Source organism: Leptinotarsa decemlineata, unplaced genomic scaffold (genome assembly GCF_025532065.1).
Source record: "Leptinotarsa decemlineata unplaced genomic scaffold, Ldec_3_MD MMD2_tig00004307_RagTag_RagTag, whole genome shotgun sequence".
In the NCBI taxonomy this organism is placed as follows: Eukaryota; Metazoa; Arthropoda; class Insecta; order Coleoptera; family Chrysomelidae; genus Leptinotarsa; species Leptinotarsa decemlineata.
In genome coordinates, this window is record NW_027412606.1 from 17,245,501 (window position 1) to 17,317,589 (window position 72,089).

The 72,089-nt window shown below is 35.6% G+C and overlaps 1 protein-coding gene across 1 annotated transcript; it reads right to left on the reverse strand.

Moving 5' to 3' along the window:
- Nucleotides 1-6,134: 6,134 nt before the first annotated feature.
- Nucleotides 6,135-39,648, reverse strand: LOC111504471 (chymotrypsinogen A). Its single transcript, XM_023159032.2, has 6 exons — nt 39,555-39,648; nt 37,682-37,779; nt 25,783-26,027; nt 21,057-21,272; nt 8,885-9,092; nt 6,135-6,596 (listed from the first exon to the last, which is right to left on the reverse strand). Exons 1-6 carry the CDS (start codon nt 39,601-39,603, stop codon nt 6,378-6,380), a joined length of 1,035 nt encoding a protein of 344 aa, XP_023014800.2. The 5' UTR covers nt 39,604-39,648; the 3' UTR covers nt 6,135-6,377.
- Between the last annotated feature and the right edge of the window lie 32,441 nt (nt 39,649-72,089).

Below are 72,089 nucleotides of genomic sequence, written 5' to 3' on the forward strand. Positions count from 1 at the left end.
CAATTCCAAATCGTCCTTGTACTAAACGAACAATTTTATCCGAATTAGCTCGCATATATGATCCCCCAGGATTCATTTCTCCAGTTACATTTTTTTGCAAACATCTCATTCAACAGCTATGGTTGTCCGGTATTGGTTGGGATGATATTCCCAATAATGAAATTATTCGTATCTGGAATCAGTATCAAACTAATCTACCCGTTTTATACAGTCTCAAAATTCCGCGTATATTCACAAACTCCCAAGCAATCGCTTATGAAATCCACGGATTTAGCGGTGCATCTGAGAAAGGATATGCTTGTGTTATTTATCTGCGTTCTTTTGATGCCAATGGACTGAATCATGTTAGTCCAAAGTTGCACCAACTAAGAAAATTACTATTCCGCGTTTGGAGTTATGTGCAGCCGTTTTATTAACGAAGCTGATGTCATCAATTATTTATCTTATTACACCCCAATTAAATCTGAAACGTGTTTACTGTTGGTCCGACTCCCAAATAGTGTTATATTGGATTAAGGGTCATCCAGGGTCTTCCGTTGGAAGACATTTGTATCAAATCGTGTGACATTCATCAGGGAGAAAGTCGCTCCTGAACATTGGTATTACGTAGATACCACCAATAATCCGGCGGATGCTGCTTCCAGAGGTTTGTTACCCCGTCAGATGATATCACATTCTATATAATAGAATGTGATATCACATAGAATGTGAGGTCCGCCTTTCCTTAAAAAACAAGATGAATGACCTAATTCGCGTTCTCTGTCCCTTGCACCCCGGGTGGAGGAGGAAAAATCAATTCCAGTATTTTTAACCTCTTGTACTGACTATGTCATTGATATTTCATTAGAAACGCATTCTCGTTTCAGATCGCTACAAAATGTTCTGGTTTACTTGCTACGTTTTATCAACAATTCGAAAAAACCTTCTCAAAAATTCCTAGGCTCAATTTTGCCTTGCGAGCGCCACAACGCTCTTGTTAGACTTGTTCGACATGTCCAAAGTATCCATTTTTCTGTAGAAATCGAAAGTAAACGTTTTTCTAAACCTTTGAGAAAACTTCAAGTTTTTTTGGATTCTGAGGGAATTTTACGTGTTGAAGGTCGTCTGAAACATGCCATCCTCTTCCATTCTGCCAAATATTCTATGTTGCTTCCACGTTCAAGTCTTTTGACTATACTTTTGATCAAATATTTTTATGAGAAGTTTTTTCATGCAGGTTTTCGCACGACTCATTTCCTTCTGTCGCAACAATTTTGGATTTTATCTCCAAAAAGATCTATCAATTCAGTTCTCTCTCAATGTATTCCATGCTGGAAACAAAATCCTTAGACTTTTCAACCCCTCATGGGGAATTTGCCTATTTCTAGAGTTTCTCAATTTAAACCATTTTCTCACTCAGGTGTCGATTATGGGGGACCCTTTTCGATAACTCTCAGTCGCCATCGTGGTGTGAAAACAATAAAAGCATATTTATGCATTTTTGTTTGTTTCGCTACCAAGGCGGTTGGTTCATCTTGAACTTGCCAGCGATCTGTCTACTGACAGTTTTTTAGCAGCTTTGCAAAGGTTTATTGCACGTCGTGGACGTGTATACCATATTTATAGCGACTGTGGCACAAATTTTTTAGGTGCCCAGCGTCAATTACTCCATTTGCTCGAATCTTCAGCGTCTCACGAGAATATTGTTTTTCATCCTACTCCGACAAGTGCACCTCATTTCAATGGGTTATGCGAAGCCGGAGTAAAGAGCGTTAAATCACATTTGGCTCGTGTTATCGGCCAAAAAATCCTCACCTACGAAGAATTTTATACCGTGTTAACATTAATTGAATCAATCTTGAATTCGCGACCCTTAACGCCCATGAGCGCCGATGTTGATGATCTCAACACTCTCACTCCCGGCCATTTTTCAACTATGGAACCTGTCTCCAATCTACCGCTGCCTGATTATTCTGATATACCCCTGAATCGTTTAACGAGGTGGCAACTATTACAATGCCTACATCGGGATTTCTGGCATAGGTGGCATAAAGAATGTTTACACACTTTGCAGCAAAGAGGTAAGTGGTTGGATGACGGTACTTCCCCTCGCATCGGTACTCTTGTACTTATCAAAACTGATAACCTTCCCCCATGCAAGTGGTCGCTCGGTCGTATCTCCAAATTGCATTTTGGTGATGATCAAGTCGCGAGGGTAGCAACAATTAAAACATTGCATGGTACCTTGAAGCGCCCCCTGGTCAAGTTGTGTCCACTTCCACTTGAATAGTACACGACTTCTCAACTTTTCTTTTTAGCATTTTCTGTTTTTATTTGATGTTTTGAATATTTATTATTAATTTTATTCAGTTATATAATAGAAAATGCCTTCTGCATTTTGCGGGCCAGTAAATGTTGCGGAACGGCTAACATACTCATTTTTATTTTCTTAATTTTGCCTCACCCTGTACCCTCAAAACGACTTCAATATGATTGCGCCCTCTGTGGTGTTTTGGAGCGATGAAAAGGGACGAACATTGTTGTTGTTGCATTGTTTTTCTATGTGGTTGATTGTCCGCCATTCTCGACTGCCCAGTTCAACTGTGAATATTCGTTTTTTGCTGATAATATTTATGTTTATCACACCGCATAATATCGTGCTTCTTGATACACGGATTAGCTTCGATTCCAAGAACTGGTACCAATCTCAGGACTCTGATGAGACAGCCGCAATCCACTCAAGGTAAGTCGTCTTTGAGGGATTTACTTTAACATTTTGTTAAGTATCATAACGGTATACAGTCCCTACTGTTCCTATTACCGTTCCGTTACAATTTATGCCAACGGAGATTGGGAAAAAATTGGTTAGTTAACAATTGAATACCTTTTTGAAAAATGGTGATGAAACTTTTTTCTACGGGACTCGATTCATTCAAGTGTAAATAAGATACTATATTTTTTTTCAAATTTTCAAACTGATATTTTATGTTACAAAAAAATTATTCCTTTTGATAAACTCTCTGTAGCGGCAACGCGCGCATGCCGTAACAGCTGTGCGAAATCCTATTTTCAACGTCAAATCAAAATTATAGATAATGGATATAGAGTTTCGAGAGTCGGAACTTTTTATCGAAAATGTCCTCTTCTTCAACGAGTTTTTTCAAAATTGCTCGAATATCAATAGTTTTTGAATTATTAACGAAAAACTAAATACCATTTTTTTATCTTATTTTGTTAATAACAATTGTAATTTTTCACCTGCACCAGAATCCTCCAAAAACATTTTTCTAGAGGTTAATCTGAATCGAATGAGCTATCGCTCATATTTTTAGGACTTCTATCTCTATTTTTCATGTTTTTCAACTTGTTGATTAGACTATCAGTTAATTAACTCAGTCGCACAAATATATAAACATTTAGAAAGAATTTACCATGCCTGTCGAAATTAAATAATCTTGGTATAAGAAGTCTGGCGGCAAGTGATATAATCAGAAACCACTACAGTTAAAGGGTACAAATGGTTGAAATAGACGGTGTACTGAGCGACCCATTAGAAATTGAAATAACAGGGCACTCTTTCAGGGCCAATTCTATTTATATTATATTTGAATGATATGTTATTCATTGATATTTCTGGAAAAGTGGTCGCATATGCTGATGATACAGTACTAATAATTGATTGAACAACCTGGGAAGATGTAATATCTCATACAAGAAACGATATTTGTTTCAAGGTGGTTGACAATGTTCCGTGGTGTATTTCATCAGTTCGAACTTTCATTGTCTAATATAATATAAATAGATTTGAAATCCCTGAAAAAAAATCAAAAAGAATAAACGAAAATAACGAAATTAAACAAAAACTGAAATCACAAATAAATAACATACAAGCAATAACAAAAAAAAAATAATAATAAAAGCTGAAAATTGAAAAATTAAAAAAGTTTCAGTATCCACAATCGTCTTCGGGTGATAACAGTTATCACCCGAAGACAATTGTGGATACCTACAATCGAAACGTCGTGACGCAACTTGGTTTGGAATCTTTCAATTTTTATTTTAAATTTTTTGTTAATATTATTTTTTAATTTTCAGCTTTTATTAATATATCAATTTTTAATTTTTTTGGTTGTTGCTTGTATGTTATTTCTTTGTTATTTCAGATTTTTATTCAAAAAAACTGTTATATTCGGTTAATCTTTTTAATTTTTTTCAGGGATTTCAAATCAATTTATATTATATTAGACAATGGAAGTTCGAACTGATGAAATACAAGAAACAATAGTGATTCTATAGTGTCAGTATTGTTTCTTGATAAATATTGATAAAAACATTTTACATTTCATTTTGTAGTAACAGTGACGGTTTTCTCAATGCACAAATATCAATATTCATTCAACTGGCAGAAATAAGAACATCACTTTGAAAGAATCCAGTTCAGTAATAGGTATATCTTCGAATATACGTGGACCATAATTTATTGGAAAATACATATTGACTATCTTTGTAAAAGACTCAAAGCCCTATTGTATATTTTTCGAGCACTTAAAAATATACTGAGTATCAATGATTTGCGCAGTATATATTTTTCGTTAGTTCAGTCTCTCCTAATGTATGAAAATCTAGGATGGGATGGGGTCTATAGTACAACTGCACAACCGCTTATGGTAGTACAGAAACGATTGCTCAAAAATATTTATAATTTAAATATTCGTTTCTCATCAGCACGAATATTCCAATGTTGTGATCTGATGAGTTTGAGATATATACGTTTATTCCAAACAATAATTATTATTTATATTTCACAACAGAAATACGTCAAAAATCATCAATAAAGATATGAAACCCGACTCAAAACGAGTAACCATATACCGAAAATGAACAAAGCTATTGGACAAAGATCATTTACATATATTGGACCCAAATTATTCGATATTGCTCGAGATCATATGAAACCGGAATATGTGATTAAGTTATTCAAAACTTCAGTGATCAAATGGCTCAAAAATAATGTCTCAATTTTCATATATACTTTTCATCCCACCTAGCATTTTGAATACTTTTAATTCAAGAAGAGTTTGCATTTTATATTATAACATTCATATATTTTACGTTTATACATTTATATTTTTATGTTTTACATTATGTAGACGTTCAAAGATTTTATACTTTCAGATTTTATATTCGATGTGTCTTTTATGTAGTATAATAAGAATAATTTTCACAACTTTTTAGGAAAAAATAATATCGATATTGTAAATACTATTTAGAAATATAAGTACTGAAATATATCGCCCAAGTAACTCAAAATTCTCTTGACCATCTTCAAAGGAAAGAATTCCGATATTGATGTTTCGCAGAAAACTTTTCCAAAAACTTAAGTGAATCATCAATACCTGTTTCCTGTTTTGACAAAGCTCTCCTTAAATCTATATTATTCACCCTTTTTTTCTTGTATGCTTTCATTAGTACATGTAATTTGATGGTTGATAAACTACTACTACTACTACTACTCTAATTTCTCGATCAGAAATTCAGATCCTCAAAAAGATGTCCAAAGAATATCTCAACAATTCCGGATGGTGGTCTGTATATATTCAAAAGGCAAACACTCATTAATTCCAAACAAAAAAAAAAGGTTACATACTTTGCATTCCATTTTAATAAATAAATTATTCAAAAACTACGATGTTCTGTATTGTATTACTGTTTCAGTAAGTACTAGTACACCACCATCATGTATTTTTAACTTCCTATTATAATAGGTAGCTAATTTATAAACATCCCTTACCATAATGACAAATGAGATTTTGTCGAAACGTTGGTGAAATTTGAGATAATATATATATATATATATATATATATATATATATATATATATATATATATATATATATATATATATATATAAAGTTGAGAATCTCAGCGACTGGAGAAATGTACAGCGGGGTCAACGGGGTTTCTCAGTCAAAAAATCAAAAATTCAAACTCTGCTCTACTTTGCCAAGCTTTCGCTTCTATTGGGAAGCTTCTTCAGGGCAGTAAAAATGAGTAAAAAAGAATGAAATGAACATATAAATCGACGAAAGAAAGTAAAACAATATCTAATGGATTTTTTTGGTTTGACAAATGTCATACCTTTACATAAAACGAAGTTGAGAAAATAACATTTTAATTAAACTTATAAAGTACATCAGTTTATCAATTCCAAATTTGATAGATTGATTGAAACATATTTGTATAGATTTTTAACCAACGTCAAAAGTAGAATAGAATACGAAAACATACGATTGGATGTATACATTAATACAATAATGCAATTTTCAATTGATGAAAGGAAAATGGTGAGTTTTTCCTTCTTGTAAATTTTAGTCAACTACAAAAGTCGATCGTTTCGACTACAATAATGTATGTTGACTGGCATCTGGACAATTCACAAAATTCGATGTCAACATACAATTTCGTGTACGTGTTATCCAATCTATGTACGACGACACTCTAACGTACACTCCTGGAACACCAGTAATTCCACATCCCTTTCCCCAATTCACAAGTCCAACAAGGCTAAATGGTGTGGTGGCCGAATCTCTGCAAACCAGGCCCGAACCTCCATCTTGCTACAGAAAATCCAAATTTGTAATAGAGCATCAATGGGCTATCATTGTGAATTTAGATATCATAAGTATTTCAGGTAGTACGATTGATTGATTTCAAGGTTATGGTGACGGCGAAAAGTAATAAAATAAAAGCAATAATTCATTTTATCATTCAATTGTTTTAGTCAAAAAAAGCGTCAGATTCAAACATCCACATAGATATATATTGGTAAAATGACATGAAATTTTTCAAAATTGAAATTTTTCAAAAATAAAAAATTCTCTCATGGAAATATGTGTTTCAGAGCAGAAATGAAAAAAATATATATTTCTTCAATCGAGAAGTGTGTTGAAAAAGTAAACGTATCATTTTGGAAACGTATTTGATATTTTCATGCACACAAGAAATGCAAATTAAAAAAATATTGAATGGAGAACTGCCAATTAGAAAGAAATTCAAGAATGAACTGTTTGCCTCTCCCAATAGGTTTATTAATTCCAGATTCATTAAAACATATTTGTATGGATTAACCAACGTCAAAAAAAATTCATATGCTGGTCAAATTTGTTGTCATGCTCGACTAGCGCGCATCTTTCAGGATGGTGTCTACAATCACTTCCGTGAGAGGTTGAAGTTTTTGACGTTTGACCAACATAGTTTTTGTTGCACGATTGGCATGGAATACTATATAGCACATTCGTTCGAGAAGTGAGGGGGGTTTATCTTTCACTCTGGTGTGTATCGTTCTAATTGTAAGAACTGCTTCTGTGGTTATTTTAATATTCAGTAGTTCGTTGAATATTCAAGAGAATTTGGGAGTGAGCCCTTAAATAAAGGGTAAAGTACTATAGAAAACCTGAGGTGGAGAAATATTATTTTCATTGTTAATAATATTGGGGTTGACAACAACCCCAATTGAACCAATTATGATTGTCAAATTGAGGCATAGATTTTGATTGATTGGCTTAGATAGAGAGAAAAGCACGCTCAACGAAATATAGGGACTTCCGAACTTCAACAATTGATAACGGGCATCTTGTTCATGTTGTTGAAGCTACATCTGTCAAATTAGTTGCCATTTATTCAGTCTGTTTTGCCAATTCATCATGGACATGTATATAGCATTGAAAACGTGCAAATAATAAACTCGTTTTTTCAGAATGGGTGTTCTGCTCGAGCAACGTATCGTGTACTTCGCCCATTTCACGGTCGCCATAATCGTCCGACCGAGACGAGTATCCGCAATGTGGTGGATGGATTTGAGTCCACTGCTTTCGGCATCCGTACAAAATTCAAGTGATCCAGGAGCTGAAGGTGAACGACCATAGATAACGGCGAGTGTTTGCTGAATGGGCAGTGAACAGTTGGCAACTAACCGTGATTTTCATCGAAAAGTCATCTTCAGTGATGAGGCACATTTCTGGATGAATGGGCACGTGAACGAACAGAAATATTTGTTTTAGGGCGATACCAGAAGATCCAAAAGAGTACAATACATTTCGAAAAAGTTGCTGTTTGGTGCGGATTTTGGGCTGGCGGCATCAACAGTCTATATTTATTTGAGAAAGACGTTGGCCTGGCGATCACTGTCAATGGCGAACACTATAGGTTGATGATTACCAACTTCCTTTGGCCTGAATTAGATAATCTAGACATCAATGACATGTGGTTTCAACAGAACGTACCACACAGTTCATACTACATTGGATATTCTGCACGAGCGATTTGAGGGCATGGTTACATCACGTGAAGATGATGTGAACTGGCCAACAAGATCGTGCCATTTGACCCCGTTAGACTTCTTCTTGTGGGGTTCAGGTATATGTTAATGAACCACACCGGTCCTCAATGCCAACAATAACCCATGCCATCGGTCTATTTCAACCTGATTTATACGCCAGAGTCATGTAGAATTGGACATTCCGGTTGCGATTCACCCAAAGAAGCTTTGGCAGACATTTTGATGTTGTTATATTCCATACATAATGGCGTCAATAAGTTTTTCGAACGAATAAAAACTTTTGATGAAATCTGACACACATTTTGTTTTATCTAAATTTAAAAGTATGAAGCGCCTAATGAGCGAAAATTACAATAAATAATTTACGAAACGAAGGCTAACATTGGTTCGAATTCAAAATCAGTATCCGAGTATGCATGAAGTCAAGAGACCTATAAGAGAGAAGAACAATAAAATGTTAAATATATACAACAAATCCAAAATTGAAAATACGAAGTATGCTATTCAGTTCCACATGATTGTCAGATGTTATATTTATGTATTCAGAAATATTTTCATTGAACTTACCGTACAAGAGTCTAAATTTGTCTGCCCACCAGCGCAAATCTCTTTATTGGCGTCTAGATATGTATCAGGTGTAACAAGTGTATTCATAATAGTTCTGCACGTTTCTGTACTGATAACAGGCACGTGGACCTGTTTTAGATAAGGAGTTGGTGCAGCTCCAGAGGTGAACGAAATTTGTCCAAAGCCTGTGACAAGACAATTGTCGGCACTAAAAAATAAAATTACTGTAGGGTTAAATGAATTTATGTTCGCTCTATAAATGATTTTCCTGATCTGTTTTTTTTACATTAAGCATAATAATCACTATTGCTTCTTCTCGTATTCCATCAACTGAGCATTTTTAAGTCTACCGAGATTACCATTCTGTTATCGGTTATTATTAATAAAACTGTTGATAAATATTCTCCACCGGTGAAGAAAGAAAGTTAGATTGACATTTTTTCATTTCACGCAATGTTTCAAAGGATAGGTTTTGTTATGTATGGGCTCTTGCAGCAGTGTTTAATGCTGTTATCGCTAGAACAATCTAGTTTGAAAGTCTGGGGTATGCGAAGATGGATCCGATATTTTACGCTTGAATTAGCATACTGTTGGCCGTTCATCTATGAAATCAATATAGTAGTTCATTAAAATAATTAGGCATAATCGTTTTTTATGGAATAAATAGTACGTATCTCATATGGAATAGTAGTTCACAAAGTTTGAGTCAATAAAATACCAGTTGCTATTAAGATTTTGAAGATGAATGAAGAATATTCATAGTACGAATCTCATAGGCGTTCATAGTTCACAAAGTTTAAGTCAATAAAATACCACTTGCTATTAAGATTTTCAAGATGAATGAAGAATATTCATTTTGAGTGAATTATTGAATGATCGATATGAAGTAATCGGTTGGAAATGTATAATTTTTATTGAAATTCTTTGCTGATGAAATTGAATTACTGAATTTACAATGTCGTGAAAATAACAAATTGAAACAAAATATTGCAATTTTGTGAAGCCATGACTAATCGCATAACCTTTAATCTAGAATGAATGATGATAATAATAATAATACTGATAATAAAAAAATATATAATAATAATGATAAACAGGGATAAGCAGGGATGGCCACTAAAACCCTTGGACTTTGGTGAGTTGCGACACCACTTACCCGAGCAACTTGTGCAAAACCGGACCGGCAGCCCAGGCGCACCCGGGAAAGAGAATTCTATTCTTCCTCCGGTGCCGGCCGTGGGTCCACAGGGCTAACCACACGGTGGACATAACACTTGGTTCCCAATAATCAAGGAAGAGGCCCCCACAATCGACCCGCTCGGAGGGGTCAGAGGCAAGGTGGTGGGGCCCATAACGATGATTTGCCTACCGACGATAACCCTGGCAACAAAAATGGACGCTTTGAGTGGACGCATGAGCTGAGAGATAGCCTTATGCATTGCTACGAGAGTAGTGAGCCCGCGCGAAGAGGATACATGGCGAGATTGCGTGCTCTGTGGTGTGAAACACACCACAGAGCTATATAGCCCTGCCTATCTTGGGCGGCAGGGCTATATAGCTCCTCCCCAGCCTGCTAACGAAATAGTAGAAGTGACAGTTCTACCATCCGTTGGCACGGCTGGAGAGGAGACTCGCATCATGCCACCAATGGAATCAATCAGAACATGCAGGGCGCTCCACAGGATTAGGCTCCTGAAGTCACAAGAACTGGCTTGTTTGGATGCGGAGGTTCATAGTGTTCTAACAGAAGAGGCTGACATCTGGCAAATCAACACCGCCGTGTATAACGTCGTCCAATCGCTTTCCGAATCGAAAGGACGAAATCCCGGCCTTGCGTTTCGGAAGATTGAACGGCGTCCATACAAAATGGAGGCTAAGATCACGTCGGCGAGATAACATGCGTCTCGTATCCAATGTGTGATGGACTACAGGGCGGCCAATAGACCTTTCACGCCCGCAGTGCAGCGAATAGCCGCCAATTTACGACGTATCCATCACACTTCAAGCCAAGATGTGCTGCTGACCACCAAACAGCACTGCCTTGATAGAATACGAATGCTAGTGGCTGCTAAGTAGTCACTAGTGAGGCGAGCAAGAAGTATCGCGGAAAACCTTAGGTTCCGCGAGAAACCTTCCCGCTTATTCTAAGAGCCCCCACGTGTTGTGGATAATCCGCCGACCGCTGATCAGGTGGAATCCTTCTCGAAGGAAATCTATGAACACCCGCAGCAACCCAACTCAGACACTCCCGCCCTAGCGCAGTTCGAAGCTTGCAACTGAGAGCTTCGACACCCTGAGCTCAATGAACTGCGCAACCCGATAACCCCGAATGACGTTCGAAGGGCCCTTGTTGGTTCCAAGAATTTTGCTGCTCCAGGCCCAGATGGGCTGAACACTAATTGGCGAAAAAAACTACCTAGTACCCACCGCCATCTGGCCAGAGTTTTCAACTCATCGCTGGACGGAGAGCAGCCGATTCCTAATTGGTTCGTCAAGGAGCGGACCGTTCTTATCCCCAAAAGTGGAGATTTGTCGATTCCTAAGAATTACAGACCGACAACATGCTTGAATTCGTGTTATAAGTTGTTCATAAGCATCTTTTATACACGAATATTCACCGCAGTTGACCGAGTGTTTGAACGGAGAAGGTCGAAGAGAGGAGTCGCTGGATGTAAAGAGAACCTGCTCATCGATAGATGTGTTACGCTGGACTCTATACAATATAAGCGTAACCTCTCTATGGCCTGGATCGATTACCGTAAGGCATTTGATACAATTTCGCATGAGCTCATCTTGCATTTGCTCAGATGCTTTGTGGTACCCGACAACATAGTGAGATGCATTGAACAACTGATACCACTTTGGCGGACTCGCTTCACTATAACATCTGGTCAAGCAAGAGTCCAATCATGGTGGGTCACTTTCAGAAGGGGTGTATTTCAGGGTGATTCCCTCAGTCCCCTTCTCTTCTGCATCTCACTATTGCCATTATCCGTTGCGCTCAGAAATACTCGAGGGTATAACTGTGACACCCCCGGAAACCGGAGGCACAAGGTCACCTACATGAATTATATGGATGATCTTAAACTTTATGCCTCTGGAGAGAAGGATCTCCATCAGTCCTTGAGGGTGATGGAAAAGTACACGCATGCTATCGGTATGAAATTTGGGATAGACAAATGTGCAATGGTCCATCTCAAAAGAGGACGATGCGGGGACTACGGAGAGGATGTGCAGCTCGTAGATGGAAGCATCCTACACCATCTGGATGCCGGAGAGACGTATACTTACCTCGGGGTGGAACAACGCCACTCACAAGAGGTAACAGCAGTGAAAAACTCTCTCCGCGGCAAGTATCAGCACAAACTTTAATAGATCTGGTCATCGGAACTGTCGTGGAAGAACAAAGTTGCTGCAAGAAATATGCTTACCGTTCTAATCTTACTCTACTCGTTTGGAGTAGTGAAGTGGACTCGACAGGACCTGTATCAACTTGACGTAAAGACCACGGTTGTACTTCCCCCGACAACAGGAAGGCCGTGGACTTTTGAGTTTGGAGTGTCTACATGACAAAATGGTACTGGATACAGCCTGTAAAGTCGTCAGGAATTCGGATCCACTTCTCTGCATGGTCCGTGATGGTGAGAGAGCAGAAATTGGAGCATTTCTCCTTAGGGTAGCTGCTCGAGCAGCTGATGAACTCGGTATAGTTTTCGACTCTGAACGAGGTGACCACAACCCTGTCACCAAGCTGGAACCAGATCAGCAAAGAGCTCAGATATAAGCCGCAGAGATCACCTTACTCCTGCGGAGACACAAGAATAAGCCAATGCATGGGGTCTTCTTCAATAACATTGGAGACCTTGGCTTATCAAAGCGCCTGACGTTCGCTTTTCTCGGCTGAAGTCGGAAACTGAGGGGTTCATCATGGCTTGCCAGGATTGTGTCTTCAACACCTTAGTCTACCGCAGTTGCATGATGGGTGTTCGCGTGTTCCTGACACAAGGTGCAGGGCCTGCCACGAGGCGCCCGAGACCCCAATGCACTTGCTATCAGCATGTCCAGCATATGCGGTCTCGGCCTATATCCATCGACATAACACGGCCCTAAGAGTGCTATATTACCATCTACGGCACTCGGTATTGACGGTATTGACGAGACACCACTGTTGCCCTACGCTCCGGGGAATATTGAATATGTTGTGAGAAACGAGAAGTGCCGAATTTATTGGAACTATTCGTTCCCCACCCTCAGGCTCATACAAACTGATAAGCCTGATGTAGTCCTTCTCAACCACCAGCGCAAAACGATATTTGTCGTAGAGTTTTCAGCTCCTGGCGAGACGAATATCGTTCGAAAAGAGGCGGAAAAACGGATAAAATATCGAGATTTTATCTTCGAACTCCGCAGACTCTTTCCAGACCACTCTGTCAAGATGGTTGTTCTGATTATTGGAGTCTTTAGTGGAATGATGCCCTATCTTCTCACGAATCTCAAAATCATACCGACTTGCTGCACTGAGGCAAAAATCTCAGCCGGACAGATGCAAAAGGCTGCCATTCATGGCTCACTGCGCTTGCTCAGGGCACATGATTCTCGGATCACTTACCCCACGATGTGGGAAGTGTTCTTAGGTTGATAATGCTGTCGCGATCTCCCGAATGTATAACCACCTGAGGCCTTTGGTAAGTTGCGCTACCAAAACTGATGCAAAACCGTATCGACAACCCAGGCATCCGGAAGAAAGAACATTATTCTCCCTCCAATAATTAGGCCGCTGGACCACATGAACTAGCTTGTTTGGATGCACGGGTTCACAGTATTCTTACAGAAGAGGCTGACATCTGGCAAACCAACACCGCCGTGTACCGCGCCGTTCAATTGCTTTCCAAATCGGAAAGACGGAATACTGGCCTTGTAGTACGTTAGATTAAATGGTGGGTATACAAGATGGAGAATAAAGATAACATTGGTGAGACAACACGCGTCTCGTTTTCAATGTGTTATGGATCACAGGATATCGGTATGATACTCAAGATAGACAATTGTACAACGGTTCAACTCAATAGAGAAAAATACGGGGATTACTCTTCTCGTTTGGAGTAGTGAAAGGAACTCGAGAGAAGCTGTATCAACTCTGCGTAATGACTAGCAAAATGATGCACCTCCATAAGTGTTTGCATTCTAAATCGCCTGTTCTACGGTTGTACTTCCATCGACAACAGGGATGCCATAGACTCACGGATTTGAGGTGGTTGGATTTCCTTCTCTGCATTGGTTGATTTCTCTCTGTCACCGAGTTGGAACCCGTTCAGCAACGGGTTCCGCAGAGATCACTTTATTCCTGCAGCAACAGAGGAATAAGACAATACACGGGGTCTTCAACTACATTGAAATCATTGACTCAACAAAGCACCAGACCTTTGCTTTCCTCAGGTCGAGTGGGCTGAAGTCCGAAACTAATGGATAAATCATCTCCTGCCAGGATGTTACTTTCGACACCATTGTCTACCGCTGTCACGTGATGGGTATAGAGGTGTCTGACACAAGGTGCAGGGCCTGCCACGAGGCGTCTGAGACCCTGTGTCACTTACTGTCAGCATGTTGCATTTGCGGTCTCAGCCTATATCCATAAACATAACGCGGTTCTGAACTCTTAGGGTCGCTTCTACGGTTTCCACGAGATACCAGTGTTACCTTACGCTCCAGGGGATATCAAAGCTAATGAGCCTGATTCAGTCATATTTGACCACTAGAGCAAAACGATATTTGTCTTGGAGTTTTCAGCTGCTGGTGAGACAAATATTGTCCGGAAACAGGACGAAAAACGAATAAAATATCGAGGTTTCCTTTTCGAACCCCACAGACTATATTCAGACTACGCTGTCAAGATGGTTGTTCTGATTATTGGAGTTTTCGATGAATTTTATCTGATATATTCTTGAATATAAAAATCATACTGGTAGAAATCTCAGTTAGACAAATAGTGCCTGACCAGCACGAACTCATATAAAATAATATGATGATGAAAATGATGAAGATAATAACTATGATGATAATTGCCAGCCTCCAATTCAGTATGATATGAAAATTCTACGAGAATGAACATGAAAATAATCAGATGATTTATTGATTTCCTAATTTTTCATTATTGTAACTATTTTACGTGGAATGGAAATAAATGATTACGAAACTCACTAAGTTTTTCAACTACTTGATGATCTGGGATTTGGATTTTTACTTTTGTGTATTGAGACAAGCTAATTACCATTTTCGCATGATGATTATAAAGTTGTGAATTTCAAAGAATTTCATAGAATAACTTCCGAACGGGAATAAATAGTGATATTGATGGGCTATGATATTGATCTACAATATAAATTGAAGATAAAAAATACATTTGTAATAAACTCTTCAATGATGTAATTACAATAAACATTTTCATTCATAATGTGAATGTTACAATGAAAAATAGAAAATGAAATTATATGATCTTTCATCATTTTGGAACATACATCAACATATTTCACATTTAGTGATTTAATTTTTCCTGCATCAAAATCCCTGTTTTTCGATTCATAGTGCATTTTCATTCGATCTATATCCACCAACACAGCGCAAAATAAAAAAAATATTTGTGAGTTTGAATATTGGAAACAAATTTGTCGATATTTTTGTGGTTTCTTAGATTTCTTCCAGTAGTACGTGCGCTGGACTCCAAATGTTTCGTTTTGTTTTTAGTGGCGTTCCAATTTGAATGTGTGCAAATAAGAGCTATGCTCCTGATAGGTCTTCATATGTACAGCCTTCCCTATCAACGTATAGCTTCTAACGAAAAGATAGGCTTCATGATCATGATTCAACTTCATACTTCATACTTCATACATGATTCATACTTCAAATAGTCAACTGAAAGTATACATCATATCTTTCCATAAAAAAAAATCTTCTACTATAACTATCTCTATACTTTTGAGTTCATAACATGATTCCAAAAATTATTGTTTTATAGGAAATCCTACGAGTTTGATTAATATTCAGTTTTCTGCCGAACCAAGTAGGTACATGTTATTTATGTCAATTTCTTTTATCTACTTTGAATTCAGAAGTTTGATAATGTATTGAATCAGGTTTCCCTCTTGATATTCTGAATTGAATAAATACTTCTGTTTTTTTTTTCCAGTTCATGCACTTCTTTTCCATAATTTCATATTGTGTCACAATTCTTTTGCACCACGTTTTTCAGTAGTTTAGGTAGAGAATGATTATAAAGTCTTTTTATTTCGTTCCAATATGAAAGTCTTCAGGGTTTCGATCTCCATAGCAGCGTATATTTCAAGATTATTGCTATCTGACTACTCACTTGAATTTTTTCAATTCTAACTCCACTTTCCATATAATATTTTCCCAATTTGGAAGGTATGAAATTTTTGAATTTTTTCCGTTTCAATCTCCACTTTTAACCCATTTACTTGAGCGCTTCTATTGAACATGCAAACATATTACTACGAATAATAACCAAAAACTGCATTTGTTTTAGTGATGGATTATCCCTTTTTTGAAGAACATCAAATGAGCAAAATATACATGATTGCTCTCAAACAAATTTATTGCAATGCGCAGCATACAAAAGGTCCCGCGTCTGGTTGAGCTTTGTTGACGACACCTTCATAGTATGTAACCATGGAAATACAGAAATAAACCATTTTCTAAAGCACATTCACAAAGGGAACACACACTGGTCAAGAGGGAATTCAGAGGAGCTACATATATGTTGTCCATGTCCAACGACACATTCAGCCGAGCCAGCGTAGAGACACGCGACATATGGAAACCTATTTTTTGCTTATTATTATCTATTTTATCATTTTTCAGTTTTCTTATACTCTGTTGTGATCTTCATTTTGCATCTTGATGATTTCAATAGTTTTATTGTATTTTTTGTATTAACGTGTTAGGAATCACATGTTAAAAGGTGAGACCTCGTTGATCCTTAGCTCGCACAAGTTTAGAATTTGAGGGTTGTCGTTCGTAGGGCTGCGACAGCTGGTTAACGGAAAAAACAGATTTTAAAACAGATTTTTTTCTTTTCGCGTTTTATTGTTTAATATAATTGATAATTCAGCTATTCATTTGAATTTCGTTTTTTCACAGATTTCGAATCATACTAGATATATCAGACAACGGAAGTCCGAACTAATAAAATTCAAAAATGATATGAGCTCTCAACGAGGTAGCACAAGGTCAACAACAGGTCAACAATCATACAGGAGGCCACAATTTGAAATATTCGTTCTAGAGACAGATAGGCAAGCAATAAATCAGAGAAAGATATTTTTATTAATTCTTGAATCACAATCTGAAAAGAATGAAAAGAAAAAAATTCTCTATATTAAAAATTCTCTATAGTAAATGTTCAAAAACGTTCCCACTAACTTCCATTCAATGGTACCAACGAGCTTCCATTGCCGGCCTCAGATGGTTGAGAATCTCGGGAGTTATTTTTCTGCAATGCTTCTCTCAAATTGTGTAATGTTGTTGATTCCATCTCATACACTTCAACCTTCAAAAGATCCCATAGAAAGAAATCTACAGGAGTGAGATCCGGAGAACTTAGTGACCATTCTGTAGGACCTCTTCTGTCTCAATCCCGCGACCAGGAAAACGATCATCCAAAAATTTTCGCACTGGAAATGCATAATGAGGATAGGAGCACCATACTGCTGAAAAACCATTTCGTTTTCGAATGAATTTATATCCTCCACAATTGCCCTATTGATGCACGGTATTATTCGATTCTCCAACACATCCAAATATTCATCACTAGTCAAATTATCATCAATAAAAAAAGGTCCTATGATGTGGTCACCTAAAATTCCTGCCCAAACATTTTTGAGGTCGTTGGGTATGAAATTGACGGTATAAATGGGGAGTTGTACCACTCCAATATCGACAATTTTGCCGATTCACTTCTCCATTCAAAATAAACGTTCATTCATCCCAAAAATTAATTTTATACAAGTTGATCTAAGTTGATTCGTTCAGTGAGACTTTCACAATACTCGATACATCTATCGAAATCATCTTCATTCAATTCATGAACTAGAGAAAATGCGAATTTTCCATTAGTCCAACGTGTCCTAAAACTGCAGTATAAATAGCTTCATCGTTGACAACTCCTGAACGGTTATGATTTTTATTGTTGACCAATCCAGTGTCCATAAATTTGTTAGTGGATGAACTATAAGAGAACTGGAACGGAAGTGGCTTATCAGTGTTTGTTCATGTATGTTATATCTCACTTTGGAAATATAACTTTTCAAAAATTATTTATTTTGAAGATGGGGAAACAGTACTGACTTCCCCTGAGTTACAGAATGCACAATAATATAAAGTAACAAACGTGTTCTTGAATACAATTCTAATAACTAACTTATTTCGTCACGCAGGACGGTATTTATAGGAAAATATTGTTAACATTTTCTGAAAATAAAATAAGAAGAAGAAAGAGTCTTTGTGTCGTCTTGAAGAGTTGCGAATATGCAGGTGTTGATTCTGCAGCATTCGCGTTGACGTTGGATCTTGTTTACTTCGAGTCACCTTGGTCATGAATGGAGAAGGTCAATGAACAACATATAACAGGTATAAGACTCAATTAGCGGTGGCGTTATCGCTGTTTGAAAGATAACGATTCGAGTGAGTTGATGAGAACAATAATATTGGGTGTACAGGGTGTCGTTTCAAAACACATCAATCAAATGTTGTACAGGGTGTATGGTTTCAAAGAAAAAACATGGCTGCCTGCGTTGCAGACAAAAACATGGTTGCCATCGCGGTAGATATGTGTGCAGCGATATAGAAAAAACTTGGCTGCCAGCGTTAAAGAAAAAAACATGGCTGACAACTTTGGGGAAGAAAACGGTTGAGCTATGGAGATATACAGGATGTGTTTGCAGCTTTGAAAATAAGTTGCCATGTGGGTGTACAGGGTGTGCCTCATTTTTCCAAAAGTTATTCAGAGTGGCTCGTTTTCATCTCAAATGATTTGTAGCTTCCGAAAGTTAGCTTCAGACCATATGGTTCATACTTCATTGGAATCTGCTTTTCATGGATCATCTGATGATGTGAAACACTAGAGTGATCCTTTTAAAAAAATTGGTGACATGCTCCGGGGGTGCGATAGGGAAAGCAACAGCAAATGTTAATGTGTCAAAATGTTTCCCCCTGTATACCATGGTATACAGGGAGACGGTATACTATGGTATACATACTGATGATAGGCCAAAAGCCCAAAACACGTGTTTTTGGTTTGCCCTTTTTTTGAATGCTATGTCCGATGAATCACGGTGAATATATATATATATATATATATATATATATATATATATATATATATATATATATATGATACAGAAAATGAAAAATTTAGTAATTCGAGTATTATTCAGAATTTTCCCACTTGACATTGTCAGTCAAATTTTGAACAACTGTCATCATTTCATGTTTTTTCTATCTGTTTTTGAACCATTTTATTCTCACGTTAGTAAGTTCTCCATATTTATATATTTTTAACAAGATATATGATCTCATTATTGTAGTTGTCCTGACGAAGGTGTGAAATATACCGAAAGCTTGACATATAACAAAGAGTTTTCTTTGTAACAGTCCAGCTATTGACTGCAACCTCACAAATTGAACCGGCAATATAATTCATTACTGGTCTGTCCCCTCTGGACATTAATCAGTTTATGTTAATGGTCATATTACGATTGCGCACGGCTGATGTAAACCTCAAAGTATGAATGGGTCAATTGAGACTGAGCCTATGGCGAGAAGCACTCACTGCGCAACCTCTGCTGCAGGCAAACAGTGATGTATTGACTACAGGCTTTTGTTTAGTGAACCCTTCAAAATACAAATGAAACAAAACACAAAGTCAGATGCTACAAATGCAATACACATGTATACAGACGGCTCAAAAATCGAAGAAGGCTCAAGATTTGGAGTGTACTCCAGATCACTAAGCCTAAAGATTAAGTGGGGAATGAGAAAAAATGTCAGCGTGTTTCATACAGAACTATGATCTACGCTCAACAGTCGGATTTTTGACTGGTCACTTACGACTAAGGAAACACCTACATAATATGGGGCTAGTGGACACACCTCTAAGAAGGATATTTGAACAGAAAGATGAAACTGTCAGGCATGTCCTATGCGAGTGTTCGGAGTTATCGTCAATAAGAGAGTGTGTGTTCGGCAAATCTTGGCCTACATCTGCCGATATATAAAATTTAATTTTATTTTCGTTTCGCCACACAGTAGCTTCACCAATTACAATTGTAACTGATGAAAAATTTTGACAGAAAAAACCTGTAGAAAAATCATATATATTGAAACTGCAAAAACTTTTTGGAAAATGAATCAAAACGTCAAATGTTTCAGTTCGATCATTTCCTGTTGGCTGCTTAAATTTGGGATCAAATGTTTTCAGGAGAATTATTTCTTTTATTTTCATTGTGTATGTCGAGGTCTCACATCATTTCAAGTGGAACTCATTATGATCATTTTGAATCATCTTTGTGTGAAATTAGTCTTTAATTTTTCAATTTTGGCAAATTTTTTAAGTAATATGGAAGATCACCAACATGGGTCAAAATATTTCATTTTATATATGGGTTCTCGTAGAACTGTGAAGTGGAAATCTCACAACGAAATGTTTTTCTGAATATAATATTATTTCATTTTACAAATACTCCTTTACATCAGTTTTTTTTTCATACTGAAAAAAATACTTCGTTTTAACGAATCATAATTAACATTATTCAGTTACTCAAACATCTCCAGACGGTAAACATATCTATCACAAATAGCTGAAGAAATTATGTACAGCGAACTTTCATTATACTTCAAATGAGTTTATTTGATTTCAATTATTTCAACAGCAATAATACTCATCTATTTGGTTCTTGTTGAACGATTTTATCGATGTATGTACTTAAATATTTTTTTACTGCCGGATGAATGTAACAGTATTTAATTCATTTTCATGAATGTGTAAAATCACGGATCTGCTGAAATCTATTCGAAAGAAAACGAATATATTCAGTATACTATTTTCAATTTTGAATCAATTTGTGAAAAAGAATATTTTCAAGAACATTTACATCCTTACCTTGAACCCTGATAATCACGTCCAGCAGCTGGTAAACACGCAATACTGATAGTATTTCCTAAGTTGACAGGAGTACTGAGAAGCAAGAGCGCAATGTCTTCCTTCAATGTAGCGCTGTTGTAACTAGAATGATAATAGATAGAGGCCACACCTATAGTTTGGGCAGCTTGGATTTCATTGAGATTGTGGAGCCCCAGAATAACATTTACCGCAGTTCTGTAATAGAAATTCATTTTCATGTAAATCAACTCATATGGCCACATTATAACATTCAATCACCAATGGGGTTGATTGAAGCTGAGTTGTATTTGACACAATATGATGTGGAACATATCTACTTGAACAGAATGAGCCAGCTATACTGGCAATTGATATCCGCGGTTAAAAATTTCAAATATCAAGTAGTACCTCAGTCAGCGTATCACAACATTTCTCCTTTTTCAGTTCTGTTGGCATAGAAGGTAGGATGAAAGAGGGAGAATGATAAAATTATTTCTTTGATGAGTGAGAGGGTGTGGGGTGGTGGAGAAAAGTAGGGATATCGTCGGCAGTTTTATGATTTTGAAGGATAAGCGCGTCTATATAAACTCAACGCTGATGTTGTTGGTGCTCTTTTCTCTTATTTTTTGATCCAGCTTTTTTATGTAGCAAAATATCTCATTTCCTACACAAAGAGCGAAAGACAACAACATCATCCCCAGGGGTTTTCTGCTGAAATCACTAGTCCCAGAAGAGAGAGCAAAACGCGTATTGGAACGCGTCAGCCGAGCACTGATAAGGTCTCAAATTAAATACCACCGTTAGAAGAGGTCAACTCTGATGCAGGATTCCTCAGAACAATTTGAAGAAATAACAAGAGAGACCTTGAAAGTGTATCACGGACCAATCTTCATCATGATTGAAAGCAATACCCACAACAATTCACAAATGCAGACCGAAAACAGGACAACTACGAAGTCGCCAACGTCATCAACGTGAGCTTACGCCCGCTCACGGACATAAAGGAAGCCTTGTTGCGAAAATGTTTCCTTATTGATCAGATCGAAGCAGAAAAATTCAGATGGAAAACCTGAGAACAGCTGTATCGTAGATCCTACCTGCAGATGAAAGAAACGCTACATTCGTGATAAGATACCGATCTTTACGAACAGAAGATCAAAGATGTTCTTCAGAAGGGACATACGAAGATTGTATGGGACCCTGCTGCATCAATTGAAATAAAGTTGTACCAGACTTTGAAAAAATACCAAGTCAACTTTTTGGAAAAGAAGAGGTCATCGCTAACACTGCATCGCATCGCTCCGCACCATACAGTTATCCCTCTCACTTGTATGGACTACCAAAAATCCCCAAGAACGGTGTTCCGCTCAGACCGATTATTAGCTCCAGAGATCCAGCTACTCTAAATTGGTTCAGATTTTCACTTCCAATAATATAACCACTGCAAGGACTAACTTCATCTTTCGTGAAGAATTCAAGGCATTTTGTTTAATTACTAGGGTCAATCGAAGTCACAGAACAAGATCAATTGATCAGTTTCGACGTGAAAAGCCTTTATACCAACGTTCCTGTCACAGAAGCACTTCAAATCATGCCGATGAAGCTATCCGAAGACAGGGACCGGGAAGTTAGAACAAACTTACCTATAGAAGCTATTGTGGAATCACTAGAATGCTGTGTACGAAACTGCTATTTTCAGCTGAAGGACGAATCCTTGCCAAAGAGATCGCCACTTTCACCAATTATAGTTAACACATATATAGCCTGATTTGAAACTCTGGCCATCGAAAAAGTCTACAAGAAGCCTGGAGTCTGGTTGAGATCCGTTAATGTCACCTCCATGATATGAAATCATTTGAATGGAGAACTAGACAACTTTTTGAATCACGTCAACAGAGTTAGGCCTTCCATCACCTTTACAACAAATTGTCATTTTTAGACGTTTTGTTGAAGACGTCCGACACTAAGTGTCGGACCTCTTCAGATACTGTCTCACGGGATAGTATTCAAATCACGAATCCAATCACCATCTATCTACCATAATCAGAATAGGTATCATCAAGGCTTCAGTAGATTGCGCTTTCAACTCTGTTTTACAAAGGAAGGTGTTAAGAAGGAACTAGCCATCATCACGAAAAATCTTCAACGAAATAGTTACTCCAAAATGATGATAGAACAGAGTTCAGCTGAAAGACAGCGAGAGCCCTGCAAGGAAGAGAAGCCGTCATAACCACTGCTTGCACTTTCCTACATCAGAGGATTGTCGGAAAATATAAGAAGAATTGGGTCCAACTACATCAGAATCTGCTTCAGATCTGGAAACATCATCCGTTGTACCCTCTCAGAAACCAGGCCACCAAACGCGAACTGTGATTCCAAGAATATTGCATTTACCGCATTCTCTGGGAGTGCGACAAATCCTATACCGGTGAAACTAAGAGACCATTGAAAGGCCGCATTGCCAAGCACAAAAAACACAGAGCGAGGAGAAACCAGCAAATCAGAAATAGCAGAGCATGTTTGGACCCATCAACATAACATAAAATGGTTGCAAGCTGATATCATCCACAGGAGGGAACACTGATTTAGAAGGAAATTCAAAGAAGCTGCATAGATGTTGTCCAACGACGCATTCAGCAAAACTAGCGTAGAGATACCCATAATGAAATGGAAAACGGTCAACTCACGCCGATAGGTCACTTTCCGCTAAACCGGTGAAGCGGAGAGAGGGAAAAGAGGATAGGTGAAAACACTCGAATGACCTATAAATAATCCTCTCGTAGGAAAAGTCAATCGTATCGTCGTAAAGTGACTTGTCTGAAATATTTCAATTTTTGATTCAGATTCAATTTTAATTGTTCATATTTCTGCCTGATTTTTATTTTATTGTGATTTCTTTCCAGGGTTTTTTTACTTAATAAAATTGTTGTTTAGCTTCTGTTTTTTATTTTCATTTTTATTCGTTCTTTCAGAGATTTCAAACCATATTATATCATATTAGACAATGGAAGTCCGAACTAATCGAATTCACCATGAAACATTGTCAACCACCTTCAAACAAACCGAAATTATGTAAAAGACAAGCTGAATGAAATAAAAATTAGTAACTGGAATGTATTAAACTAGCAAGTGTTATCTTTAGAATCATAACAGTTACCTCAATATAAATAACGTAATGAATTCAGTGTAAAATATCAATTCAGATGGTTTGACAAGTAACAAATACTTATGGTAAGTTATATATCAGAAATGTTCGATTGCAGCACATTTCAAGTTTTTTTAGAACATTGATGAAAATGAGGCAAAATGACATGGGAATTGAAATTTACCAACAAACTGGAAATATTTCGGGGATTTGTGTTTCATTAGTAAAATAAGTGAAATGTATAAATATAACAAAGGAGTGAAATTGGTACGACAGGAATAAAAAAATGTGTCGGATGAATTTTTTTTTTTATTATTAATGTGAAAAACTGCGTACTAGTTACTGTAGACCAATCATCACATTTCTTGTTTATGAAAGCTACTTTTTGAAAATTTCAAACCAAATGAATGTAAAATAAGTCCATTTCATGACATAACTTTCATAAAGTTATTGAAATGAATCGACTTTGATTTTGTGGTAGGTCATTCACTTTGAAATCAGTTGATGATCTTCTTGAGTAGATGCGGTAGAACAGGCACAAAATAAGTTCTCATTTTAATCAATGGTCAAGTACTTATACAAGCTTATTGGATCACCAAAATATATCCAACATTTCGTCGATCGCATCAAGGTGTCACAAGCTATCATAGATACATATATTTTCACTTGATGGATGTGAAGGCATGATTGAAGTCATCCGAAATTTCAATCAGAAGGGTATCAAAGTGTTTATTCCGAATGCGACAGATACACCAACAAATCAATCAAGTCTGGTTTGGGACTTAGACATGATTAATATATTGTTACTATTGAACATCAGATAAAAAAATCGGCAAAACGATATCAACGAAAAGATATCACCTTTAGATATATTCTACCAAACAGAGCAGCAAAACCTATGACTTTTGGAGGTTTTGCTGCATTTGAGAAAGTCACTTCATCAGTTTCCGAAAATGATTTGAAAGCATTCGTATTTCAATCACAAAAAAGCTGAAATTCATTTCATTTGTTTGGATCAGATTGCCTTTCAAAGAAGTTGAGGAATAGCTGGTAGTATGCAGGTTGGAGTAATAGAAAGCGCTTTTTCCCCGGATTGTTTTTTTTTGGTGGCGGGTTTAGAGGATTTCTGACATTCTCACAAAATCTGGAAATATTCGAGGGGGAACTTGACGTCTCAACTTCGATTTGTGTACTTGAGATATTCTAAAATGTCGAAATAACAATATCACTTCATGAGGCGTCTCAAATGATGTACCATACTTGCTAGCAGGACTTACTAATCTTTATGATTTGTGATATTTCCATACTTTTTAAGAATATTTAGAAACAAGAAATGCAATCAGTTGCTCGTGATATTTTCTCGATATTTCTAAAACCGCATTTGACAGTTGATATATTTTTCATCAGAACATAGTGCCTTGGACAGGAAACTTTTACTCCATTGACCAGATTTATCATATAGGCGTTTTAGTGACGTAATACAACAAAGTTTAAATATGGGCGTTGAATTTACCTTCTGAAAGTTTTGAAATATAAAAATTGCATCTGTCTCAGAAATGGATACTTATTCAACTCACTTACAAATTTCTGATTTTATGAGCAGCAGTTAATACGAAATTTTGATCGATCAATACTCCACCTCCAGCATATCCGTTATTAACTCCCAAAGCGTTCTTATTTTGAATGAAAGTGTGCCATGGAAAAGCGCCTCTAGTTGCTTCTCCATTTTGTGTTCCTGGAGAAATGCCGACTGCAGATATTCCACATTTCACGTTGTTACAAGAAACGTACCCTGTTGGGCAAGTTGGAGGTGCTGATGTCGATGGCTGCAAGAAACGATTGAAATGTATTTGAAGAAAACAGTTGAAAATTTTGAATCAAAATTCGGAACATTTTCAATAGTTTCTAGAGTAGATTTGTTTAAAAATCTGTTTGAAAAAAATATGTTTTCCCGTTAACCAGCTGTCGCACCCCTACGAAAGACAACCCTAAGGATTCGAAACCTGTGCGAGCTAAGGACTAACGAGACCTTACCTTTTAATGTGTGATTCCTAACACGGGTTGGAGGATAGCAAGTGGAAATCGATTGTTGAGCCTGGGGCTTGAACCAGCGACCAACACAATGGTCGATTTGAGTGTGTGAACAAAGCACCCACGTCGAATCCACCAGCTATGGTCCGACCGGTGGTGTTTGATCTTTCTTCTTGAAGATGATCATTTGGTGATTGAAACACATGTCGAGGTGTTGAAATAACGGCTTGGTGTTCCAGTAATATTCATACCTCCCACTTCTCCATTTTTGCCGTCATACAGTCTTTCGCGACGCGAAAGCAATTGGCCTCTCTCTTTTATCTTCGTACACGTGACTAATCACGGCTGCTATGGCAAATTTACTAGCGTCAACTGTCAATTTTAATGTTATCAGGGTCAAAATGAGCAAGTTCCCTGTTCTGACACTTTTATAGCCAGTTCCATTCGGTTTTATTTTTTAATAATTCATATAGGGGTTGCATCACGTCTGATGCATTCGGAATTAATTTACAATAAAAATTAACCATTCCCATAAACGATTTCAACTCTGTGACATTTTTTGGAATGTTTGCCTTTTTAATGTGGAATTAGCCGCGGTGGTAGTGCGCCCGACTCACGATCGGAAGACCGTGGGTTCAATTCCCTCTTCGACCAGATATTTTTCGAGAGAATTTATCTGGTTGAAACTGGAATAATTCAGCAACCGTGTTAGGAATCACACGTTGAAATGTAAGACCTCGTTAGTCCTTAGCTCGCACAAGTTTCTCAACTTCTGAGAGTTGTCGTTCGAATGGGGGCGACAGCTGATTAACGGAAGAAACAGATTTTAAACAGTTTTTTTTAATGGCCTGTCTTTTCTTCAGAAGTTCTCAACCCGTTTTTATCAATAATGTGCCTTAGATACTTAACCCTGTTCTGAAAAAAAAAACATGTTGCTTTCTTCACCATCAAACCACATTCATGGATTCTAGATAGAACTTTTTCTAAATTTGTTAAATGTTCTGAGTCGTTTCTGCTCGTAATTAGAATATCATCCATACAGTACACCACACCCGACATGCTAACAAAAAATTGCTGTATGATTTGTTGAAATATACTGGGCGCGCTTGTTATTCCGTACAGTAAACGCGTAGGTATACGAGAATGAACCTTTGTGCGGTGACAAACTTTCTAGAATCTTCTGTTAACATAACCTGCTGGTATGCGTCAGATAGGTCTATTTTAGAAAATGTTTCGCCTCCATGTAACTCCGAAAAAATATATTCTATCCTCGGAAAGGGGTATTGATGAATTTCCAATTGTGAATTTAGTGTAATTTTGAAATCACCGCATATACCTAGTTTACCATTAGGTTTTAGAACAGGGACAATCGGTGTTCCCCATTCGGAAAATTCAACGGGCTCTAAGACTTTATTTTTTATTAATCTTTCCATTTCTTCTTCTATTTTTGGTTTCATGGCAAACGGAACGGGCCTTGCGCTATAAAATTTCGGTATTGCTCCGTCTTTTAAACTTATTTGAATTTTATGTTTGTTAAATGTACCCTGGCGACCATCAAAAACGTCTTTATGGCATTCAATCAAATCGGACAAGCTTCTTACCTCAGATACATTATCTTCACCGAGATCATCTGACATCTGGGTATAGTACATTTTGTTGGCATTATCTACAATTTTCCTAAAGCCTAAGTTCAACTTATGTAATTCATTTCTGCCAATTAAAGGCGAACCCCTATTTTTTATGAGATACATTTTTAAATTATATTGGTTTTGCTCATACGAAAAATTTAACTACAAATAACCTACTGGTTCAAATGAAACACTTATGTAGTCTCGTAAAGCTAGATCGTTTTAATGCAGAGTTTTATCAAAGAAATGTTTTTTATAAAGTTCCTCTGATATTGCAAAACCAGAATCAGCTTCAAAACTGATAGGAACCTTATCAACTATCAACTGTACATGAAATGGTTCAATATTACCTTTGTCATCTAAAGATATGCTATTTAAATTGTACAGGTTTTGTTTACCAAATCATATGTCAGAATGTTTTGTACATATCGTGCTTGTCCTTGTAGCTTTGTTGAAGAACAAACAGATACCAAATGACCTTTGATATTACACTTGTGGCAGATGGAATTTTTGAAGAAACATTCGCTGCTTTTATGACTTTTCCTCCCACAAACACAACACTTCACTCTTTGAACTGCATTTCCCCAATGGTTGATGAGCCTGATGATTTACCCCGACTGGCTGAATTATCATGTTGTTTATGTCGGAAATAATTTACTGGTTCAGACATGATTTCTACTGCAGAAATTGTTATCGTAGAATACTCTTGAACCACTCTCTCCTTAGCTAAGGCAATCTTCAATATTTTTTCCAAAGAATTTGAGTCAGTGGGGTCTTCTTCGAAGCATCTGTCGCGAATTTGGTTTTCTCCTAGTCCAATGGTGAAAACATCCCTAATGACTGTTTCCAACTCCGATCTAAACTCACAATTCGCTGCTAAAGCTGTTTCGTTTTCCATTTTTCTTGCAGTAAAAAATTTTAATCTTTCAGAAAATATTGACTTCACTGGTGCGAAGAAATTTGACAAAGTTATTTCTGATACTATATAAGTATTGGTGTCCGGTAAATCCGACTTCATAAATTTCGCAGTAGCACATAAGTTTCCTCGCTTAGTGAACATAAAAGAATTGCCTTCTTTTTATTTTCATCGTCAAATGAATTTGCGAAAAAAAATTGTTTCAAACGCTCACTGAAAACTGTAAAGTTGGACACTTTGTAATTGAATTTATCAATGTTGTATAATGAATTTTGGTCAGACATTTTTCTTTTTTGATTTCGGTTTCTCGAATCCTCGTCGCCAATTGTTGTATTCAAGATTTTAATCAAACAATTGCTTAATGTTGCTCATTATACATTCGGGCCCGAGAGCCTTTTTTTACCTGACGGAGTGCAGGAGTACACTACATATATGAAAATATTGAAAGCGCGAAAATGATGTAGTAATAATGATGAATGAAAAATCAGATTGAAGAGAAAAACATGCGTTGGGCATTCAGTGAAGTCTAGAAGGTGTCTCAAAATTCATCAAGGAAGAAAAACATGGCGGTAATGTGTACAAGGTGTGACAAAATACATCATTAAAGAAAAAAACATGGCAATTCAATGTTCCAACGTGCGATCCATCAAAATACATTAAGAAAAAATCATGGTGTGAATCTGTGTACAGGGCGTTTCAAAATACATCATTTAGGAAAAAACGTAGAATGTATCGAAAAAGAAAAAATTGAGATGCGGTCTGCCAATAATATGATGTATTGGGATTCCTAATGATGAGACGGTTTCAAATCCGTCAAAAACAGATCACCGGTTTTCACTCATGGTCGTACGATTTCGAAAATTTTGACATCAATGGATTCGTTTTGATATCAAGAAACATAGTTCATTATTTTCCAAAGCCAAGAGGGTCTCATAAACTATTTTCGTTCTATTAGCTACAACAGGCCGGTGTGGGTACTCATTTCAAATGATTTCATTTATAGACTTTGAACAATATAATATCGAGTGCCTAATGTGAAATAGCAAAAAAAGAATTGCAAATTGAAAGAGAATCATTAAAAAATCTTTGAATTGAAAGTTGTCGGGTCAAGGTTTGAATCAAAACGCAGAATTTATCAACAAAGAAAAACGCAGATTACTGCCATGAGAGCACCAAGTTGTATCTTCGTTAATGATAGTCACATCATCATGTGCATCACATCAAATGAAAGAAGAAGGAGTGTGGAATTCATAACGAGAACGTCATGTCAAAAAGTCACTATTTCACGCATAGTTTATCAATAGGTTACCGATCAATTTTCATTTGAAAATACAGACTTTATCATCCCAATGAGATTTCAGAATATATAGATCTATTACACATCTTGTTTTGTCAGTATTCATTCATTATCAGTTATGGGGAAAACCACAGACAACAAATTCATTGTTTTCGTTGAAAGTAGTCAGGTAATGATGTTTGTGGTAATATTATATATAACTATGATGTGTGAAGTAAGTATATGACAACGGTGCGTATGTTTCAGAGCATTTCTTGTCATGAAGTAGTGTTCTATAATATAGATCATCTTAGATTGATAAAATTTCTGCTGAAAATATATACAGAGGGGCTAATTTGTTTATGCGTTCGACCGTTTTTTCGTTTGTACCTTCTTTGGTTCGTGAAGAACGTATATAAGGCGTTAAAAATGCAACATTTCTTATTTAATTCACATTTTCATGAGTAGTGAAATACGGATAAAATATTACTATTCACAATATCATTTTGAAACAATAGTGATTTCTCGAGTCATTTTTCATTTTTATCGATAATGTGCGCCGATATAATTTAATAGTTTATCTCAAAACTCTAACCCAAATGTCAATGAATGAATTGAACAAAATGTAAAATTGTTTGACAATAATATAAAAATAATTCCATTTAGAAATATAGCAAAAAGAATCGGAATATAGGAACTGAATTATAAATAGGAATTAATTTCACGAAATATTATACAAAGTTACTACAGTTAGTTGAAACTCTTTGGTAATATATACGAACAAATAATTGAGGACAATGAAATAACGAAGAATTTGAAAATGAAAGCTTATCTTATACAGAAAAAGTGCCGAAAATAGACTATAACAAAAAATTATACAAGATTGGTGAAAAAAACAATTCAAATACATTGGAAGTTTTAGAAATGAAGGAAATGTGTTTGTTTGCCAATTTTAATTGTAAACAGCGTGCGCAAACGTACACACTTTGTACGTCACAAGGAAAATTAACAAAATTCAAATAAACAACTCATCATAGAATCATGGTAGTTTTTTCAAACAGTATAAATTTACGTTTCATTCAATCATTAAATATACTGCACGAATACAGATCTCTGAATCAATAGATACGGTTCATTGATTCGTTTTGTGGCACCTTTTTTTTCTCAATTTTTGTTTTGCTCTCTTTTTATTGAATAGACTACTCGAACACTAACCTCTAAATTAATAGAGAGGCAATTCATGAATTCGTCTAGCGGAATCTTTTTTCTAAACTAGTATGGCTCTTTTCATTGAATAGATTGCACAAACGGTCATCTTCGAGTCGATGATTCATTATTTCGTGTAATGACACGATGAGTTTGTCAATTTGAATTCTGTTGATTATAGGGATGGGTAAGAGCATGCTTGCTTTTAAAGAATGAAAAGATTCTCCCTTTCAGGTGCTTTACTTACCTCACTTGTGGAGTGAATGACTTTCATTAGACTGCAAAAAAGACAGAACAGTTTTTACTTCATTTCAATGTTCTAACACCAGAATATTGCTCTTCAAACTGATGGATACACTTCATTACATCGTCAAATGACTCCTTTTTTATTAGAATAGGTGATTGATGATTTATGCAACCAAATCGTTAAAAAGTTGTGTCAAACCAGCTAATTTTTCATTCAAATCAAGAAAACTGTTTATTTTGTGATGTAATGTAATGTTATTTTTTAGTTCTTGATTTTTTTGAACCGTGAAACTGTATGGTATGGAGGTATCGTCAGACTGAAGGAAGGAACCCGGATTATGTCTAGTGAAAACCTTATCAAAAGTAGAAAATTTGAGACCATGAGAAATAGATATTTTACTATTTCGTCATGCTGCAACTTTCCAGAGTATAGGTAGGTGGATCAAGAAAATATTGAAAATTAGTGGAATCAATACTAAAAAGTGTTTAGCACATAGTATGCGACATGCATCTACTTCTGCTGCCCTAAGAGCAGGAGTTGACGTTGAAATAATCAGAATGGCTGTAGGGTAGACTGTAGTTTTCAGTAAATCCTATAATAGAACTGTAAAAAATAATCAGGTAGAGTTTGTTCGTCCAGCTATTGAGATTGTACGCAATTAATGATTATTGAAGATGAAATTATTAAAATTATTGTTTTGTTATTAAATTGATTCCTTTGCTTAGATTGCATTTTATTCTCCAAACATCTACAGGGTGAGTAAAGATGTAGGACAACAGCGAAAAAAAAAATTAACAGAATGATCGACCTATCTGGTAAGAAAGATCGATCTTGATTATTTGAGCTATTGTCCGTGATGTCTGTTATCCTCATAACACTTTTTATATCCCAGTGAAATCTTGTTTTACTTTCAATCAAAGCAATGAATAGCTATCGGCAGTGAAGTAAGATTTCAGAGAGATTTTTGTCCGATTTCAAACTGAATAATAAGTCATGTAAATATTCAGCAACTTACCACCTCAATGTGAGATTTTCACTAAACAATTTTACAAATACGCAACACGTGTTTCACCATACAATGGCTTAAAAAAAAATCTAAAATATTGATCTACAATTCTGTTTATTTTTCACTTTTGTTGAGTTTTGTGACTTACATTTGAATATATTATGGAATCAGCCGAAACTTGATGAAAATCAATAACTAACGTATTCTAGAAACACCTTATTGTGAAATTTTCACTAAACAATTTTACAAAAGTACAACACGTGTTTCGCCATAGAATTGCTTCTTCGGTCGTGTCTTCACTAACAAATTCTACACATTCAATGTTATGTATACCTTATTCTACTATTTGAAATTTCTACATTTCAAGTACCTGTTTTTTACCTAAGTTTGTAATGAATTAAATTACCTGAGCTTACGTCCCATTTCCCACATTTGAAAAAATATTTAGTAACGGAGAGTTATTCAATTCTAATTGATCATTCAGTAGATTACCCGAATTACTGAATCTATCGATTTCTAAACATTCTAGATGATTCAGTTTCAAAGTCTTCTAAATGTAACACATATTATTCGTGATTGAACTCATGTCCTTCTGCTAAAAGATGGTTTGCAAATGTGAAATTGGTGTTTCTATTTGAAAAACTACTTCAATGCTCTTCAATTCTTTGGGTAAATAATCTCTCTGTTTGGCCAATATACAGTTTTGGATAAGAGCCAAAGTATTTTTAATGAATTCACTTAGATTATTATTCGTTCTGTAAGCTAAGTTTACGCATTCTTTCTTCAAAAAACTGGAAATTTTATTGATTCCTTCACCCAAATATGACAATGTCCTATAACTGGCGTAATCGCATCTTGAATTTGGGTAGACCAGGTCCATGACTTGCTTTTATAGTTTTTTGGAAAGAATGGAGTTATTATATCTACTTTATAATGATTGTTAACAGCGATTTAATTTTTTTTTGAAGGTGATTGACAATGTTTCATGATGAATTTCACTAGTTCGGACTTCCATTGTCGGATATATAAAATGATTTGAAATCCCTGAAACAACTAAAAAAATAGGAAATAAAAATGAATAGCTGAAAATAACAATTATATTGAGCAAAAAAACCTGAAATGAAATACCAGTGAAATAAAATATAAGTAAAAATAGAACAATTGAACAAAAAATAAAAATAACGAAATAAAAATGGAAAAAATTACAAGTTAAGAGATTCCAAGCCAAGTTAGTTCACGACGTTTCGATTGTTAGTATCTACAATTGTCTTCGAGTGATGACTGGACTGATTCCTCCGAGAGATGACTATTTATGGATTGTTTGTGTACTTTCACATATCCCCGCTTTCCATTTTTTCTGCTCCACTGGTTCAGTGGTATAGGACCGTTTGGCGGGAGTTGGCTGTGGTGATGGATATTGTTCTCTACGAACAGAAGATCAAAGAGGTTCTTTAGAAGGTATGATACACAAATATCGTACGAGACCCTACTGCATCAATTGAAAGGAAGTTGTACCAGATTTTGAAAAAGTCTATTTTTCGAACAAGGAAAGATCATCGCTAACACCGCGCCACAGTAAGCCCCCTCATTTGTATGGACTACCCAAAATCCACAAGAAAGACGTTCCGCTTAGACCGAAAGTGGAAAACATCTGAATACCGAAAACCCACTCGCACGGGACAGTATCTGAACCACGAATCAAACCACCATCAATCGACTAAAAGAGGAATCATCAAGACTCTATTAGACCGTGCTTGGTCAGTCGGTAGCCAAGCGGTTCGGCATGGGTGCTTTGTTCACTCACTCGAATTGACTGCCGTGTTGGTCGGTGGTTCAAGCCCTAGTCTGAACGATCGATCTCCACTTGCTACCTTCCAACCCGTGTTAGGAATCACACGTTAAAAGGTAAGACCTCGTTAATCCTTAGCTTGCACAAGTTTCGACTTCTGAGGGTTGTGGTTCGTAGGGGTGCGACAGCTGGTTAATGGAAAAACAGATTTTAAACAGATTTTTTTTGGGCTCTGTAATACGAGGGAAGGTCTCAAGAAGGAACTAGACATAATCTAAAATGATCTTCAACGGAATGACTACTCCAAAGATGGTAGAAAAAACTTTGGCTAAAAGACAGCAGGAACCTCGCAAGAAAGAGAAGACGTCACAACCAGTGCTTGCACTTCCCTACATCAGAGGATTATCGGAGAGGATAAGGAGAATTGGTTCCAAGTACAACATCAGAACCTGCTTCAGATCCGGTAACATTATCCGTAGCAGCCTCACGAAAACCAGGCCACCAAACGCGTACTGTGATTCCAAGAATTGCATTTACCGGATACCCTGTGAGTGCGGAAAATCCTATATTGGTGGCCATTGAATCTTCGCATTGCCGAGCACAAGAAACACACACAGCGAGTGGTCCCAAGCTGAGATCATACACAGAGAGGAACATTAGTTCAGGAGAAAATTTGAGGAAGCCGAATACATGTTGTCCAGCTGGACAACATGTATTCGGTTTTTTTTTAAAGTACGTTCATGTTTTAAGCTTTTGATGGAGGAAGGTAAGTTGTTCGAGCCGATTCTAGCTGGAGCTTTATAGGAAATATTGCATTTAGAGAGTGGTAATCGTAAATCATCCTTACGAAGTGTGTTGTATTCGTGGAAATCGTTATTTATGGGAAAAAAATCCCTATTTTTGAACAGAAAAACACAGACTTCAAATACGTAGAGGCCTGTACAGGTCAGAATTTCAAATTTTTTGAAGATTTCTCGACAAGAATATGGTCTTTTTTCACTCAAGCAATACACCTAATGATTTTTTTCTGTGATACAAGGACGTTATTCGACAGTAAGAGTTCCCCCTAGGCATATACCATACCTTAGTCGACTTTCCACTTGTGCGTTGTATAAGTTTATTAATTGTTGCTGTGTCAAAACAACTTTGAGATTTCTGAACATATAGTGGAGAGATGAATGTTTGGAAATCAGGGCCTTGCAATGTTCTTTCCATTCTAAATGTGAGTAAACGGATAGTCCTGAGAATTTACAGCTGTTATTTATAGTCAGAGATGTGTTATTCAAAATTTTATCTACATCTACCAATTCCCTCTGATGACTATAGTTGGTTCAGTTTTGCCTGCATTGAAATAAAGAGTGATTTGATTGAACCAAGAAGTTAGTTGGCTTAAAGACTACGTTGGCATAAAGACTACGTAGGAAAAATTTTAGATTTCCTCAATTCAGGAAGCTACGAAATTTCTGAGGAATGACCCTACAACTATGTACCAGAAAAAGGTTGAGGAAACCCTCAAAACAATAGAATTGGTTGTGAATGGAAAGGATAAATGCAAAACATTGATCATGAATCCTTAATAAATTACACAAAACCAATTTCCCAATTAGACCAGTGGTGTCGATTGTATCGGTACCTACCAAAAAATCTCAGAAATCCTGATAACATTGATTCAAACCTATACCAATTCAGAGTCGAAATTTAGTATAAATAGTTCTTATCAATTAGTGGATAATATTAAAAACGTAGTTCTTCCTGATAACGTAAAATTAATATCGTTCGATGTTCAAAATTCATTTCCCATTATTCCGCCAATTGAAACAATTGGACTAGTTGAGTATCTCTCAGACGAAAACCACGTGAATACACTGATAAAACAGAAAATTTCAGATTCTATCTATGCACTGAAGGAATAATTATGGGGAACCCTTTGAGTCACTTGCCGCCGAAAATTTCAATGGATCACATAGAGTATGAAATCATGATCAGTTAGCTAGCAATTGTTTGTACTGGTACAGATACATAGATGATGTCTTAGTCTGTTTTATTGGTACAGATAGTCAATTACGCAAGTTCATTGAATATGCCAATTCCATCCACCGTCAATAAAATGCACCACTGAGAGGAAGGTAATTAATTCAATGAATTACCCTGACTTGACCATTACGAAAAATAATACTAAACATGAATTTGCAATTTTTCACAAACCATCGTACACGGACATGTTCATACATAATTCCTCCACACACCCTTACCAGCATAAATTTGCTGCATTCAATAGTATGCTTCACAGACTATTAAATATTCTACTGTCTGAGAGTGATTTCCAGAGAGAGCTGAGTTTCATCAAACAAATCGCTGTTAGCAACGGTTATGAGGTAGATATTATAGACTCCATTCTTTCCAAAAAAACTAGAAAAGCAAGCCATGGACCTGGTCTACCCAAATTCAATATGTGATAACATCAGTTATAGGACATTGTCATATTTGGTTGAACCAACCAATAATATTGCTGTTTTTTAAGAAAGAATGCGTAAAAGTGGGTTACTGAACAAATAATAATCTAAGTGAATTCATTGAAAATAATAAAGACAAAAGTTCGGTGTCGGATAGATCAGGAGTATATAAGCTGACTTGTGACTCTTGTCCAAAACTGTATATTGACCAAAAAGGGAGATTATTTTCCCAAAGAATTAAAGAGAATAGAAGTAGTTTTTAAATAGAACAACCTATTCCATATTTGCAAACCACCTCTACAAGAAGTACATGAGTTCAATCATGAATACGATGTGTTACATTTAGAAGAGAAGAGTTTGAAACTCAATCTTCTAGAATGTTTATAAATCTACAGATTTAGGAATTCGAGTAATTTACTGAATGATCAATTAGAATTGTATAACTCTCCGTTACTGAATTTTTTTTGAAATGTGGAAAATGGGACATAAGCTCAGATAATTTAATTCATCACAAATCAAGTAAAAATCAGGTAGTTGTAGGAAGGTAAATTGTAGAATGAGTTATAGAAGAAGCCATTGTATGGCTTTGCATTTTTGTAAAATTGTTCAGTGAAAATCTCACAATGAAGTGTTTTTAAAATACGTTAGTTATGGATTTTCATCAAGTATCGGCCGATTCCATCATATATTCAAATATAAGTCACAACACCCAACAAAAGTGAGAAATAAACAGAATTATCGGAAACTATTTTTATGAAATTTTCATTTGTGATTTATTCCTATTTTTGGGCTTGCGATTATCTCAAAAAGCTGATGTTGAAAACAAAAATCGAAAAACAAATCAGGAACTCTTCTCCAACTAAATAACCACGATATGAATTTCATGAATATGAATGCGAATATATATTAGACAAAAATAAAATCTCACCGACTGTGTGGGAGTTTGAATTCTTGGATCGATGGCAACATCACTGCATAGAGATGGAATGGTACAAGTGAAGGTCCTCCTTTGTGCTGAGACTGAAACTGCAAAACATTTACTATGATTGATCTTGTATTTATTATAAAATGCAAATATATCACAAATATTGGCTTTTATCCTACATAAATATTTATTACGATCAAAACACTGATAACAATGATGCACTGTTTGGAACCTTTGGTGTAGTAATGACTATTACTGGACTTTTTTCCCAACACCAAATCGTTATTTTTAACACCTCGACACGTGTTTCGATCACCAAATGATCATCTTCAAAAGGAAGATCAAACTAAAAACTAATGCGAAGCTAACGCTATTTATGATATACAGGTAAACCTTACAGGTATACCACATATACAGTTATACCAAACTAAATTGATTTTACAATTTTGCCTTATCTATTATATTACAATATATATTCAATTGTATATAAAACAATTTTCAGCTATTTGAAATTAATTTCACAATATTGCCTATCTAAATTTATTTTTGCAATGTGTCCTTTTATAGTAATCAGTAAACCCAAAAATATTATTTTAACAAGCTATATAGTATGCTATTTGGTATAGGTCCGTCATCGTTATTCATGATATTATTGTGTTTACTTATTTCCACGCTCTCATAGGCATCTAGTTGCCTGTTGTTGTTAACTTGTCTGACTAATCTCAATGAACTGAAGTCTAGCCAATATGGAGGGTTAGAATACGATATATTTAGTAGTCCACATCACTGTGGACAGCACAAACGGGCTGCGTTGAAATTTTTAGTGCATTGTCTTCTGACTGTCCCTCTAACACATGATAGGTTCACAAAAAAAGACGTACAATACAGGAAAAAGAGGCCACTAACGGTTTCTCGAGGGGTATTGTAGATGACATAATAAGGAAGAAGAAGTTTAGGTTAAGAATGAACGAAGTCTCGACTTTCAGAAAGGACAAAAACCAAGATAAATACATCTCAGTTCCATGCGACCAATATACGAAGAGCTTTGGAAAGATTTTCAAGGAACAAGTTATGAAGGTGGTTTTTAAAACAAGTCATACACTACAGAGCCTTTTGGGAAATCCAAAACACGAAGTCGAGAATTCAGAAAAGTCTGGAATTTACGAAATTGAATGTGAGGACTTGCGATGCAAAATATTATGGACAGACAAAAAGATCTATCAGAGATTATGCAACAGAACGATCCCATAGACTTCAGTTCATTAAGATTAGTTAGACAAGTTAACAACAACATAGGCAACTAGATGCCTATGAGAGTGTGGAAATAAGTAAACACAATAATATTATGAATAACGATTACGGCCCTATATCAAATAGCATACTATATAGCTTGTTGAAATAATATTGTAGGGTTTACTGATTACTACATAAGGACACATTGGAAAAATAAATTTAGATAGGCAATATTGTGAAATTAATTTTATATAGTTGAAAATTGTTCTATATACAGTTAAACATATATTATAAAATAAAAGATAAGGCAAAATTGTAAAATTGATTCAGGTTGGTATACCTGTATGGGTGGTACACCTGTAAGGTTTACCTGTATAGCATAAATAGCGTTAGCTTCGCGTTAGTTTCTAGTTTCATCTTCCTCTTGAAGATGGTCACTTGGTGATCGAAACACGTGTCGAGGTGTTAAAAATAACGATTTGGTGTTGGGAAAAAACACCAGTAATAGTAAATACTGATAACAATGTCAGATGCTTGGAAGTATAACTACTGATTTGATTGTGATGATTATAAACTTTTAGAGGTTCAAAATGAATATTGTATTATAATTTTGACATATACAAGAGTATAACATTGGTTATACCTTCATGAACCAACAGGAAAATTGACAAAAGGAGAACGTCACTTGTCATGATGTATATTGTAACTGAACTGGAAAGAAATCGTGAACTGATATCATTTCTCTGTCGACTCTGATTTTATAAACATTCGAATATTGTGATAATGAGTTCAAATCAATTTTTATACAAGGCAGCTTCCATGAGCTGAAATGGGGATTACCTTCGAATTATCTTAATTGTTGTGTACTAATCTCGAATGTACATGATTTTTCAATAGGTTTTCTTCAATGTTCGAAATATTGACTGAACAGGCTTTGTGAAATAACAATATATTTGATATGAATCTTTTGTAGTCCTGAAATTCTTATGAATTTTCACACTGTTCAATAACAATATCGTGACTAACTACTTTTGTCACCGCATAATTACTAGCCGGAAATGCAAAAGTGGTGTGGAGCATTAATAAACAGATTAAGTATAATTCATCCGGATATTTCCCATTTTAGTTAATGGAAGTGTATTTCCTTTCATTATTGAGAGCAAGAAATGTCCTCGATCTATAATAAGAGATGATGAGTAATACTATGAGTAACAAAAATATAGGCTATTTCACCAAATCGCTGAAATTGATGGACTGTTCACCTGAAGTAACAAAATCATCTGTTTTTATGACGATATAAAATTTTTTAACTCAAACCTTATTTTTCGGAAAGTTGTAAAAAATTATAAGTGGAGATTACGTCTTTCATTTGTTTTTTGATAACAGTATTCAAAATTCATAACGATAACGATATTGTTTGAATCATATCCAACAGTACTGTCCACATGTTTTTTTTTCGTGACGGAAGAAAATATTCAGCTACTTAGGGAGACCGCTGATTCTCATATATCTCATGGATTTATTTACTTGTAACTAAGATTTCTCCATTGGATATTGAACTCCTATCGATAGTTCATTTTCTTCATTCACGATCTGTATTTCAATTGCTGATTTCTCAGACTGATGAGTATTTAATAGTTCAGATCGCTATAGTCTCTCCACATATCTTGAGAGTTCAATGCATACTTATCCGATTCGTATTCCTGAATTATTACTCCATTTCCGTACACAGTTGAACTTTCACTAAAGATTTCATTCAAATGCTTTCAACAGTAGAAGCAGTACATTATTCATGTAACTCATCACTACCTCTTCTTTGGAAGGACACTAATTGAAAAATAGAAGTTGAAGATGAACGATATGTTCATCTTCAACTTCAACGACATATTTGTTATGATTCTGAATTGATCTGATATGTTCTTCACTAACTTCTTGTAGCTTAATGAAATCAAATATGTTAACCATATGTTACTACTTTTTCTCAAAATTCTTTCTTGTGAACCTGAATGTTTTTTGTTTAGGATAGTTCATATGAAATTTCATCTCCTTGTTCGACCTCACATCCAGAAATGAAATGATTTTCCCAATTGAAAGACATGGAATAAAAAAGATTTCATTGAATTCATCCATATCTATATATATACAAATATTATATTATATCATGATTATGATTCCTTACATATATTCAGAGGGCATACTTGAAGACTGAATGTAAATCAAATTAACTAAAAGAATAATTTGTTCAGGCCAGTATCGAATCACCTACACTGTAGGTTGATGAACTGACACTTATGAGAAAACGACTATCCCTGGCTGATACTACGAAGAGCGTTCGATTCAGGGAATGCAATCCCGACCCGAAATCTTACAGTCGAGATCCCTCGGGATTAGAAATGTCAATCCCGCGGGATCTCGAAATTTGCGTGATCTCGTCTAGTTAAAAAAAAATGATTACATTACTGAATATAATGAAAACTGTTTGTTTGTGATAATGAGGTTAATTGAAACAAAATATTATTTGTAAGAAAACAAAAGCCTTTATCCTTCAATATTACTAACTGAATTATTAAGTTTTACTATCATGAACATAATCTAAACAAAAGTAGGTGAAGTATAGCTCAAGGAGATTAAAAATTAGTTACGGGTGATTTTGAAAGTAACTTCTTGAAAAACAAATTGTATCAAGAGTACTATCTGCTAACCGGCATCTAATATCCGTTACAATGTAGCTAGCTGCTGAGAATGCCCTCTCCGTCTCAACACTGGTTGGCAACAGCGTGTCTAAGCAACTATATGCAAATTGGAAAAATGTCCTCCTCGTTACTCCACACTCAAGTAAATCCATTTCTTATTTTATTACCGTCCTTCATTTATCTGAGCTTGTGGATCTGAATACACGTTTAAAAAGGCTTTTGAAGTGAAGTATTAGTTTGTGTAGCAGTAGCACTTAAATTTCAATCATCTGCAATCATAGAAAGTGGCAAGTCATCTTCGATCAAAACTGCTGTATTAATCTCCATTTCGTCTGGTTCTTTACGATATAATCGTGTGATTACATTTTTCTTTTCTTTCCTTATGAGACATTCACTTGGCAATTGGAAAGTATCGTTGCATTTCCATTGCTTCAAATCATCTTGATAATTATCCAGATTTTTCAAATATAACAGCGCTTCAGTTGCTTCTATGCGACGCTCGGAAATACGATTGTTCATCGAAGATACCAACTTTTCTGAAAGACGAGTTTTTAGGTCTTCTAGCTTTAAAATGATGAAACGCAACGTATGTTCTGTACTAACTAAATTAGTACCTCGACGGCACAGCCAATTTCACTGGCTCATATGTATTTTTCAAATCGATAAGGACAGCATATTCTTCATCCGTGAAAAAATAGTTTGAATTGGAACTGAGTGAGAGGTCAACTAGGGTCTTAGCTACACACTGCTTTTCTCTACTTTATGTACTCATCATGTTGCATAGGCTAGTCCAACGTGTCTTGCAGTCTAGAACCGGCTGAATTACTTTGTCAAACTCTTGCTGAATATAATTCTGTTTAAAATCTGTTTAAAATCTGTTTTTCCGTTAACCAGCTGTCGCACCCCTACGAACGACAACCCTCAAAAGTCGAAACTTGTGCGAGCTAAGGATTAACGTGGTCTTACCTTTCAACGTGTGATTCCTGAAGCATATCATTCTTGGTAGGTGAATTCCTAAAAAGTTTAACGCATTTTCGCAGTTTCGATATGATCATTTGGTATTCTGTAGCCAGATCAACTTGTCATATAAGAAAGGAAAAGTATAAACCATCATAATTATCCGGATTATCGTCCAAGACTTGTTCTTTCTCTGCACTGCGATTTGTGTTCATTTTAGAGTATTCTAATCAATTCTTTCTCTTCATTCGATTCTACATCTCGAACGGAATGACGTCATATTATACTTCGGGATTGCTCGCGAAAAATTACACGGGATTTCGCGAGATCGGAATCCCGCGAGATCGGGATTGCATTCCCTAGTTGGATTATATCCAACAGGTATCAGTGCAGCAAACTTCAACGAAGTATACAACTGCTGGAATCGATTATCAATAATAGGAACGGGCACACTTGCAGACCGGTTTTGAGCTATTTGGTCTCTCGTCAGTGCAAAGTTGTGGCCATCATCAACCTTCAGTTGATATTCCATAATTGAAAATCCAATTCTTTTCAGATTATCATTCCTCTAACCAAGCTGAAGCGGTCGACAAACAACAAATTTATCATCCTCCATCTGGTAAACAAGGTACTAACCAACCACATAGGCAAAATTCGTCCAATTCCTCGTATAAGGAAAGAAACCTTCACATTCATTCAGTGGGCATACTTGAAGACTGGCAGTGAATAAAATTGACTAAAATAACAATCGGTTCAGGCCACTCACGACTCACCCACACTGTAGGTTGATGGACTGATAGCTATCAGAAAATAACTATGTCCCTGGCTAACATCACGAAGGGGGGTTTGGATTATATCCAACAGGTGTCTATGCAGGAATTATCACAGAAGTATTTCATGCACTTGCAGACCGGTTTCGGGCTATTTAGTCTCTCGTCAATGTAAGGTAATGGCCATTATCAACCTCAAGTCGGTGATATTCCATTATTGAAAATTGAATTCCTTTCAGAGTATCATTTCTCTTACCAAGCTGAAGCGGACAAAAAACAACAAATTTGTCATCGCTCTATCTGGTAAACAAAGTACTAACCACCCGCATATTCAAAATTCGTCCAATTCCTCGTATAAGGAAAGAAACACATATATTCAATGGCCATACTTGAAGACTGGCTGTAAGTCAAATTAATTAAAAGAACAATTCATTTAGGATAGTCTCGACACATCTACACTGTAAGTTATTGGACTGACATTTTTCAAAAAACAACTATTTCCCTGGATGATGCTATGAAGGGCGTTGGATTATATCCAAAGGTTTTCAGTGCAGGAATCTTCACAGAAGTCCGCTGAAGCGGACAACAAACAACAAATTTGTCATCGCTCCAAGTGTTAAACAAGATACGAGTACTAACCAACCGCATATCCAAAGTTTGGCCGTTCTCGGATAAGGAAAGAAACCTTCAAATAACGCCAACGGCAAAAGCAGAAAATACTTTTGTGAAGATTCCTGCACTGACACTTGTTGGATATACTGCAACGCCCTTTGTGGTTTCAGCCAGGGGAATAATTGTTTATTGATAGAGGTCAGCCCATTAACCTTCAGTGTAGGTGAGTCGAGCTTGGCTTGAAAAATTTTTTTTTAAATTGATTTCTTTTTCTTGGTGACAATGAAACAATTTAATGTTGGTAGTGTGTGACTTTCCTTTTCTGTCATCTATGTAATCCATAAGGTTATTCAAGTTGTAAAGAGTTTGTGTAGAACGTTGTGCGAAAGATCAGCATAATATTATTTTGAAAATATTGATCCAAGTTTTATTCCTGCCATCATTCGTTCAAACTTTAAACACTTAACAGGTTATGGGTCCAGAACCTTTTTATTCAGAAGTGATAGGTTGGAATATTTTATAAAACTGGTAGTAATTGTTGAAAACACTCATGTATCAGGGTACAGGATCTACAAGTTTCAAACTCGGATCATTCTAAAATCTAAAGGATTTCATGAGATAGCCACAGGCCTAACCCCAAACCCCCAGAATGATACCGAGTGGAAAAAGAAGGATACTATAGCTTGTAAGGGTTCAATCTCAGGGTTTATTGAAAGGGGTTGCTGCTGATCCAATGAGACAAAAGATAGGGTGCGAAACAGTCTATTTTCGGTTCGAGGGGGAGACAGAGTACTTATTTGGTTGTTGAATTAGTTCTAAAATAATTACCAATGTTTTAATGAGATTGTTAAAAGTAATTAACAAAAACTTCACACACGTGTTACATCTTTTATAATAATAAAAATAATTACCCACCTAAAATAATTACAGGCACGGGACTCGACGGTGAATCTTGTCCTTGAGCAAAGCAATCGAGCAAATATGGCGCATCAAAAACGTTTTCACTCAGGTCTCCAAATGTAATAAGTTGGATAAATTATTTTTTCTTTGAATTTTAGTTACCAAAACACATGTGTTTTTGTATTAAAAGAGAATGTTGCGTCTTTATTTGTAATTTTCTGTTTTTATTACTATTATTATTGTTGGCATGGAGCGACTTCTAAGGGCGCATGCTCAAAACTCAATTGAAGTATGCTTATCTATCTAAACCAGAAGAATAGTGATCTGCCTACGATCTCATGCTAAGTACGCTACGTGAATCGCTATTATTTTTGCTAATTACTTATTTCGCCGTGTGTGCTCTAGACTCTGTGTCATCTTCGACTGTTTGGTAACTCATTTTAACTTCCCGTTTTGTTGTACAATCCAGTGAAGCTGAAGAAAGAACACTCCAAGAAAGGGCCCTTTCAGAAGCAGGGATTTGTGCTAGGAATTCGGTGAGTTCGCTTTATGCCACAATTCATACAGTCCACTCTTATTTTCATTTTTATTATTTTTTAAGTATTCGAAGACGCGAGATTGGTCCATCGAACCGAGATTGGTTTGAAAATACATTTTTTTTTTATCAATACATTTTTTTGTTTTGATAACGCTCACAGTTCCATTCCATTCATTCAGTCAGGCGCAAAGAAGAGTTGAGAGATCGTAGTGGGGATATCGCAGTATACAAACACATCAGGTGTCAGTTGTTTCTTTATCACGAACAGTGAATCTATAAAAAAGCATTTGTTTTTCTCTTCATTTTATCGCATTCGTTTCAGATTGTTTACAATTTGTACTGGCTTAGAGTTCAATAATGGCAGATAAATTGAAAAGGTACAAGGCTTGGCGGACTAGCGCACTTAACGAAATTTATTCCTTGCAGGGAATCGCAAATTTGGCAAAGACTAATAAATCTCAACATACTTTGTTCAAAATTAGATATGCTGAGATAGAAACTCTCAGAGATGAATTCATGAAACACCATAATAATATTTTGGTTAGTTTATCTAGCGATCCAAACTTTGAGCTGGATCAGGAAAATACTTCAAAGGAAACATTTTTAGAATCGTATTATGATATTCGCACAATATACGCAGATCTATTTGAAAATAGTTTACAATTGAATCAGACTGTTGAAAATACGAATTCAATTTCCGATAATTCGCGCATAAGGTTACCTAAAATGGAACTTAGGACATTTTCTGGTGATTACAAGGAATTTCCATTGTTTATTGGTGTTTTCAACAATACGGTTCATAATAACGGATCACTGAATGATTCTGAAAAAATCAATTATTTAGTATCGTGTTTAGACGGACCTCCTTTAGCATTAGTAAAGATGCATCCTTTAGAAGGACCCAGTTATGCAACTGCATATGCAAGTCTTGTGAAGAAATATACTAATGAAAGATTCAGAGCTACGGCTCACTGGAATGAGTTGGAAAATTGTCCAGAAGTTGATTGTGAAAATCCAATTTCGTTTCGACATCTGTTGGATGTTTTTCCAGAAAATTTATCCGAGTTGAGGAAGATGGGTCTTCCTATTGATGAGTGGAGTTTTATTTTGGTTCAAATGTTGATTAAGCGTATTAATCCAGAAATGATGAGAGATTTTGAGCGAATTCATTGTTCTACCTCTATTCCAAAATACATGGATTTATATAGTTTTTTGAATAAACAATGTACCGCCATTGAAGCTTCAGCTTTTTCATTCACTTCAAAGTCAAATAAAAGTTCAGATACCAGTAATAAGTCAAGTATGAATTTCCGCTCTAAAGGTAAAGGTAATTTTTCAAAAAATGCTTCATTTTTTGCTAAAACTGAAAAACGCATTTCAAATAATCAGTGTCCACTTTGCCAGAGCAAACATTTACTATATACCTGCCCTAACTTTCTTGAGAAAACTGTTACAGATCGCTATAATCTTTGTAAATCGTTACATCGATGTTTTAATTGTTTGAGCAATATGCATGATATTCGGACCTGCAAGTCAAATGTCTGTTGTCGGTGGTGTAATAAAAGACATCATTCCTTGTTATGTTTGATGGAAAAATCAACTTCATCAACGCCTCAAACCCAAACATCTACATCTAATTCTACTGTTGGCAACACGCCTGCTGCTCAAGAAGTTGCTACTGTCAACTGTGGGTGTGGATTTACGAAACGCAATTCAGTGGTAATGTTAGCAACAACCCGCGTTGAAATTTTGAGTAATCGAGGAAATTATCACAATTTTCGTGCTTTATTAGACCCAGGCAGTCAAAGTACATTCATTACCCAAAAAGCTTTCAACAATTTAGGCTTGCCAAAATATCATTTGTCTTTGGCTGTGCAAGGATTAGGTGAAACTAAAACTGTTACTAGTTCAGGTGGGGTAACATTGTGTATCAAACCATATAGAAAAACTTCACCTGTATTTTTAACTGATGCTGTTATTTTACCAAAAATATGTGAAAAACTTTCCCCTCCACCAATATTTCTATTCAAAAATGGCCACATATCTCCAATATTGATTTTGTTAGGAAATCATTTGAAGGGTGGAAATGGGGAACCGTACGCTTTGGAAACAGTATTTGGTTATGTTGTAATGGGTCAATTCAACTGTGACGCTTCGCCTTCACTAAATTCATTTTTTTGTAAGATCAATTATACATCTCTAGAAAACAATATTAAAAAATTTTGGGAGCTTGAATCTGTTCCTGATGTAACCTGTTTATCACTAGAAGATAAGCTGGTTGAAGATTTATATAAAATGTCAACTACAAGGGATCAGTCTGGGCGCTTCATTGTTTCATTACCTTTTCGAGACTCACCCCCTGTATTTTCCCGAAGTAGATATCTTGCAATCAGGAGTTTTTTAGCCCTTGAAAAACGTTTACAAAAACAACCACATATATATATATATATATATATATATATATATATATATATATATATATATATATATAAAGATTATTGTTCATTCATGCGAGAATACTTAGACCTTAATCACATGGAATTAATTTCGGAAAGCAAAGTACCAATGAAAAGTTATTATATACCGCACCATTGCGTAATTAAACCTCAAAGTTCAACAACAAAGTTGAGAGTAGTATTCAATGCGTCTGCCCGAAATCCAAATGAATTATCACTCAATGATTATTTATTAACTGGTCCCAAATTACAACGTGATATTGTCACGATCCTGTTAAATTTTCGCATACATAAATATACCCTATGTGCAGACGTGCAAAAAATGTACAGGATGATTTTAATCACTCCCGATCATCAAGATTATCAACGCATTATATGGCGTTTCTCGCCATCTGAACCTCTTCAAGATTATAGACTGCGCACCCTTACTTATGGAATTTCAGCCTCGCCATATCTGTCACTGAAGACTATTCAGCAATTGGTGGCTGAAGATGGTGCCAATTTTCCACTCGCATCTGCTTCTTTGTTGTCCGATTGTTATATTGATGACATCGTAACAGGTCATGTGACGTTTGAAGGTGCTTTACGTCTTCAAAAAGGGTTGATAACTCTATTGAAGAAAGGAGGCTTCGATCTACGTAAGTGGTCGAGCAATGAGCCCTCCCTACTGTCTCATTTACCCAAATCATATTTAGACACATCTCCAATTTCTTTTGATCAATGCCAAGAAAACCTCCATAAAATTTTAGGATTATTTTGGAATTGTTCTGAAGATAACTTTTCATTTTAAGTTGAAGTATTGAATAGACCTTGCACGAAGCGAAATTTACTGTCCGAACTTGCCCGTGTATTCGATCCATTGGGAATTCTTGCCCCTATAACGTTTTCAACAAAATATCTTATTCAACAGTTATGGGTTTCAGGTTTGGACTGGGACGAAACTCCCAATGAACGGATTATTCAATATTGGTCACGCTATAAAGAAGAATTGAATTCACTGTCAGGAATTCAATTACCCCGCAGATTATTACACAATATTCATTTAGAATGTGAACTACATGGTTTTTGTGACGCTTCCGAAAAAGGTTATGCTGCTGTCATTTATTTTTGTGAAATACAAAATCAGAAATTGAAGCTATATTTTGTCTGTGCAAAATCTAAAATTGCCCCGCTCAAGCGCATATCTATTCCATGTCTGGAGTTGTGTGCTGCTGTACTCCTCTCTTCTTTAATGTCATTTGTCCTTAGTGTATATCAAGGTAAACTTAAATTCAGTTCTATTTGGGCATGGACAGATTCGGAAATTACTCTTGCATGGATTAAAGCTTCTCCACACAGATGGAAAACTTTTGTGAGTAATAGAGTAACATATATTCAGGATAAAGTGTCGCCTGAATTATGGCATCATGTTGATTCGAACGAGAATCCTGCTGATATAGCATCTCGTGGCCTTCTTCCATCTGAGTTGCTAAATCATCGTCTATGGTTTCAAGGACCCACTTTTTTGCAAAATTTTCAGAATGAGTGGCACAAGTCAGATTTGAAAATGTATACCACGCATGAAGAGGAACGCAAACTTGGTTCGTTATTAGTAAATCGATCACACTATTTGAGCGAAATAATAAAAGATATATCATCATTCGGAAAATTACAACGAATTTTAGCATATTGCCAACGATTCATTTTCAATTCGAAAAATCCGAGAAGCAAATTGTCTGGTTCTCTTTCCTCTAAAGAGCTTCAAAACGCAACGAAACTTCTTGTTAAACATACTCAACAACTAGCATTCTCAAAAGAAATTGAATCACATAATTTTTCGAAGCCGCTCAAAAAATTGAATATATTTATAGACAATGAGGGACTTCTCAGAGTGGGAGGTAGATTAACAAATTCTAACCTATCTTACGATAAGAAACATCCGCTCCTTTTACCTAGTAACTCAGATTTCACTTATTTAATTATTGAACATTTTCATAAAAAGTATTTCCATGCAGGTATACGATCTGTACAGTTCTCAACAATATTGGATTTTGGCATCAAAACGCGTAATTCGCAAAATTTTGTCTCGATGCATGGCATGTTGGAAGACGCACCCTGTATCATTACAACCTCCCATGGGGAATCTTCCTCTACCACGCATTTCACAAATTAAGCCCTTTTCTAACGTTGGTGTGGATTATGGTGGTCCACTTTTTATCACTATGAATAAACGTAGGGGATCAAAAACTATCAAGGCATACATATGTCTATTTGTATGTCTCGCTACAAAGGCGATTCACATCGAACTCGCTTCAGATCTTTCGAGTGACGCATTTTTAGCAGCTCTTCGCCGTTTTGTAGCTCGTCGAGGACGATGTTCTTCGATAAGCAGTGATTGCGGAACAAATTTCATCGGAGCTTGTAGTCAACTTAAACTTTTACAAGAGGCCGCGTCCTCTGAGAATATTGAATTTCACTTCAACCCCCCTTCAGCACCGCACTTCGGAGGTATTTGGGAGGCGGGAATCAAATCAGTAAAGAGTCATTTGAATGAAACAATCGGAGAACAGGTTCTAACATATGAAGACCTTTATACGGTGCTGGTTCAAATTGAATCATTATTGAACTCTCGTCCATTAACACCTTTAAGTTCAGATCCTAATGATATTTCAATTCTAACTCCCGGCCATTTTTTAACTTTAGAACCCCTGTCTGCCGTTCCTGACTCCGATCTCACGTCAACTCATTTGAACCGTTTATCGCAGTGGCAATTACTCCAACGAATCCATCAAGATTTCTGGCGTCGATGGAAAATTGAGTATTTGCATACATTACATCAACGTAGCAAGTGGATTAAACCGATGACTCCGGTTGCACCGGGTACATTAGTTTTGATAAAAGATGTTACGCCCCCACTCCAGTGGATTTTAGGTCGAATCACTACTTTGAAACCGGGTAGTGACGGAATTTCCCGTGTTGCTGTGGTCAAAACAAAAAATGGTACATTAACACGACCTTTGGTCAAATTGTGTCCTCTACCAATTGAGGAGACAAATTGATTGAAATTCATTCTTTTCTTTCAACTTGAATATATTTAGTTTTTTGATATTAATATTGCTTTTTTCATTTTAGAAAATTATAATTTTGTTTCGAATTGGAAAATGCATATTTAATCATATGCATTTTGGGGGCCGGTAATGTTGAAAACTTCAATTGAGTTTTGAGCATGCGCCCTTAGAAGTCGCTCCATGCCAACAATAATAATAGTAATAAAAACAGAAAATTACAAATAAAGACGCAACAGAGAACCTTATCAGCTTTCAGAAATAACCTTAAGGTCAACAGAGCCAAGCCGTTTAAAGGAGAAGTCGTTAAAATGAACTGCTTGATGCTAAGAAATTCGATATTTTGAAACATTCCACCTCATAATTCATTTCATTATCTTTCGTTAAGGGTCGAAAATATATTATCCATTCTGTATACCCCATTATTTAGAATGAAACTCAAAAAGCAATTAAACGTATAATAAATATCAAAATTTATATTCCGAGGGGTTAGAGTGTCAGCCTAACCTAAGTGTCTGGTATAGTCTATATACCTCTATTCAAGACAGCAAAAAACTTATTTGCCGGACCATGAGGTTGCGATAAGAGTACCAGTCTCAGAAACAATTTCAGACTTTGCGATTGGTTAGAATTTTCTGAGAAAACATTGATTATATTCCCTACCAGAGTTAAGGTGGTGAGGTTTTTTGAAAAGATTTCAGGCAGTGGTGCGCGGTGAATCCAGTTGAATTTCTTACAGTAGCTGGAAATTCTAGAGGAAATTTTGAGTGAATTGAAATAGTGAGATATTTCAAGTCACTGTTTAGAGAAGTGATACTAATTGGGTTTTGGAAGTATTTACGGGTTTATTCGATGAAGTTATTTAGAGATTTTTCGCGTTCCTGGTAAGAGTGGCTTTTGCTGGAGTTTTCAGGGGAGTCCATCTGCGATGATTTTGGTGAGCGTATTTTAAACAATTCTGATATATAGGGTAGATGTTATTGCATGCGTATGTGGTTTATATATTCGATTTGGCACCTAGGGTATTAGTGAACATTTACCATAATAACATAGATACGAATCGGCTTCCCTTTTAATTTTATTAGCTTATTATAGGTCACAGTAATTTCCTACGTTATACAGGTAGGAGCGATTAAGTGGGTCTCTTGATAGATTCTCAGAGTTGTATTTTAGTTGGTTTTATAGCATATCTGGTAGAAATCAGGCAAGGTATACCTATGACCTGAGTGAAGTTACTTCATTACTCAGAGAAATAATCCCTTCATTTTGTTTTAGTACTTATCCATAGTTTTCTCATAATTATATAAATCTTTTTCTCCTATATAGTGTAAATAACGTTCAGTAAATAATATTGAAACTATTCTTTTATTTATATTTTGTGTAGGTTAAACTTTAGTACTAATTTTTGTTCATTTTATTTATTTTTTACGTTTCACCCTGGGATCCAACATGCCAGGAAGATAGCACCATTCATCATCCCTACCGGATCATAACCATTGTGACATAAAAAACTAATGACAAATTTGCAAATTTGCTCATATTGAAGAGAGTTGAAATCTATAATAAAATGGTCATTTCTGGTTTTTATTTCCGTTCGTCTCATTTCGATAATTTCGCATCAATCTATTCGTCTCGAAAGCAAGGAACATATTTGAGCATTTTCAGAAGTGTAAACGACATAGGAGGCTAGCTTTGTGATAATTGAAGATAGAAGATGATGCGGGTACTCTTAACACCACATTTTTTACTGGAAAAAATTGAAATCAAGGTATGTAGCATGCATTTTCTTATAAGAGCATATCAAGGGTATTGTTTTGTGAAAAAAATGGGGCAATGGGGCGTGTCTCGGTTATATTCATGACGTATGATATACTTTTGATTAGCGATTTGATGATAAAACTGAGGTTACGAAAAAATGAAATGAAGTTTGTCTATCGTAAAACCATGAAAAGTTGGTTTATGAAAAAATAAATCGACAGCAAGGAGCCAGTGTTTTGAACTACACCTTGAGACAACTTCCCACAGTAGCAACATATTCGTTAAGATGTATTCAACCTGAGATTGTTATTCAACTTAATCGGTGTACATATGAGAAACGAATATGTTCAATATAGGCAACGTTGAGGAGAATATGGAAAGTGAAATGAATATTGTTTTTGCATTAGATTTTGTGATACTATCATGTTTACTCATTACACATAATAGTATCACAAATTTTCACAATTATAATGAAGAGAAGAGAAATGAAATGTTTTTTACCACTCATGTGAGCTGTTTCATTTTTTATGTCAGAGTTACTGAATATAACAAATATAGAATATTTACTCAAAAATTATATGAATGTGTACGAAAGAGCGGTCATCTAAATCACGAAAGCTCACAAAAAATACGTTTCCGCTAGGCAAGTTGACATCATCAGAAGATGACGAAGGAAAAAACATAGATGGCGCGCGCAACATGGAGCGTTGGGGACACGGCACGACTAAAAAAAAGTAGATGACGATGACGGTGACTGGAAGGGCCTAACGTTTTAACGTGCGATCCAAAATGCCAGGAGGATACTGAACCGCATCTTCACTAACCAAGTTAACATCTTCGAGAGAAGATGAGCAGGAGGTGAACATAACAGAAAAATGTATATGGGGTGTCGTTTGAGAAAGAAAGGGACTATATTTAGCATTCCAACGTGTGATTTTTTCCGTATACAGTGTGGATTATTTGAAGTGTACTATCATAGCGACAAAGAAATTATTTTTTGTCGTGCGATAATAATGCGATGATAGTCATTTTTGAGAATTTATTCGCATCTAAAAAAATTTTTTTATTTTTTTCACGAAAAACGTTTAAAAATCTTCATAAAATTCCAATGCATTGAAATGGCCATTTGGGACAATTCAATCGCTTCGAGAAAACGTTTTCTTATCGCTATATATTTTTCAATCATATACATAGTGACGTACTGTTTTGAAATACATTTTTAAAATAGTAATAACGTGTAACAAAAAGGCGGTATGCCATTTATGATAGAAACTAGAAACAAAATTCCGTTGGACTTAGAGAAAAATGGAATTCCCTACAACATTTAAAATGTGATTGATCATATGATTTGCAATGTAATGTGTCTCGGAAAATGGTGTTGAAATTGGCGCATCTTCATCTCATTACGCGTCAGTATCTTTTTCTGTGAAGAACAGATACTTTTCACTTAGGATATTGAGAAAAATATGAAATCAATTCACTTTGGAAGGAATCATAATGATTCGTAAGAGCGCCACCATGTAGAGGAGCGAAATATTTCCTTTCGAATAGATAAAAATTGCTTGTAAACTGTAATTAGCATCATGTTAGTTATGAGTGAGGGTTAGTTGAATCAGAAAGGAAGATGAGTTTGGAAGTTCCTAACGTAGGAAGGAATCATTTATGAATTCAAAAAATATTATACTAGAAAATATTTATAGACATCTTATCATTTCAATAAAGTGTTTACAATTACAGTTTTCAAGTATCAAGACATTTTGTTATCAAAGTTTTTTGAATCTCTATACCTCAAATCTACTGATAATATGAAGTGGTTAGTTGAACTTTCATTATTGATGAAAACATATTTCCTCAGTTGAACTGCAGCCGAATACATATCTACTAATAATCATCAAAAGGGGTCAATCGTCGATATCCATAGCATTTGATGTTTGAAGAATATAAAAGTGACCACAAGAAAGCGTTTCGTGTGAATCGAGAATTATATAACGTCTATCATCTTCAGGGCTGAGGACAATGTTGGGTGATTGAATGTACTTGATGTTCATCGGACCGAATTAAATTTTGTGTGACACTCATATTCTTCCAATTATCTAAACAACTCACATAATCATTGACCGTAATTTAATTCTTCGCCACAGAAGCATGAGATTATTTCAATCCTCATCAAAACCATCACTTACCAACTGCTGCTGCTTCTTATTGATACGATCCTCCGTCACCAACACCCTAGTTGAATATAATTTCGATCTGAGGTCTACATACTCAGTCATCGGAACTGCGTTATTCTCATCTTTCATCATCCCGAGAACCTATTTATTCACCAAAGGAACTTTGAACTGATTATTGGAAGGATAATCCGTAGTATTGGAGAATTTGTAATAATCTTGAAGTATAAATTCATAAGGATTTTGATTGCATATTTCATAAATCAGGCTATCTGTATTGGTGTGGAGAATTACACAATTATCTCCGAATCAATGGCGCTTATAGCCGTAATGAGAATCGTATATGGTAGTCTTTGCCAAGTCCAAGATAGTCTGTCCTACTTGTATCTATTTATTTAGATAAACTTGCAGTTTCCTCAGTTCGACTTACACCAAATTCTCGTTAAAAATCATACAATTTTTGAATTCTGGCTTGGAAATATAGGCTTCGGCTTCTTAGCGACCAGCCCATTTGGTGAGGAGTTCAGTGTTGGCTCTTTTTCTAATGTCTTCCATCGTTATACTGAATACTGCATTGTTCATTAGCTTGAAGAGGGTATTTTTCAAACTCATTCGTAACCATTTTCCGCAACTCAGTATTCAAATCAATATAGGTCTTCAACCGTGGTGATTAATTGAATTGAAGACCATTAGCAATAGCTAGTTTGAGGGCGCGATAATGAATCACATATTTTGCTTTGTGATGGAGGATAGTCATCAATTTGGTGGTTTTTTTTATCGATTTAGGAGGCTTCTTCGTTTTTGGATTTATATGTGTAGGGCAGTATGGTAACTGTTTGCACGAATTATGTAGATGTTCAGAATATTCCAAATCAACTTCAAGCATATATACCACGTCGCTCTCATTGCGTGTTGACGAGACGTCAATATTGGTATCACGCCAATTAAACCCATCATATGGAAAATACTGAGATATCGCCCACCCATACCGGTCGAAATACATAAGGTATGTGTCAGAATTTGAAGGGTCATGATTGTTCAAATATTTATTGTTCTTACGAGTTTTCCTCTTCGAAAAGAATTGGCTAAGTCCACCTCGAATCCTTCGTTAAACAAATAGAAACATGTATGGATCTGTGATCTTCCACACACCCTGAGCTCGTTGATGTAGTCTACGAGGGCAGGGCTCATCTTCTTATCTGTTGTAGAATGCATCAATAGAGGGCAAGCAAGACTCATCAAACATATCGACGTAATCAATATGATCATAAGGCATGACCCCCTTTTTAGACTTCTGATAAGTCAGAAAACGGAACCTTTACATTGAGAAACTCTGTCAAGTATGATGCTTATATATACAGCGTTGAATTCATAAAGCGTGATGAATCGATGAATCAAAACTGCACTCATCTACATGTTTCGTGAAGGAGAATGTACTTTTCTCTTCAGGTGGGGAGAAGGTGAATAATTTATCTTATTCTAGATGCAGTATCTGTGATAATAAAATGTGCATCATAGCTACACAAATTGTGTAAGACTACGGGAACTACATGGCCATCTTTGTAGTTTATATAACACCCGTCGTGCATGGAGCCACGATAGGTATCACATGGTATGACATGGTTATGGTCGCGTACTTTCATGTCTTCGTGAGTGAAGGGCTCTTTGCAGTTGTGGCAGTGTGTAGCTCTCCGGAACTCAACTTCTTGCATTGCAGTCATATCAATGTCGTATGGACACCAAATCACTGTAGCCATATCTTCAGCTAGTTGACCCATCTCATCAGCAAACCATTGCATACAATCCTCTCCACGGTATGCCCTATAGAATAGAAGAGTGTCATTGTATGAGCACTTCAAGTAGTAACCCACAGCTGTCGGAATATGATGTTGTGGTTTTTTAGGATCATCAGTGAGCTTCAAAACGTATTCCAATTTGACACGACGAAAGAGGCCGTTTCTTTATTCTTATGATTCTTGAACTTGAAAATATTTTTACCCTCCTTAAGCATCTTGATGGCTGCTTTATTGATTCTCTGACAATTCTCAGTATGTAGTTTTTCTTAGGATCGAAAGTACTGTAAGCAGAGATCACAAAAGTACAGAGATGCTATTTCCTATTACTTTTCATTCAAAATAAAATGATAATAAAACTATTTGGTGACATTGAATTGTTTGTACTTCTTCTGGCAAGGGGTGTGTCAATAATGCATTCATTATTATTATGATTCTTTCCTTATGTAATTACTGCATATTTTTCCTCAAATAATTGATGTGAAATTGTATTTGAAAAACTAATTGCAACTGAAAAAAAATTTTGTATCTGCATTTTCATTTAATTACTATTCTCTAATTATTGTACTCCAATTATTCTGGATTCTTATATGTTCAAGTCATTTGAGTCAGAATATTCATTCATGAAACAATTCACAGTTCTGGATATTTTCCTTATATCCATCTAGATGAACAAATTTGTTATTAAATATTATATGTACTCTGGACATGCTCTACCCAGCATAATTTAACATATTTAATTTTGTTATAGGTGTGGCGCTCAAGATTATGCAAAAAATACTGAGCAATAGTATTTGAGAACAAAACTTTTTGTGAAAGAGAGGTAAGTATGTATGAAGTGTAACACTGTCATGTAAAACATGTTTCAATAAAAATTTTGAAGACCATCATCTTTTAAAACCTCTTGATATCAGTTTCGCAATAACTATTTATAGCAAATGAATTATTACTCTTCAAGTTCAAAGGAAAAAGTTTGAATATTTGGCGGTTAAATTGAAATAAAACTTTTCCCAGAATTTACTGAAAATAGTAAATCTGAGAAGTTTAAAAAAAATATTTTACCTTGCGCTGTATCGAAAACAACATCATAAACCCATCGACAAGGGTTCATATTTATACTGTATGTCAAAAATGAGGATTTTTTCATGCTGGCATTCCTTATCTCAGCATAGTGTAAGATGTTTTGTATTATTAAAATTCAGTTAGAATATTGAAAAAACAGTTTTCAGAGAGTAAATAAAACTCAAAAATGAACATCTTTTTTATGTTAATATTCCTATTGAGTATATTAAATATATTAATTACTTAATGAGCTGACGTTGACGACGACTAGGTCATTACCAATAAATTATTAAAGGATGATTGGGAACAAGGAATATCTTATGAATCCAACTAATTGATATTATGATACACATTCCCAAGCTGATGTAACAGATATTGGTAGGTGTATCATTTATATTCCAATAAATCAGATACGAATGCAACATTTCGAAATCATGTTGTGTGTAATCGTACGGAGCTGGATGAAGAGGTATTCCATACGTTTAGCCAATCTCAACAGTACAGTTCCAAGCTGATGAAACAGATATTGGAAGATGTACTGATCATAATCTCGAAAATTACAGACTTGAAATGAAAAAAATTGTCAAATTATTCCATTGGCAATCATAAGAAGCTGAATGAACATATATTCTTTACGATTTCTCAACTTCAGTAATACTTTTCTTTCTGAGCTGATGAACAGTTATTAGAAAGTGTATCACTCATAATTTGAGGAGAAGGGAAACATGGAAAATTTAATGAAATAATAGGTTAAGGATAAACTATGTTCCAATGACCTGTTGTATATGGATTTAAAAAACAATTGAAACACAAAAACCAACTCATAACACATTCATAACTAATCATCAAACAACAACAAAAAACATGTATTTGAAATATATTTAAAATAATGGAAAACTGTAATTTTACTGGATGAAACAGTTATTAAATTATCTCATTATTGTGAAACACAAGAAAAATACAATTTTTAGCTAATTACCACAAAATATTATTCATACTCAAAAAATTCAACTTTTTGTATTGGAAAATTAGTTTCACAGGCAACTCAGTACTCGCTTGGCTATTAACGAAAGGATTTTTATTTGCTGTTTCACCCATTCATTCATTCATCCAAATAATAAAAGAACTACTCAAGAACTCAATTGAATATTTATTGTGAAGAAATGGAAAAAATAAACTCATACTCAAAAGTTAAAGAAAATAAATACATTAAAACATCAAAAACCTACATTATACTGCCACCCAGCAGGATCGAAGAGAAGGAGATGTGCTGCATTGCTGATGATCAATCGATACTCAAATGAATACTGAATACTGTCTGTTGACTGTTAAATGATCTTGACCTCCCTCAATATTTATAAAGAATTATACGCTGACATTACGACTTTGATCCGGTCACTGTTGTAATAATTGCCATTATAAGGGAAATGGAAAAGGTTAATTTAATCCCTTGAAAATAAGAATTCATTTTTTGAACAGCATCTCTCTGCCGGGTCAGTTCAATATTTAGATAAGCATTTTCGCGATTACATTTTAACGGTCACATTGAACCCAGTGGCAGAAAATGCTCTCATGATGACTCAGCGTCTGGAGGAATATAATATATGATTGTAAGACTTTGTCGGTTTTGCCGCCGCCATGTAAGTTAGAGTAACCCAAATAACCGTATACATTACATGTGCCCATGATTACGTTTCTTGGGAACGGTTGAGAAACCGCAGACCTAAGGTTTTGCGGTTAATTTTGTTGACTCGGAAAAGAGCGGCCATAACTAAATAGGCCGAACCACAGCTTATCAAATATAGAGGTTGACCAATAACGTTCGATGAAAAATGATACAAGTTTCAAATGGGAAGGGTAATGGGAAATAATCTAGCAAGACCGTCGGGAATGACCAATCACGGGAAGTTAAGAGGAAGGACTTATTTTTGTTGAAGACGGTACTGGGGGTACGGAGGTTTTTGCGGGAGACCGGAAAAAAAAGGAACTTGGACAGTAGTTAGAGGAACACGGTGGTCAGCGGGAGACGAGTAGCTAGCGGGACGTGCATCGGAAGACGCTGAGGAAGAAGAGTAATTAGCGGGACTCCGGGCGATACAGGGTACTTAGCGAGACTCCGGGCGATTAATTGTAGTCAGGGGGATACGGGAGTAAGCGGAATAAGCGGTAGTTTGTGGTACACGCTCCGAAAACAAAACACGGGAGTAAATAAAAGAAATAATTGGAAATAGTGATTTCTGGATAAACTCGGGGCAACGGAGTGAATCTTGCGGTATAGTGGCGTTAGGCCGGTTAGGTAAATAAAACTTGGTGTTTTGTTTGTGGCATTAGTTAGGATTACAGAATCAGGACTGGACAGGACGGACAGACCACTGGCGCAGCTAGGGTAATCGAATACACCAGGATAGGCGGAGTATCATGAGTCAATTTTAAATTGTACTAACACCCATGTTGTCTTATTGAGAGAGGTTGTCACTTTGAATTTTATTTTTGTGTGTTATTGGTTATTTTGAGGCATAGACGTCGAAAAGAAAGACAAGGAAATTATACAACTTCCTTTTTGTTTTAGAGTAAAACTCTCATTAATAAATAATTGATAGGTAGTCAATATTAGTACGGCGGCCAGGCAAGCCTATAAAAAGTTTCTTTTTGTTATTTTGGTCAAGATAGAATTTCAAGTTTGAGGTTGAAGCCTACTTTAACAGGCAATACCATTTATTGTGTTTCGAGTTGATAACGAGTTATCTAATTTTTGTTTATTATTTATCATAGGAGGGATTTGTGTTACGAATAATTTTGTTTCTTCGGGTTTCTTGTATTGTTTTATATTCAAGGGGTTTATATGAATTTTTTTCTTTTTCTCATTTATTTGTGTATATATTTACTCTATATACTATGGTAAAGTGTGTAGGCTCATAATTGCCAATTCACTGCAACCTATAGCTATTATTCATTTTTGGTGACAATTATTATTTTTTTTTTTGATAACATATCTATAACCGCTCGTTATTGGCTCGTTAAATTGAGTAAGTCCCTGTCCTATTGAATAATCAATCGGCCTTCAGCTGACAAAGTTAAACTTCAACCTCAACAGGAGGAACGTGAAAAGGAAAACCCTCAGTTCAACTAAGGTTCAAAAGACCAACCTTCGTGCGTTTGGCACGAATCCGGCAGCCCTGCGGAATGGTGATATACTGGTGACAGCGAAAGCCTTTTATTATTTTATTTTTATTGGTGACAGTTGGTGGAATTTAAATAAGTAATAGTCTGAAATAACACCCCAGGTATTACACTGTACTGAGGTGAAATGCACAGCATGCAATCTGTGTCAAGTTTGCGTATTTGGAAATTGTTTTATATTTTATATCCTGTGATCGGATCAATTTCGATGTCTATTAACTTAAAATATCAAAAGATGGAATTCTGAACACTGAGTGTTCTTGTGTTAAAATATTGAAGTGAGGTTGGAATATCGTTAAATTCATGTATTTACTTAAATGAATCTGAATTATTTCATGATCATTTTTTATATTTGACAATATGTAGGTAGAGTAATGAAAGTTTCACATTTATTTTGTAAACATTGACGGCAATATCATTCAGTTTTTCAAATCTCGGAATTTGTCTAACAGTCATTGGGAAGTGAATCCCTCCAAATTCCAATGCTTCAGAATGATGAGGATATGAAAGAGTACGACCAGCAGTTTTCTGTACAGGATAAATTGCTGGGGTAACAGCACACGCAAAGTAGACCTCATCGCGTTTTTCACATTTATGCAAGCATTTTTCAGCGAAATTTGAAGGGAAAGATCTATGGATGAGGATTCCAGCTGTGGTTTAAACTTATTGATATTCATACCCAAGATCTTTAAGGCCCTGTCGCTGTCCCTTTCTTGAAACTTTTCGAGCTCTCTAAGTATTGGTGTCGTAACTTTTTCATCGAACTAATCGTTGAGGAAGGTGTCTCTATATATGAGAGATTCGTAGTAGTGGAGTACTTGTACTCCTTCAGTACTCTATCTTCCATAACAATCTCAAATTCTCCGCATAAGGTGGTATTAACCTTGATAGATTCATCCTTCTTTAGAGCACTCTGAAATATACGCTTGAAGAGAGCCTTGCAGTCATCCACAAAGGCTGAGGCGTCAACTAGTTGACACAACTGAATTCGCCACGTAGAAATTCGAATGGCATTTTAAAACCTATATGATCCCATAAACAAACTATTGAATGTTTCATCATCAAATACTGCTTCGAAAACATCAGTGCTATCAACAAACCAAGAAAATGTTTCGTTCACCCCAATTTATCCAATCAGTACTCCAATATGAAAAAATCGATTTGTTGATAGTGTAACATCTCCATATATTGGAACAGCATGATAAAAAATGAATTCGCAACAACTCTAATTCAAACATCATACCATCTGGCATCAGTTCCTCAGATGTTGACTCCTCATTTAATCTAAATGAAAGTCTCGGAAGTGTATGGAAAAATATTTAAAACATGTCAAAAGGTAGCATGTGATGCAATACTTGTTGTACCTATGCAATACTTGTACCTAGTTATTGTACCTATTGTGTAATAACACAAAAGCTAGAAATGAGGAGTCCAAAGTATGTTAAATGGAATAATAATGATGAAATATTTTCATTTTGAAATGAAATAACGTGAAAAAATATGAATTTTCAACTGGTATAGTATATTCTAAGATTGAAATAAACGAATGCCCCTCACAAATAACATCAGCTGGAGAATGGTTTCAAAAATATGAATTTTGAAAATATTTCAGAAGTTATGAAACCTCTATTAGAATCATATCAATATCGAATGAGAAGTAAAACTGGAATTGATGAAGTACTCAATCGAATGAGAATGCAAAAAGTCTATAATTCCAAACCTGTGGATTATGTTCACAGGAATCCACCGTCAGTTGTCAGTTTACGACTATTGGTATCGTTGAAGTTAGCTGAGCACACTGTATCCAAATACAGACACAATATCAGGTCATTTTTTCTTATTTATGTTCAAAAATGGACAATGATATACGTGATGCCAAACGGAAAGTTGGTAATGCATTACATATAACAGTGAGTCGTGATTTTTGCATCAAGGAATTTGGCAGATCCATGGCAAATGGATCTAGCTGAATTTCAACATTATGCAAGAAGTAACAAAGGATACCGATACCAAGGAGTGAATAATTTTCACTCCAAATATTTATGTACATAGCAGTAAAAAATGCAACGAAACGTGTACTGAAGGGAGCTACGTTTATTCCAAAACATATACAAAACGATCAAATGAGAAAATTTGTCAATACAAGTTTTTCATCTATCATGCGACAATATAATACCAATCATTTTTCGACATTCAGCAGAATGAAGGCATCACAAATGGTTTGATGTTCTCTTTATCATATCGAGTAGATATAAAAAAGTTACATCGTACAACTGGTATACAATCCATAAATGTTCATTCAACAACAAAATTCAAATTCAAATACTACCTGGCGTAGTCTTATTACATTCATCGCTGACATTGACCTTCGAAAGAGAGTTGTTGAAATTTCATGATATTCCACTCATGAGTTCGTGAGTTATTGTAATAAGATTCACAATCCTTTCATAACATTTCATTGGTTCGGACTTCCATCGTCTGAAATATCATGAAATGATTCGAAATTCGTGAAAGAATCAATAGAATTGAGAGAAGATCAGCTGAAAACAACAATTATATTGAGGAAAAAACTTAAATTACAATGAAATAAAATACAAGCAATAAACGAAAATTGAACAATTAACATGAAATGAGAATAAAAAATAAAAAATAGAAGACTTATTAGATTTCAAGCCAAGTTACTTCAAAACGTTTCGATTGTTCCTATCCACGATCGTATTCTTCCGAGAAATGACTATTTATAGCTCATTTGAATGCTCGCATCTATCTCCTCTTCCTTTTCTCAACTTCACGGTTTAGCGTGAGCTGACCGTTCAGCAAGAGTTGGCCGTCTTCCGTTTGATAAAGGGTTTCCATATGTTGCGTGTCTCTTTGCCAGCTTGGCTAAATGCGTTGTTGGACAAAATATCTGCGACTTCTTTGAATTTTTTCCTAATCCAGTGTAGATGATTTCAGCTTGGGACAATCTGATGTTATGTTGATGAGTCCAAACATGCTCTGTTATTCCCGATTTGTTGGTTTCTCCTCCTTGTGTCTGTTTCTTGTGTTTGGCAATGCGAACTTCCAATGATCTTTCAGTTATGTATTCCATCACATCAACAACGTAAGTCCTTCCATCACTTTCACTTCAATGGAGAAGGAAGTCCACAATGGATTGTCATTCATAGACGTATTGATGAAGAGGACCGACACTGAATGGAAAACATCTGTATACCGAAAATCCACTCACACGGGACAGTATCTGAACCAGAAATTCAACCATCATCAATCGACTAAGATAGGAATTATCAAGACTCTAGTAAACCTTGATTTCGGATTTTGTAATACGAAGAAAGATTTCGAAAAGTAACTAGGCATCATCAAAAATTACCTTCAATGAAATGGTTACTCCAAAGTGATGTGGAACAGACTTTAGCTAGAAGACAGCAAGAGCCCCACAAGGAAGAGAAGCCGCCGCAACCAGTACTTGTACTTCCTTACATCAGAAGATTGTTGGAAAGGATAAGAAGAAGTGGATCCAAGTAAAATATCAGAACCTACTTCAGACCTGGGAACACTAACGTTAATTGGGCTCAAGCTGAAATCACTCACAAGGAGTAACACTAGTTCAGAAGAAAATTCAAAGAAGCCGCATATATGTTGTCCAACAATGCATTCAGCCAAGCTAGCGTAGAGATACGCAACCTATGGAAACCTCAAATCAAGCGATACATGAGCATCTCCCGCCAAACGGTCAGTTCCCGCTAAAACCGATGAAGCGGAGAGAGGGAAGACGGGATAGGTGAGAGCACTCGAATGACCTGTGAATAGTCAGATCTCGGAGAAATAAGTCCAGTTATCACCCGAAGACGATTGTGGATACTAACAATCGAAACGTCATGCAGTAACTTGGTTTGAAATCTTTCAATTTTTATTCTTTGTCAATATTCGTTTCCTTAATATTTTGTTATTAGTTCAATTTTTTGGTTGTTGCTTGTATTCCATCTCTTTGTGATTTCAGTTTTTTGCTTAATATAGATGTTATTTTTCAGAATTCATTTTTTTATTTTTCACTGATTTTCTCAGGGATTTCAAACCAATTTATATTATGTCAGACAATGGAAATCCGAACTGATGAAATACATATCAAAATATTGTCAAACACCTCAAAACATGCAACTTTTTGTTTTGTCTACTCGATATTATAACAAAATCATATCATATCAAGCGCTGAATGTTGAATAATGATTGATATAATATTCTCGTATGAGATATGAAAAACTTGTATTGAAAAATTTACTCCCTTGATCGCTTTGTATATGTTTTGGAAAAAATTTGGCTCCCTTCAGTACATGTTTCATTGCATTTTTTACCGCTACTGTCCATGAATATTTGGAATAAAATCAATCACTACAAGTATATAACGGATCCTCTTACATAAGGTTGTAATTCAGCTAGATCTATTTGCCATGGATCTGCCAAATCCTTGATGCAGAAATTATGGCTCACTTATGTATTTCATAAGCAACTTTCCGTTTGGCATCACTCATTCCATTGTCCATTTCTGAACATAAATAAAAAAACTTGGTATTTGGACTGCATTTGGATGCCGTCAAAATACCAGGAATAAAGTGAGAGTGATCATAATTTCAGCCATTGTGAAATCTTTCGATTTTTTAATTTGCAATTTTCATTTCACATTAGTTGTTCAATTTCAATATGTTCCCAGTATTTCATTTCATAACAATTTCAGTTTTTTTTATTGATATAATTGTTGTTTTCAGCTAACCTTTTGTTGATTTCATTGATCCATTCAGCGATTTCTAATCATTTTATAACCTATTAGACAATGGAAGTCCGAACTGATGAAATGCACTATGAAACATTGTCAACCACCTTCGAACAAATACTTTCGATATTTTCAAAACACTGCTTCTTGATGGGAAAAACACCGTTCAAGCAAAGCAATGATTCAAAAACTGTTTTAAGGACTGCGCTCCGTCAGAAACAACAATTGAACGTTTTTCTGCTGACTTCAAACGTGGTCGTAGAGACACTGGTGATGTAAAACGCAGTGGACGTCCAAATGAGGCAGTGATGTGATGTTGCGTGAGTAAGCTGAAATTGTAAAGACATAAAAAACGTGTTGGCTTTAGATTGTTGTAATGTAATTTCTTATTATTATCATTACTATTTCCTTGTTTCATTATTGAGAATCTAGTTCATGAATTATTTATGTTCATCTTGCAATCACTTGGTTGAATTTAGAAATGTATGTTTTGCTGACAATACTTTATGAAGTTCGTCGTCGTTATCACCTCATTTTAACTTGTTTAATTTCTATCGGCTAGAATATGAAAGGTAAAACAGTAACTAGCGTCTATGATCACGTGACAAGGAACTTCATAAAATGCGAGTGTTCTTTTGTTTGTTACACTTGCATTAGCATTTTGAATAGACGACATGTAAATTGTTCATCAAAACCTGTACTCTATTTTATCTATTCCGGCGACTTGTTGTGTTTTTGTGGTGAATAGAAACGTTTTTCTGCATTGAAGTTTTTCATTCCAATCATCTCCAACAAAATTTGGTGGCAGCGGTGGGATGAATTGAATTTTTTTTTGGATATTTGTGAATAATTTGGATTTTTAATGGAACTTTTGGAGTGCTGTTAGCTGAATTTTTTGCATTCTGAGGCTGTCAGTGATCACCTAGCGCTGATTTTGAGCGACTTTGTACTGAATTCAACGAGAACCATCTACATTTGGTGCAGCATTTATACCGAAAGAGCCTGATCCAGTCAGTTCTCGTCCAGATCCATACATCACAAGGAAAGGTTGGAGAAACACCCAGCAGAAGACGTGAAGTGAACCTAGAAGCCAGCAGAGCGACCGGAAAGATTTTCAAGCCCTTCGCCCAGCATTCTTCTTCGCACAGGGACCATTCCTGTCTCATTAAACTCAGCAGACCAACCGGTCTCATTCACCAGACTCAGCTTACCAGGAAAAATTTTTAAAGTAAGAAACATTTTAAATTGTAAATTTTATTCATTGATTTTTATATGCCTGTTAGAAACAATAGTGAAGTTGATAACAATCCTGTAAACCAAATGGTATCCCAAACTGATTTAGCTTTGAAAATGATTCCCGAATTCAATGGTAATAGAGATGATCTTCATAAATTTTTATCATGTTGCGATGTTACGTCCGATTATGCACGAACACGAGAGGAAATAATTTAATTTTTGAACGTTGTGAAATGTAAATTATGTGGTCCAGCTTACAATCACATTAAATATAAAACTTTTGATACATGGGCTGAATTGAAAAATATTTAGTCTCAATATCTTGAAAAACGAACTATTGGTCAACTCCAAACAGAACTTTTAAATGCCAAACAAAAGTTTTCTGAAAGTGTTAGGGATTTTGCAAATAGAATAGAAAGAACCTGTCAAGATCTAACAGACGCCTGCATCGCCAGTGAAGGCAACGCAGCGGCCCAAACTATTCAAAATTTAAATAAAAAATCATCACTGAAAGCTTTCGTAGAAGGATTACGAGATCCAATCAAATTAGTTGTTAAGGCAGCAAGATTTGATGACCTCAGTGACGCGATAGAAGCAGCATGTGAAGAAGAGCGAAATTTCAAATCAAAAAACAATTTTGGAGATTTTGAAAAACATAAAAAATGTTTCAAATGTGGCAGGACAAATCACTCAGCAAATAATTGCTACTTCAATTCAACGCCAAATCAATCTCCTTCTCAACACTTTTCAAGAGGTGCAAATAATTTTTCTCCAAAAATTAATACTGAGAACGTGCATAAAGTATCTCCAGAATGTCGATATTGCCATAATTTGGGGCATACTATCGAACAATGTCGAAAGCGTCAATTCAATAATAATTCACGGAACCAAGCTATGCAAAATAATATAGAGCAAAAAAGGAGTGAGCCATTCAATAGGCGCAATAGATTTTTTAATGGTCAAAACAATTTTCAAGGTCAGGGCAATAATTCTAGATCAAGTTCCATATCATCAAACTCACATTCTCAAAACTCGGGAAACTTCCAAGGACCGGCTATAAGCGGCAACACAGCCAGAGTCCGCGATTTTCAGATTGCCGAAAATTGAATAAGAAAAATGCTATATAGTCTCTTGCTTTATCCACTGATTCTCAATACAAAAGTATTCAATCCACTGATTCTCAATACGAAAGTATTCAATCCACTAATTCTCAATGCAAAAGTAGTCAATCGACTGATTCTCAGTACGGAAGTGGCCAATCCACTGATTCTCAATACAATATCCAATTCACCGATTCTCGTAATGCCATTCCCCAAAATACTATTTCTCTTGATTCCTTTTCTCACACAATTATGCCAACCCATACTTTGTCCTCAGATTCGATTTCAAAAAATGCCAGTTCACGTAAACCTGAATTTATTCACGACAATATCTCATTATCTCATGAACATTCTACATTTCCTATAGAATTAATCGAGCAACCGAATTTCAGTCATGAAAATCTCCTTAATGAGTCTACAATAGAAAGTGAAACTGATCTTTACACTAATTTCTCTGAATCAAGTTACAAACGCGAAACAAACGTTTATAATATCAGGGTGAGAGGTATTTCTTCTAGTATCGTTTTATCGTTGAGTTTATCAAATTCCGGATTTGCTAATATGTTAGTTGACACGGGAAGTGATGTTACAATTCTCAAGTTACAACAGACAAATGGCGACAGTATCATATATACTGATGATAAAGCTCGTTTAGAAGAAATTACAAAAGATCATGTCTACTCATATGGAGTTTGTTTCGGTGACATATCTTTGTCAGATAATGTTTCTATTTCTCATAAATTTCATATTGTCCCCAATGATTTTCCAATCCCGTGCGATGGAATTTTGGGAAAAGATTTTGTATTACTTCATAAAGTAAACATCGATTATGAAACGTCAATACTTTCCATACCACATCAGAATCAAATGTACGTATTCTCTCTGACTCACCCTTATACGAATTGCATCGAAATTCCCCCCAGAACAGAAGTAATCAAACCAATTAAAATAAACTGTGTCGAACCAAAAATAATGTTCCAAACAGAAATAAAACCAGGTGTTTTTACGGGAAATTGTGTCGTAGACAAAAATTAATGCAATATTGCTATTTTGAATGCTACTGAAAAAACAGTTTTGCTACAACCTTCAGATTTTGAAAAAATCGAATCAGATACTTTGGAGAACTATCATGTTCTGAACTTTGTTACTTCCACAGACCGAGAAAGATTGTTGTTGCTTGAAGAGCAAATAAGAACCGAATATTTAAATTCAGAAGAACGGGACAGCATAATCAATATTATTAGACACACACACACAAACTGACGCTATACGCCACTCAATCCCTTTAACTTCAAGAAAACCTGTTTTTGTTAAACCTTATAGAATTCCCGAATTTCAAGAACATGAAGTGCGAGATCAGATAAAGAAAATGTTGCAGAGTGATATTATTGAAAACAGCAATTCTCCCTATAATAGTCCTATCTTAATTGTACCTAAAAAACCCGATAATCAGGGAAACAAAAAATATAACCCCTTCAATTCAAAAAAATACAGATCAGTAGTTGATTTTAGAAAACTGAACAATATCACTGAAGCTGATGCCTATCCCTTACCTAATATAACAGATATCCTAGATCAGCTAGGTAAATCAAAATACTTTTCAATCATAGATTTAGCCCAGGGGTTCCATCAAATTTCATTAAGTGATGAATCAAAACCTTGTACTGCTTTTTCATTTGAGGGTCACTATCATTACAAAAGATTACCGATGGGGATGAAAGGATCTCCCGCTACTTTTCAGAGGTTAATGAATAATGTTCTAGTGGGACTTACAGGAATAAAATGTTTTGTTTATCTTGATGATATTGTTATCTACGGCAATTCTTTAGAATCACATAATTCAAAACTGATAGATGTGTTTTCTCGATTGCGTCAGCATAACCTAAAATTACAGCCTAACAAATGCGACTTTCTCAGAAAGGAAATAACCTATTTAGGTCATGTTATATCAGAAGAAGGCATTAAACCAGACCCAGGTGAAATAAGTGTTATCAAAAATTTCAAAAAACCTACTACACAAAAAGAACTCAAATCATTTTCAGGATTAGCATCTTATTACAGAAAATTTATAGAGAATTTCGCAAAAATCTCACAGCCTTTGAACAAGTTACTAAAAAAGGATACGATCTTTGAATGGAGTGCTCTCTGTGATGAATCGTTCGAAACTCTCAAAGAAAAGCTCATAAATCCACCTATTCTGAATTATCCTGATTTTAGTCAACCATTTGTTTTAACCACTGATGCATCTCAATATGCTATTTCGGGGATTCTGAGCCAAGGACCAATTGGATCCGATCTTCCAATAGCATATGCCTCACGAACCTTAAATCGTGCAGAGCAGAATTACAACTATTGAACGAGAGTTACTAGCAATAGTGTGGAGTTGCTCTCATTACCGTCCTTACCTTTATGGACGCCCTTTCAAAATCCAAACGGATCACAAACCATTGATCTATTTGTTTTCTATTTCTAATCCTTCAAGCAGGTTAATGAGGTTTCGATTAAAACTTGAAGAATTTCAATTTGAAATCCATTACAAACCAGGTGGTAATAATACAAATGCCGACGCACTTAGTCGAATTTGCAAGATTCAGACTCGTGATAACAATGTATCACAAATAAAATCGCCATACCAAAAATTTCTAGACATCATTGAAAGTAAAGTAGTAAACAACAACAATGTTGTTGATTCAGATGAAAATATCAGCAAAGTGCCCAAGGACTATAGTATAATTCATTTTACAGATGAAACTTTTTCAGTCCCTATCGACTATTACAATAACCTTCACGAACTAAAAGCACAAGAAAAAAAATGACACGAGATTGCTTATCTGAAATTCAACGATACATTTTTTCTGTATCTCATCATAAAACGAGAATATTTTCACAAAACCGAATACGAAGATATTTTCGATGCTTTGCTAAATTTGAAGTCATTTTGTAATGAACACCATATAGACAAACTCGCAATATCCAGTACCACTTGTAGAATTGACAAACTAAAACTAAAAACCATTAGAGTAATGTTGGGATATATTTTCAGAGATTCATACACTAAAATTAAAATATTTCATAATAATATTATACAGGATTTGAGCAATGAAGACATAAAAAAAATCTACAAGAATTTCATGTTACACCCAGTGGTGGACATCAAGGGACAAATAGAACTTTTAAACGAATTCGACAGTACTATAGATGTAAAGGAATGAACCGAGATATTGAAAGATATATTCAATTATGTGAAAGTTGTCAAAAAAATTAAGTTTCAAAAAAAACTCGTCTCCCTATGACCATTACCACTACATCTACTTATCCTATGGAACGAATATTTCTTGACATAGTTGGTCCATTGAATCAAACCATTTCAATAAATACCTCCTTACCTTCATTGACGATCTGACGAAATACTTAATAGCTAGACATTTTGTTGAAAAGATAATCTGTCAATAAGGCATACCCAAATATTTGGTTACAGATCAGGGTGCAAATTTTCTAAGCAATATATTCAAAGAGGCGTGCAAAATTTTGAAAATTGAACAAATCTCTACCACTGCATTTCATCCACAATCAAATGGAAGCCTAGAACGTACACACCCTACTATAGCCAAATATTTGCGGAATTTTTCAAATTACGATATGAACACTTGGGATACCCAAATACCATACGCACAATTCATGTACAACACAACGCCACATACATCTACCGGCTTTACGCCATTTGAGCTTTTGTTCGGCAGAAAACCTATATTACCAACCACTATTACTAGAGATCCAGAAACATTATATGACTTTGACGATTATTATAACGAATTGAAACTCCGAATGCAAATTTCTCATCAAGCTGCTGTGAGAAATTTCCTCGAAAGCAAGGAGAAATCCAAGCAATATTATGATGAAAACGTTCATGTAGAAAACTTTAAAATTGGAGATAAAGTCTTATTGAAAAACGAAACAAATGTAGTAGGAAAATCAAAAAAACTCTTGCCCTTATATAAAGGCCCTTACGAAATAATAGAAATAAATTCCAAAATGAATGTCACAATAATGGTAAATAGAAAAAAAGTGAAAGTACACGTAAATCGTTTAAAAACATTTATGGAATAATAATAAAAAAAATATATACATATAATAAATATTGAA

Excerpts from the sequence above, each read along its gene's own strand:
- LOC111504471 (XM_023159032.2), bottom strand. The coding sequence starts at position 39,603 with ATGACAAGTGACGTTCTCCTTTTGTCAATTTTCCTGTTGGTTCATGAA. Across the intron at positions 37,780-39,554 it reads TTTCCTGTTGGTTCATGAAG|TTTCAGTCTCAGCACAAAGG; the intron begins GTATAACCAATG and ends AATGTTTTGCAG. Across the intron at positions 26,028-37,681 it reads TTCAAACTCCCACACAGTCG|CCATCGACATCAGCACCTCC; the intron begins GTGAGATTTTAT and ends CGTTTCTTGCAG.